The sequence below is a fragment of the Typopeltis vanoorti genome, chromosome 14 (genome assembly GCF_054136105.1).
Source record: "Typopeltis vanoorti isolate ZY-2024b chromosome 14, IOZ_Tvanoo_1.0, whole genome shotgun sequence".
Classification (NCBI taxonomy): Eukaryota; Metazoa; Arthropoda; class Arachnida; order Uropygi; family Thelyphonidae; genus Typopeltis; species Typopeltis vanoorti.
Genome location: NC_143562.1, coordinates 11,608,424 through 11,669,371, shown reverse-complemented (window position 1 = coordinate 11,669,371; position 60,948 = coordinate 11,608,424). Strand labels below are relative to the sequence as shown.

General features: G+C 37.0%; 1 protein-coding gene across 2 annotated transcripts; it reads left to right on the top strand.

Moving 5' to 3' along the window:
- Positions 1-1,448: 1,448 nt before the first annotated feature.
- LOC150099224 (glutathione S-transferase 1-like) lies at positions 1,449-32,588 on the top strand. 2 transcript variants are annotated; one of them, XM_090404215.1, is made up of 5 exons: positions 1,449-1,686; positions 7,026-7,084; positions 14,997-15,138; positions 26,814-26,978; positions 32,065-32,588. In XM_090404215.1, the coding sequence occupies exons 1-5, from the start codon at positions 1,546-1,548 to the stop codon at positions 32,227-32,229; spliced, it is 672 nt and encodes a 223-aa protein (XP_090260341.1). In that variant the 5' UTR covers positions 1,449-1,545; the 3' UTR covers positions 32,230-32,588. The 2 variants fall into 2 exon arrangements, with proteins under 2 accessions (XP_090260341.1, XP_090260342.1); XM_090404216.1 differs by lacking the exon at positions 26,814-26,978.
- The last annotated feature ends 28,360 nt before the right edge of the window (positions 32,589-60,948 follow it).

The window sequence follows — 60,948 nt, the reverse complement described above, 5'->3', positions numbered from 1 at the left end:
ATATATGTGCGAAATTCCACTTTAGTAGGCAATTATAACTAAGCTGGCATGACAGCTGAAACTCGTGACAATCAAAAGGTTACGTCATTAGTCAAAAATGGAGAAATTGCCAGAGCACATAGTCACAAAAAAAGTTTGCTGGCGTGCTCACACACAGATTTCCACTTATCAGGTGAATAGACCTCCACTCATACAATCACACTATATCATAAATCCTTTTGCTTATCATTCTGCAGGCATTTCTACAAATAAACTACTTTTGAAGTTTGTCGCTGGCACAATATTGAGAATCACTCCTCTGCAATATCTTCGTATTCACCGGACATCTTGAGCCAACAGGAGATCTGTATTTTCAAGTTGCACTGATTCCTCCGTGGACTCTCATATGTTTAGCTGAATTTGCCAATTCAGCTAAACATATGAGATGTTTGTGATTGTCTGGAAAAACTAGTGGTGGTCGGCAATAGATGGCGTTGGTGGATTGAGTGGTGGAGACAGAGCTGTAGAGCAGGTGCCCTCCCTTAATGAGTCTTTGGACTCCCTGGAGGTGCCATAATAATAATTCTTTCTACAGAGTCTACGCATCGAATCGCTTGTTACCATAGCCCTAATTCCTTGATATCATATCTAGGTAATATACTAACTGTTTTACTCCAAATATTCTGGATATTTAGAGTAAAATATCCAGAGTATTTATAGCAATCATTTATCATTTCTGATTTCTTTAAGAGTACAAATTCCCTATATCTAAATTTTTGCTATAACCTGCAGAACATCTTGACATTTTCGGAATAATTATCCTTTATATTCTTACTAACGTCTTCAGGTGATTTTTAGTTAACTATTTTTACACAGCTCTCTTCAATTTTTCTTTTGTAGTTTTTGAGAACAGCTACTGACTTCCTTAAAAATAGTTGATTTTCATTCCCCGGTTGAACAACACTTTGTCTGTTAGAAATGTGAAATGACTTAAAATAATTATAAAGCTATTGATATTTTATATTTTATTTACCTTAAATTTTATCTTAAAACTTGATTCATTGTTTCAATTTTTTTTTTTTTGTTATAGTTTGCTATTGTGGTTCTGTGTCTATCTATGCATTTTTATTTGTGCAGGAAAAGTGGTTTGTTTTTCACACTAGTATAACTTTATTTTGACTTCACTATCTAATCGAGATATTTGCTGTGGAAACTATTTAAATAAGTGTGAAAAAAAAAAAACAACTTCTTATATAATAACTAAGCTTGCAATTCTTGGGTTCCAGTTAGCTGTTATCTGCAAATGTCACACGTCTTACTTGATGGCGTAATGTTTTGGTGTCACTACATAAATCAAGCGTGACGTCATCGACCTTAAGCGTGTTTCATTGGTGGAACTGCAATTGCTTTTCATGATAAGTAAGATGTACAAAACAGTCATAAATCTCTTTCGTGGCTTCCGATATTAACGCTACTGACCTCTTTCACAGAGAACTTAAAAAGAAACGAGTAGGAGTGTACTCTACTCTTCTTCAAGAACTTGGAATTTTTTACGCATCCTCTATCATGCCTATAGGGTTGTATATGATGCCCACGAGTCCTCCTTGCAGAGCAGTGCTCATGACAGCCAAACACATAGGCTTAGATGTACGGATTAAAAGGTTAGATGTTTTTGTCGGAGCAGAAATCAATTTGCATTTCTTAAGTGTAAGTTTTCTTTATTCTACTTTCCCATCAACTCATGTTTTTTACACACTAGTAAAAAACTTTTAAGAATAATTTATTCTTAAAAGTTTTGTCATTTTTTGGTCAAGAATAAGTGTTTTACAATAAAATTATTGACATTCTTATAGCATCTAACACTAAAATCATTATATCGATAACTTTAACATTTTTCTTATATTCTTAAACTAATTTTTAAAAATGGGTGTTAATTACTTATATACTGTTTAGGAGATATTTCAAAATTTCTGTAATTTAATGAATCAATATCATCTTCGGTAAAAAAATAGTCATAAAATTTTATAATTTATATATTATCAACATCGCTTCCTTTAAAGCTAAATTAAATATAATACTTATGTTTATTATCAGCATACAGTAAGTTTTCATTAGCGAGTTTTGAATCTCAATGATTAGTGGAAAAATGCCGCGGGTAAATATCGCAAACATGTTCCGCATATAATTTAAAATTATTTTGTCTTTTTTAAAAATAATTTTTAATGCTAAATGTACAACTGTATAACACGTTAATTATATATTTACAATAGTATAGTTCAGTATCTTTAAAGAATATGCGATTTTATTTTTGATCCTTTTTTGTGGTCAGCCAGATTCTCATAACACTCATATTTGATTTCTGCGCACTATAGTTGCCATGACGTCACTTTTACGTATAATATTCACACGTATATTTTATAAACATCGCTTGTAATTATTAGTTTAACAAACATTAACATATATATTTTAACTTTAACACAAAAAAATGGTAATCTATTATTTTTATAATATATAATAGAATAATATAATATAATATATATAATTATTTTAATTCTAAAATAAAATAATCAATTTAAAAATATTCATTTGTTATCATAAGCTAAAATTAGAACAGTTTGAATACTCCTCCGACATATGTGGACTAACCAAATAGGGAGTTTTATTATTCTTTTATTTTTTAATTTTTGAGATTAATATTTGTTCTCTGTGTTTTCATATCTTAATTTCAATAAGTACATTATATTATTATAAAAATTAAAATTGCTTATGAAAACAGTATAAAGTTTAATTTAGAAACCTACTTTTTGTTCTATGTTTCTCTCTGTTAAAGCGAGTTTATTACATAAAAGAAATTTTTTACATAAAAGAAATACAACTAATTTCTTAATCAAACTAGTTATGAAAGTTAAATTAATAACATACCTAATCACATCACAGTCCAAGATGCTCTCAAAACTCCCGGAAACTATTGAGAAATCTCAGAAACAATAGTAAACCTCTTTCCCCTCTCCAATCAGATCTAGGCCTAGCACATACTGACGCAGAAAAAGCTGAAACCATAGCAAAGAACTTAGAAAAGCAATGCAGACCAGCCAATGATAACTTAAACTACAACCACATATATAAAATTCATCGGCAGGTCAGATACACATTAAACCTCTCTGACACCTGTGCCAGCAAAATCGCACCTACTTGACTAACAAAAATATATGCCACCATAGAGAAATTAAAGAATGGAAAGGCTCACGGTCCTGAAGGCATCACAAACAAAGTAATCAAATTATTGCCCCATAGAGCAGTTGTGCATCTTACTAATATAATTAATGCAATCTTCGGATTACAATTGCATCTTTTTGTTCAATACTAAAATTCCATGGCAAACAGAAGCCAAATATCTTCGTGTACTACTGAACAGAAAACTAAACTTCAACCACAATATTAAGGTCTTATGTGCAAAGACATCTACAGCCATCGCCAAGCTCTACCCCCCCCCACAATTAACAAAACCAGTAAACTAAACACCAGAATCAAACTGCTTCTTTATGAAATGATGATTCGTCCCATAAGTGCATAAGCTTCTCCAGCTTGGAGCCATATCTCCCACACTAATATCCTCAAATTGCAACAAGTGCAAAACAAATGCCTATATGATTCTAAATGCTCCATGGCTTGTCAGATTCGTTGAACTTCATCGGGACACAGATATTCCTTATATCCATTCTTTCCTGCACTCTCTAGCAGCAAAGTTCTGCTTAAAATCGTCTGCACACCCTAATGAACTGGTACAACAGGCTGTAAACTACAACAAAACGGATCTCTACAAACACAAAAGACCAAAAGCCATCCTGATCTCAAGTGAAGACACGTCTACCCTCCATGCCTTCTGAGAGCAAGCAAATAGCTCATAAATTTTCCCCTTACTGTATCTCCTTCAGATAACGGGGAGTTTAAAAAGCATTTTGCTTCACCCTTTTGCTGAACCAGAAACGTTAAAGTTAAAAAGTTATCACATCATTAGTGATGTATTAAGATAATGTAAAAATAATTGTAGCAGTATAATTTTAATATAAAAAAATATAATTATAATATAAAATAATATATAATTATAATAATACAATTTATTGTTCTCATCTATGTTTCATAGACATCCTCAGTATAAAAAAATGTGAGAGAATGACCTAAATGCATAACAAGAGAAAGCGATACATGCTCCATCACCACTAACCTTCACAAATTAGTAATTAATCGTTGTGGTTTCTGATTCATGGCGATGTGTTAGAGTTATCCAAAGATCATAAATACGCTGTCTGTTTGAGAGAAATACTGTTGATGGCTAATTCTATTGACCCTGGTTTAATTACTTTCCGCTTTATTTATAGGGTTAATAGGATTTTGTTTTGAAGACCGATCAAGTACTTTTCACAAAACAGCTGCCGATAGAACTCTTTTTGCACAAACGACCTTCAAGTCAAAAATAAATTCTTTCTTTTATTGCACAGAAAAATGCAAGATTTTTAGTGCAATACAAGAAACAATATTGCAGAAAGCTTTACCTAATTATCTGTGAGTAATCTATTCACCGTACACTCCACTCCCGAAGAGACAGCCTTTTACAACTCATGGAATTCTTGCCCAAGAACAATTTTCTTTTATTTATGTAATGGAAAGATTTATAAAGAAAGCTGTGACGAAATTGTCCCCATCTCAACAGGAATGATGGTTTACGTTCATGTTTACGTAAAGAAAAAGTCGGGCAAAAATTTATTCCGATAAAAAACTAATTTTACGTAAGTTATCCTTAATAATATAGTTTTATCTACGTCTATTTACATTCTTATTCGGAAATAATGGATTAAGTCATCAGGAACATAGAAAAAAGAAATTCACGCAATAAGAATACGAATATATTACTTGGAAAGAAGTCAACAGACACCATAGGGTGAGGAACAAGCAGTCACTTCTTATTAAGGTGGATAATAAGATTATCAGTAGAGGGTGTAGGGCAGTGATGGCGAACCTATGAAAGGTTCGCCATTACGTGTAAGCACTGACACACTTGAGGGTTTCAGGTGACACACCTTGGATGTTGAAAAATATTGGTATTCTGATGAAAAAACTAATTTCAGTAATTTCAGTTTATTAAATTAATTGTAAAATATGAATTCATAGATTGTATATCAACGTCCTATTAAATAAATAGCCTAATATGATATGTATAAGTCACCATCTATGATTATGTAGTTATATTTATAATGCATGTATGCAAGTGGCACATCAACAACGTCAATATTTAAAAAAAAAAAAGCTGTTTGACACACCTGGGTAAAAAGGTTCGCCATCACTGATGTAGGGTGATTCGTCAAACTTCCACGTGCCACTGTACACGCTCTTTGCACCATTGAAGACAACGCTGCATGTTGGTTCGGATAATGTGGGACTTGAATATTGCGGTCCTACCATGGAAACCCACGTTGTGAGCCTCGGTCAGTTCTGAATGTTTTTTTCGTTTTTTTTTTTTTTTTTTGTGCAGATTCGTGTTCCAGTCGATGCCTGGAACTCCGCATTCAGTGTGTTGGCCGATGAATGGAGGTTTTTACGTATTATCCTTCGTAGCACCCTAGTCATGTTCGGTGAGTGTAGTGGGTTGTCCATTGTGGGTAGCACTTGCAGTTGACTCCCTCCGCTGGTTGCTGACCTGACATGGCCTAATTTGTCAATAATTTGCCGACCAGATATGCCTGCAACGTGGCATCTTATCACAACGCCTCTTTCAAACTCCGTCAGTTCCCTTCTCGCACCCATTTCACCCGGACACGGTTGCATTGAATTGGGAGCATCACATTCCTCCAATTTATACCACCTACAAACGCATGATTCATCTGTTGAGATCCAACCGATCAAAATTTAATTTAATTCCATTAATAGGTATTCTTATCATCATAACACTAATCATGGGTATCAAAATCAAATAACGCGCATTAATATTAAATGAAATCAAAATACGTGGGCCGTTCAATAAGTAATAAGACTAATTTTACTGTGGCGAAACCACTCATCACAATATTAATCTCTGTGGAATAAAGAAACGTTGCTGTATGTATTAACAAAAGAGGTTGATAGATGGCGTATACGGGCTGATGTGCCAGAGTGTCACGTGACTAAGCGCAAGCTCGATTCGGCGCGCCTACTAGGCGTGACCAGTCATCGATATGGAAGCGTCCTTGAAAAACAGCGTTATGCAATTAAATTTTGTGTGCGTTTGCAAAAATCGGCGTCGGACACTTTTAAAATGATACGCGAAGCTTTCTACGATGAAGCAATGAGGAGGGCAAGTGTTTTTCGCTGGCATAAAACTTTTAAGGAAGGAAGGCAAAATGTGGAAGATCTTGAACGTGAGGGAAGACCTTCAACGTCCATCACAGAGACAATGATCAACACAGCAGCGATTATCATCAAGCACGTCAAAAGGAAGCGTCCATTGCTGAAGAATGGCTTCTTATTGCACCACTATAAGGCAAGTCCACATATTGCTGGTTGTGTAGTGGACGTTTTGCAGAAGAACAACACAGATATCCTACTTCAAACTCCATACAGTCCTGATCTCGCACCGTGCGATTTCTGTATGTTTCCTCAGCTCAAGAAACCACTAAGAGGCCGCCATTTCGAAAGCAACAAAGCATGTGTAAAAGCTGCGGAGGCGGTTTTGAAAGAACTCTCAAAAAACGGACTCTCACATGTGTTTAAGAAGTAGACGCAACGTTGGGACAAATGCATCGCGTCTCACGGTAGTTACTTCGAAAAAGACCATGTAAATGATGACGATTAAAGGTAATCTGATTTCTGTATAAATATAGTCTTATTACTTATTGAACAGCCTACATACTTTGGCTATTTTTCTTCTATATATTTATAATTAGGGCGTATTTTTATAAATACAAAAATACAGATAATTCTTCTATTTATTCTAAAATAGTTCTTTATCCATCCACAGCATTCCTATTCAAATTTTTATTTTTATTTTTTGAACTTTTTTTGTTTCTTTTTAGATCAATCCGCAGAACTGCGTACCAACGCTAGACGATAATGGATTTTATTTGTGGGAAAGGTAACCTTACAAAACATTATTGATTTAAAAAAATAGTAGTGTATTCTTAAAGCAAACATCTGTATTGGTATGTGTGCCAGTGTGTCAATATACATTCAATAATCAGGCAATTTGTTTCTTCCACAATAACTTATTATTTCGATTAGACCACTAATAGTAAACACAATTTTAGAAAATTGCTTGTTTGCTTACAAAGTATATTATACTTAATAAAAAAAATATATTTAACCAACAATATCATGTTAAATAAAATGTACTTTTTAACTCATTCAAATTTCTTATTAATTCTCGATTCCTAAACATTTTAATTATCCACATTACAGCCGGCGTCATCTCTTTTCTTGCAAATATGCTGCTGGATTTCAGTAACTCAAATTCATCATTAAGCACTACAAAAAGGTTATTATAGCAAATCCAGTCCATTTTATCTGCACTCTCTTATGTATTGGAAAAAACTCACCCCAGATTCTCTAAAGATTATTGCTTGGAACGCAATCGGTCTCAAAAACAAAATACTAGAAATCCAAGAATTCAATAATAGATATAATCCGGATATATTAGTAATTAATGAAATGCACCTGAGACCTGCTGACAACCTCAAAATCAAAGGGTACCAGCTTCATAGAAATGTCAGACTTGAATATAGAGGTGGTGGTACAGCCATCCTCATCAAAAACTACATCAACCACCATTCAGTAGTCAACCCTTCAACCACTAACCTTCAAATAACAGGTATTAATGTCATCACAAACTCAGTCGGAAACCTAAAAATCTACGAAGCCTACAACCCACCATCCAAACATTGCTGACCTCAAATCTGGATGCCATCCTCGAAGTTAAAGGGCCGGTCATTATCGCCAGAGACTTAAATGCAAAACATCCTGCCTGGAGCAGTAAACCTATCAACAAGAATAGCCGCATCCTGTTCAACTACTCAAGTTCCAATTGCGCAGCTGTGGCTGGCCCCTCAGTACCAACTCATCACAGTCCGATTGCCTCCTCCAACGTCTTGGATATAGTTGTCCTCCAGAATGTTAAATTACAGTACAACCTGGAACCACTGAACGAATTATCCTCAGACCACAACCCTATTCTGCTCCAACTGGGTAATTAGTAGGGACTGTCCCCTTCGCCTCACACCTTCATACCTTGGGGAAAATTATCCAAAATGCTCCCAGACTGCATTGGCCCTATTCCTCATATTAACTCCAAGGAAGAAATCGAATCTGCAGTCAATGAACTTACTCATCAAATCAACGCAGCTTTATCCATTTATCACCTCAAATTCAACTGCTTCTTAGCCTAAACGACTACCAGAAGATATCATGAACTTAATCAGGGAAAAAGTAAGGCAAGAAAACGATACCATAACACCAGGACACTCCAAGACAAAAAGTTTCTAATCAAACTGAACTGTGCAGTGAGAGATGACTTAAAGTCCACAGAAACAAATTATGGGGAAGACAAATTAGACTCAATATCACCCGCTGATCAAACCGTCTGGAAATTACTTAGAAATATCAAAAACAAAAATAAATCTCCTCTCCCTCTCAAATCTGGTCCAGGCATTGTTCACTCAGATGCTGAAAAAGCCGAAACTACAGTTAAAAATTTAGAAAAACAGTGCAGCCTTTCATACGATAACCTAAACTTCAATCATATTTATAAATTCAAAGTCATGTCAGATACATGATAAAACGGTCTATTACCTGTACCAGCCAACTCATATCTACTTCTTCAGCTGAAATTTATGACATTATACAGAATTTAAAGAATGAAAAAGCTCCTGGGCCTGACTGCATTCCTAATAAAGTTATTAAACTGCTGCACCGAAAGGCCATTGTACATCTTACTACAATACTTAATGCGATGTTCAGATTCAAATACTTTCCCCTGCACAGAAGTTGACAGACGTGGTCCCTATTTATAAGCCTGGAAAGGATTCACAGCAACCTCAAAGTTATCATCCCATAAGTCTGATTTCTAATTTGGGCAAAATTGCAGAAAAAGTTATCCTTTCCAGAATTCAAGTCTCTGTAAACAAGTTAAATATCCTTCCTAAAGAACAGCTTGGCTTTCCCAGTTTCACAGCACTATTCAACAAATCTATAGACTAATTCAGTTCATTACCACAAGCTACAATTGGCACCAATACTCCGGAGCAATTTTTCGTGACTCAGAAAAGGCGTTCGACAAATTATGGCACTTTGGACTACTATACAAGTTGATTTTAGCTGGCATTCCATTAGATCTAGTCCAAATTATAAAGTCATTTCTTAGTGGCAGACGAATGCAAATCAAACTAAATGATGTATTATCTACCCAGCGACGAATTTTGGCAGGGATGCCTCAAAGGTCCCTCCTGGCACGGATACTTTTCTCGATTTATATGGCGGACATACCGCACAATCCAATGTTATCTATCATTGCCCTCTACGACACAGCAATACTAGCCAGATCTATTAAACAACATGTTGTCACCAAGAAACTGCAAGAAAATCTGTTGAAACTAGAGCACTGGTTGTCCAATTGGAGATTGCAAGTAAACCCTCAAAAGAGCACTGCTGTGCTTTTCACTAAAAACTCAATATCTCCTAAAGAAGACATCTTTCTATTTAATATCAAAATTCCCTGGAAAGCAGAAGCCAAATATCTCGGTGTACTGCTGGACAGAAAATTAAACTTCAGCCCACATACAAAAGCCTCGTGCACAAAGGCATCAAAAGTCATAGCACAGCTTTACCCTCTTATCAATAGGAATAGTAAACTAGATACCAAAATCAAATTGCTCCTTTACCAGTTGATGATTAGTCCCATTATTACATACGGGTCCCCCACCACGAGCCACATTTCAAGCACAAAAATCCTTAAACTGCAGAGAGTGCAAAACAAATGTCTATGCATGATTTTAAATGCGCCATGGTACTTCAGAGATGATCAACTTCATCGGGACACAAATATCCCTTATATCTACTCTTTCCTGCAATATTTCGCAGTAAAGTTCTTCTAACATCGTCTTCACATCCAAATGAACTAGTTAAACCAAGAAGCAAACTATAAGGAATCGGATTTCTTCAAATATAGGAGACCTAAGGACATCCAAGTTCCTAACAAGGATCTATAACGCACACCTACTCACACCCATCAGAGCACTTAGCTCATAAACTTTCCCCTACACACCAATCTTATCAGATAGCAGGAATTGTAAAAGCATCTTGCTTCACCCTTATAGTCAGTAACATTCTGCGTTCTGCGTAAAATTCGGAAATTTCTCTATACCTTGAACTTTCTTGAATTTCTTGAAATTTTCTGTTTATTTTGTTGAACTATTACCAGCGGTTAATTGGTAGAAACATGGAAAATGTGGAGATGGTTGTTGTGGTTCCGAAATGAATCGTAATCAAGCGTTTGCATTATGCGAGAAATTGTTTGGAAGTAATCGAACAGGATGACCTAATCGATACATTTTAACACTTGATACTGAAGGCGAAGAAATCTGCACAGATGATGAAAACAGTAACTGACAAGTCTCGACACAAAAGGAATTCCATCAGTTGGAAACACATGGATGGAGAAACCACTGAAGAAGATAATTCTAATAATATCATTGAGAGAATTCCTCCAATCATTCTCCGAGGAAAAAAAAAGCAGTTGGACATCGATCATCCCGGTTATTAAAGAACAAGAGTTAATTTCTCCCGGGCTAAAAATACCTAGAGGATATTAGAATTCTTCTGAGTACAGTCTCAGATTACTGAAATTTGAGCGTTCCTCAGCACAAATTATAACTCCAATTGAACACTTTCGCACTCAGTAATGATCTCGTTAATCATGAACTCAATTCTGTTAAAGTTAGCCAGTGTTCAGATCAGATCAAAACCAATGCCTCTCGTATTAGTCGCGATGAATAATATAAAAAGAAACCAATATATGGTATCATGTCATTGCGTGGTTTTCTAATCACTCCAGGATCCTTTCGTAAACGAGTATCAACGGGTCAATGCCATTGATATCAGAGATTCCGTCACGCCTAAATGTTGTAAAGGCCTGACTAAAGATGTGTGGAATCTGAAGAGAAACATCCAACTAACAGTTGTATTGAGCCCAAAACCACACTCAGTAAATGTGCAAATTGTGGGGGAATGCAGGGAAACAAATACAAGCCGAACATGTACTCTTTCAACCAAAATAAAAAAAACAGGAGGATTCATTCAATGAAATAAAACACACGAAGAAATTACACGATCAAAGAGATCGATTTGCTTCGAACAACCCAACGACATCGATTACAACCTAACTGCAATTGTAACTGCTTCTATCAGTGATGTTAGATGGATTATCAGCGATGCATAGAAATACAATCTTGCCTAATTCACTGCTGATCGCCTCTTGGAACGTCAACGGCCTCACCAATAAAAACTGATGAACTACAAGATTTTGACATCCCCTACAATCGAGACATAATTCTAATTAACGAAAGATACCTTCGACCAGCAAACAAACCAAAGTTTAGAGGTTATATGACCTACAGAAAGGACAGAGTAGATGCCAGTGGTGTTGATACTGCCATTTATCTTAAAAAGTACCCCAAGCGTAATATTACAGCTAACCCTCAAACGAGAAACATAGAAATCATTGGAATTGACGTGCAAATCAACAACTAAATTAGAGATCAAGACGCCATTTTGGTAGCAAAGATTCCATTATTATAGAAGATGATCTATTGGGGGTGTTGCAAATGAAATGGCCGTTGAATGACTGTCAGGTTTCTACTGGTTGCTGAAGAAAGCAAGCGCTGAGGTATATGCAAATTTTTCATGTCGTGTGACAGCGTCACACGTGGGTGATGCAATTGTAGTATTTGTTTCGTTCAACGAGTATTAAACATTGAATACTACCGACATCAAGTCAATCATGGGACCCAGTCAACTAAGGTTGCTATACCTTTACGAGTTCAAATTGGGAAATTCTGCAGCGGCTGCAGTCAAAAACATCAATAAAGCATTCGGTGGAGGAACAACTAATGAGAGATCCACTCGCCGTTGGTTTGCAAAATTTTCTCTTAGGAGATTTGAGGCTACAAAACGAACTCCGTGGCCATCGTCCTTCCTCCATTGATTCGAATGAATTAAAGGATTTAATCGAATCAGATCCACGACAGCCTATACGAGAGATCGCCCAGACACTAAATGTACACTTCTCAACTGTTTCACAGCACTTGGCAATAATAGGAAAAGTAAGAAAGCTCGACAAGTGGGTGCCTCACGAAAACTCACTGATGAAAACGAAGCACGGCGTTTGGAAGTGTGCTCTTCTCTCTTAAGAAGGAAAAAAGGAAAGTTCCTGCAACGAATTGTGACTGTGGATGAGACGTGAATATTCTACGATAATCGTACATGTTCGTCGCAGTGGTTGGGAGTGAAAGACGCTCCAGGAAGGACTCCAAATGCATCTCTGCATCCAATGAAGATGTTTACTGTATGGTGGTCTTTTGCTGGTGTTATTCACTACTCATTCCTTCCACGAGGTGAAACGATTAATGCAGCTCTATATTGTGTAATAGGACTCCATGTGTGAATAGACATGGAGTCCTATTGCTTCAGGATAACGCCTGACCACATACGGTATTGTCAACCATACAGCAAATCAACAATTTGGGATACGAAATAGTGCCTCATCCTCCATACTCATCTGACATTTCCCCAACAGATTACCATTTTTTTTGCGTCACTTCAGCCATTTTTTGTCCAAGAAATGCCTTGCCAACGACGCATCAATTTATCGGGCAGTGGAGGACTTCATCCCTTCCAGAGACACTGATTTTTACAAATGTGGTATAAATGACGTTGCCACAAGTTGGACACAATGCATTGATGCTGCTAGAGATTACTTTGATTAAACAGGTATTCTTCTTCTTTTTATTCTCTTCGTATTCAATAGTCCTTAAAATCGGCCATTTTATTTGCAACAACCCAATAAATGACAAGCAACCAGCTTGGAATAGCAAAATGACAAACAGAAATGGACGAATCCTCGACGAATATGTTACTCCCAACAACACAGCAGTAGCCGGTCATAACTGAAACAAGTAGGTTCGGTCTCTTCGGCCATCTAGATGTATTGACATTGCTATCCTACAAAATATTAGTTGTCATTATCAACTCCAAACTATTACTGGACTATCTTCAGATCATAACCCCCATTTTACTAAAATGAGGCACGCAGCAACAACTTACCCACCTCAATCTTCACAGCATGAGAAAAATTCGCAAATGCATTCTTCAAACATATCGGTTTTGTACCCACCATAAAAAAAATCAGAAGACATAGATGAAGCAGTATCCAATCTCACAAATCGAATTAATACTTCCTCGACAAAGTCCCAACTTTCACCTTCAAAGAGTCTCAAAAAACTCTCTGCACAGACAAGTATGTCATATGGCAATACTTGGAGAACCACCGAACAATTAAAGCCAGGTCCATACCTTGTTCACGCAATTAGGGAATTAAAGCCACTGGATAAGGAAAAACGTATTATTCGATCATTTCTTGAAAATAATGGCGTTCACGAGCGAGCTGGAAAATGTCTTTTTCAGTGACGAAGCGTGGTTGCATCCAAGTGGATACGTTAATAGCCAAAATAACGGAATTTGGTCATCGGAAAAATCCTCATGTTTTCTATAAAATGCCACCAAAATTGCGGTGTGGTGTGCAGGATCAGTCCGTCACATTGTTGGACCCATTTTCTTGGAGATGACATTGAACAGTGAACTTGTAGCAAGACTACATCAGCCCGTTCGTGGCTCTCTTTCAGATCGTGATTGCTGTTTTATATGAAACAATGCAATTTTTGCAAGAGTTTTTTTGGTGACAGGCTCATTTCTAAAGGACTTTGGATCCCAGTTCCGCCAGATTTGTCACCTTGGATATGAATATTACTTCCATAGCAATAGCAGGTTCTATATGCATGACACCTAGTGAGATAGTCGGTACAAATTTCGTCCTCAAGGACGAAATAGGCGAGTTTTTAGTGGTAAGATGCTCTTCACTACTCCAGATCTCTTTATGGGATTACCTGAAAGGTAAGATGTACAGAAATAATCCTGACACAATCGAAGAACAGAAGACTAAAATCACTGAAGCAATCAGCATTCCATGATTCGAAGAGTTGTCTCCAATTTTCTAAAAAAAACATCACGTGCCTGCGTTTAAGAATGAGGCGGCCATTTTGAAAATTGCTTTTAATGTTATTTATTGTTGCCTTTGTAAAGATCGTTCTAAGCTTTTTTGTAGCAATTTAGTTCTATAAAGCTTGTCATTAGTATTAAAAAATTCAAGTTTATTTTATTATGTGAGCGATCTTTGGATGACACTGTATCTTCACACTACAGCTTCGGGGTACCCTAAAACATGGCTTATTATTATTTTTTTAAATACATAATTCTGGTCACTCTCATAGTACGCTCTCCGAGAGAAAACTCGACATATTTATGACGTAAGATGAACTAGAATGCAACATCTGAGAAGTAGTGAAGAGCATTCTGACGACTCGCCTATTTCGTCATTGAGGAGACGAAATTTGTGCTTACTACCTCATTAGATGTTACGCATAAAGAGTATACTGTTGCCAAGGAAGCAATATCTCACATCCATTGTGCTCAGTAAGTGAAACGAATGAGATAATATTAATTGCACTGAAAAAAAAAAAAACGCATGTCACAGAATACAATGTTTTTGAGTATATATTGTGCGTGTTTGTACTTGCTTTGCGTGCCAGAGGCAGAAAAATGGAGAGAACGTTTTAAATCTTTTAGTTATTAATCCGCTTTGCAACATTAGCTTGAATTTTCAAAACCAATAAACATATAAAAAAAATCTACTATATTAATCAATTTTTTTATTTCTCTTGCAGCCGTGCTATTATGACTTATCTGATTAACAAATATGCGCCATCTGACCCAATTTATCCAAAAGATCCACAACAGAGGGCGCTAGTGGACATGATGCTTTATTTTGATTTAGAAACGTTGTACGAAGCGCAAGTTGATTACCTGGTAAGGAACATGCATTTATATAATAATATATTTTTTGAAAAGTTTTACAGAGTTTATTATCCTCTTCATATATACAGAATATTGACAAATATACAATTGAAGAATTACCATTATATTTTTGTTCACTACAAATATTCAGTATTTAATGTTAAGTGAATATCTTATTTAAATACATAAATAATGTCACATAATAAATAATAATAACTAACAATGCATTTTCCATTTTTCCGTACATTTTTACAATTATTCATTTCATGTATTAAGAGAGAGATATTTTTCATATTAACGATATTGGTTGTGGAATAATTTTTTTAGATAAATATACATAATTTTTTCAGCATTTTGTAATTTACATTTATATTTTCAATTAATTCTCAAATTATTTTCATAGTTTCTTTTTTGGTATCAGCAGGGAATGCTGAATGGATTCATTTCACTTTTTCACGATGTTATTTTTAAATTGAAAATAATATTAATAAAATTTTTATTAATATTAATAACACTGTATTTTACGTTTTTTCACATACATATTTACAATGATTAATATAATATGCTAAGAGTGATCTCATTCATTTTGACAATATTGGTTATGGATTAAATTTGTATAAATATATATACTCGTTTTTTTTTTTTTTACATTTTATCTATTACATTTCTATTTCAAAATTAACAACAAATAATAATAATAATTTTTTTAAACAGTTTTTTTATTACATTACATACATATGTGACAGTTATTACATATTACTTACATTTGTTTACATGTAATACATGCATTGGTTTTCACGTGATACGCACTTTACATGCATTTGGTTACATATGAATATGATACATACTTTATTTTTTTTAATCTTGGATGAGATGTAATTTCTCAGCTTTCATCCTCGAAGCTTATTTGTAAGCTTATCTGAGGATGACACCAGTTGGTTATTATCTATTGGTTTGTTTGCTGTGTTGGAAGCTATGAAATCTATGATTCAGAAATTTCTCAATCATAGCACGCACGCACGCACGCACGCACGCACGCACGCACGCGCGCACACGCGCACACGCACACACACACACACACACACACACACACACACACACACACACACACACACACACACACACACACACACACACACACACACACACACACACACACACACACACACACACACACACACACACACACACACAATAACTTGGAATGTATTAATGCGTGGCTGAACTGGAAGCCTGAGCGAATATATTGTGTTTGATTAAGTTTGTATGGTATTTTGGGTGCGTGTTTCTGGTTCGTAGTATGTCCTTAGAGCTCTTTTCAGGCTATTGTAGTTTGTAAGGTTTCTGTATTCAAAAAGTAATTTGTTTATCATGTCTGGGAAGTAGAAGTTACGTGTGGCCTTTCCGTAGTGATTATTGTATTTATATGTGATATAATTAGTTGTGTGTGGTCTTGTTATACGGTATGTATTTCTGACTGTCCTGTAGTTGGCATCGAAATAATGTTTTAGCAAAACTGCATATTGACATAAATGTTTTGCTGCCAGTATTTTGTGTTCTGACATTGCAGTGTATATAAAGTCGTTTTTGTCTCTTTGTTCCCAAAAGAACAGTTTTATCATTTTGTACTGTAACGACATTAATGTATGAGTATTTAGTTTGTAGGGTGCACAGAAAGCATACGTTGTTAAAGCGTATCTTAGTATATTTTGGCATAGTGCTTTGTATATTAGTGTTTTTAGGCGTGTGGGAACCATGTCTTTTAACCTGTAGAATTTGTCAGTTATTGTTCGGAGTTTGTTGTGTAGATGATTTATGTGGCTATTCCAGTTCATATCAGCATCAAAATAAATTCCAAGGTATCGTATTGTTTCAACCTGAGTGATTGTAGTGGGTTTGTTGTTCTGTGTGTTTTTTATGTTGGAAAGTGGATGTTGGATGGTTATATATTTGTTATCAACTGGTCGAATCAGTGGATTTCTGAATATCATTAATTTTGTCTTATCTGAGTTTAGGTGTATGGAGTTTTTCGTGAGCCAGTCTATGATCAGATTTATGTCATGTTGCATATTTGTTTGGGCTATGCTCGCGTTATTGTGGATGGATATTATTGCTGTATCGTCTGCGTATTGGAATATCTTACCTTTGAGTAGTAGCCGATTAATATCGTGCGTGTAAATGTTGAACAGAGTTGGGGAGAGTACAGCTCTCTGTGGCACTCCATAGTTTACTGGTAGCTCTCTATTTCGGTTTGACCCGATACTTGTGACATGCTTTCTATTTTGAAGTTAGTTTGTAAACCACCTCTGCAGAGGCCCATCTATTCCAACATGCCTCAGCCTTTCTAAGTGTGAGTGTATCAAATGCTTTAGTTAGATCAATAAAAGACCATGGCAGTTTTGTTTTTGTCTAAGGCGGTATTAATTACGTCTGTAAAGTCTTCCAAGAGAGATGTTGTTCCCTTATTTTTCTGAAAACTATGTTGTGTTTTTGGGATAATATGAAAGGTCTCTGTATATGCTATGAGTTTCTTCAGTATGATATGCTCCATAATTTGATTGATAATTGGCTACGGGTCTGTAATTGCTGATTAAATTTCTTTTTCCGTGTTTGTATATGGGTGTGGTTATGGCGTTGTTTAGCATACTTGGTATCTGTCCTGTTTTAAATATTTTATTTATTAATATTAGTAGGATAGGACCTGAGCTAGTTGCATGTTGCTTGATATCCTTAGGTCTTATGTCATCAATTTTCTTGGCCTTTGTTTAGTTTGATTTGAGGTATTACAGAGAGAAGTTCTGCTTTTCTTTTTTCTTTCTTTTTTTTTTTTTTGGTTGGGAACCATAATATCTGTTTTGATTGCGGTCCAAGTGGATGATCACGTTTTGTGATTGGAGGAATATTTTTGTGTAGTTCTTGTATGGAGTCTGCAAAGTATTGGTTAACACGCTCGCTGCCACCTCCTTAGGCATAGTTTGTTCCCGCAGGCCAAGCCTTTTTGCGTCTTCAAGGTCACTACGAGTAATCTCGTATTGATGAGTCAATGGTGTTGTGGCGCGATAGACTGGAATTTCGGCAATACATAAAAAACAAAAAACATAAATATGCCGTGAAATTCTATGAACGCACATGCGAATCGAATGGCTTGGTGATAAATATAAAAATTTATACAGGAAAATCAGAATCCACTTTAGCGAAAATGGGTCACGCATATTTAGACAGGGGTTATGTATTGCATATGGACAATTTTTATAATTCTGTAGCTCTGACGAAATCGCTTACCGACAAAAAAATCTTACGTGTGTGGAACGCTGATAAATAATAGGAAAAACAATCCACCAGTTATTCAGAAGAAACTAAAGAAAGGAGAATTTGTCTGGCAAAGAAGAGGTCCTGTTGTATGGAAGGATAAGATGGAAGTTCTTTCCATTTCAAATATGCACAAATTTGGAATGGTTGAAACGCAAAATCGGAATGGTAAATTTCATTTAAAACCAAACAGCGTTAGGGATTATAATTTGGGGATGTCAGGCACCGATCTTTCTGATCAAATGCGTTCTTACGATTCCACCCTACGAAAGACAATTAGATGGCTAAAGAAATTGGCAATACGCATTTTTGAGGTATACATTCAAAATGCGCATAAATTTTATAACTTGATTACTGCAAATGCAATGACTACGTTAAAATTTACGAGTATACGCGTAAATAATACTCGTAAATATAATCGTAGTTGGCAGCAAACGAGTTAATTTGTGTTCGCTAAATATTAATATTCCACCCTCTCTTTTTGTTTGGCGGCATGATCTATGTTGTTGGAAACCTGGAATTTGGAAAGCAGTCGCTTCGTCATTAGTTAGGACCAATATATCAATAATACCTGTCTAATTCCTCAGATAAGCCTGTAACAATAACCAATGTTTTCGGATGCTTCTGATGTTAATATGCAAGATTGAGAGTCCTCTCGCTTGTACTGTGTGTTGTTTCCATCCATCAAGCGAGTCCAAAGTACAATTGCTGATGTATTCTGGTGTAATTGCATCTATCTGATGGTTCACATTCATTTTTGTTGTGTTGAGATCTTCTTATTGAACTAAGTTGGAGTCTTTTGTTTCACTCTGGCAACCTGTCTATATCTTCCGAGCTTTTTATTTGTATAGACTTTGAAGTATGTGACTTTCTCAAGAATATCTTGCCGTCTTTGCTGATTAAATTTCTTTTTCCATGTTTGTATATGGGTGTGATTATGGTAGTCTTTAGCATATTAAAGCATCTTTAGCATAATAATAATAATAATTATAAATAGCAAAGTCATCGGAAGTGAAGAATGCTCATAGATCAAGCTATATTTCAGCATAGATCAAGCTATGTCACTTTGTATAAGGCATACTTGCAATAAAATAAATAGATGACATTATAAATTATAATGTCATCTATTTATTTTGATGACATTATAATTTATAATGTCATCAAACATTATAAATTATAAATTTATAATGTTTGAAACACTCCAAAACTATTTAATATAATTAACATTTAATTAATATAAATATTTTAGAATAATATTATTCATTTGTTCTGAAGAAAAGATGAAATGTTTTAAAATGAATAATAGAAATAATTATATAAAAAATAGGTACATCATTTCTGAAACTCAATAAAATTAAACGATTTTGAAATTGGCTCGCAGGCCCGATTGAACCAACACACTATGGAGCACATGGCAGGCCCGATGTATTAGATAGAGCCACATTAAAAAACACATCTCATCAATTCCAGCTGCAAGTCGTTAACGACCTCAGTTCGGACCACAACCCAGTACTTCTAAAACAGAGAGAGGATACGGAATTTATTCCCAGTCAGTCATTTACTAATTTCACAAAATTCAAGGCTACAATCAACATGGATTCAGTGCCGAATATCTCCACCTGTGAAGAAACTGACCCAGCAGTCAACAACCTGGAAAGCAAAATTCAAACTAGCTTAACTGCAGCCTCTTCTATTTCCACTCCAGCTCAAGTAAACCTACTTCCAGAGGGAATCCTTGCTCTAATCAGAAACAAAAATAAAATCTGACGTCGCTTTTATAACACGCTATCTCCTCAAGATCGCCAAGAGCTGAACAGAGCATCAAACTTACTTCGCTATGCACTAAAAGATCACAGAAATCAACAGTGGGAAAGAAAACTTTGTTCCCTGAAAACTGAAGATAACTCCTTGTGGAGGGTTGGCAAAGGCTATCCGTACGAACCGTTCCAATATCCAGTCCATTCACGGAGAAAGAGGTATAGTTTATAGGGACGATGAAAAGGCAGAAGCTCTCGATGAAGCTCTTCAACTTCAGTGCAGTCCTTTATGAGCATGCGGATTTGGTCTTCATAAAGAAAATTCACCATCGAGTCCGTACGGCGCTCCAGCAGCCTACAACCGTATCTGCCCCACCTCGCCTAAAGAGGTCTACTCAATCATTAGGAAGCTCAACAAAAAAAGCCCCTGGCGCAGATGAAATTAACAACAAAACAATCGAGGCTTTCGCACAAAGCTGTCGTGCATTTGGCAGCAATCATAAGTGCAATACTCAGACTAAACTATTTTCCAACCCGATGGAAACAAGCAGACATATTCCTCATTCATTAGCCAGGAAAAGCGCCTCAGTTACCGCAAAGTTACAGACCTATCAGTCTCCTTTCATGATTGGGAAAAATTGCAGAAAAAATCATCCTCAATCGACTTCAAGTTATGGTGGACAAAAACGATACAATACCGAAAGAGCAGTTTGGGTTTCGAACCGGGCACAGTACTACACAACAAGTTCACAGACTGATCGAATTCATCACTACTGGATTCAGTTGACGACAACATACAGGAGCTGTTTTTCTGGATGTAGCAAAAGCCTTTGATAAGGTTTGGCACAAATGCCTCATCTATAAATTATTCATGGCCAACGTTCCGCTCTACCTTATCAAACGTATCGACTCCTTTCTAAAAAACCGGAAATTTCAGGTCAAGTTGAGAGGACTCAAATCCTCTTTGAAAAGAATCACTGCAGATGTTCCTCAAGGCTGGCTACTGTCTCCGCTGCTTTTTAACATCTTCGTTGCTGACGCCCCTAACACGACATCAACCACCATAGCTTGCTATGCAGATGACATGGCAATTTTGAGTAGATCTCTCGGGCTGAACTTAGCTATACAGCGCTTACAAACCGCAGCAACAAACCTAGAAAAATGGCTCAGAAAATGGAGAATAGCTGTGAATGCCGACAAAGGTAGTGTCATTCTCTTCACAAGACGGAAGGCATCCCACTATGGAGAAGTCAAACTTTTCAACACAACTATTTCATGGAAATCCAGAACCAAATATTTAGGTATTCAACTGGACAATCGCCTCAACGTTAACTCTCACATCGACTATGCCTGCACAAGGCAAACACCGCAATTATGCAACTTTACTCTCTTCTCAACCGAAGAAGCCTTGTCAGCACCGAAAACAAACTACGGATCTACAAGACAATCATTAGACCCACATTAACTTACGGATCACCGGCTTGGGGTCACACCTCTCCTGGCAACATCAAAAAGCTACAGGTCATCCAGAACAAATGTCTCCGTATGATATTCAATGCTCCGTGGTTTGTCAGGAATACTCTCCTCCACCGAGACGCTGACATTCCTGATATTCACATGTTTCTCCGTGATACTGCCATTACACATTTCTCCAAAGCAGCTAGTCATCCCAATCAACTCATTCGAGAGTCATCTAACTACGATGAAAACGATAGGTGGAAACACATGCGTCCGAAAGCGGCTCTGCTCATCGGTACAGACGCTCCCACACTGCCCTAAAATGGGTGAGCCAGGTGCTCGATAAATTCTCATTAATTTAAGCCATTTTTCATAGAGATGAAGGGATTATAATCCAAGGGATTGAGGTCCATCCAGACACAAAGGTTAAAGGTTAAAGTGGCTGCTCCCGTGTAACATCAACTTCGTCTGCTTATAAAAGAGAAAGCAATGTAAGAGATATCACTGGTGCAGCATCGTGATTTTTGGATTTCTGTATGATGTGTGATATACAGAGGTAAGCGTTCTTCATTTTGTGAACTATCAAAGTAAGACTTTGATTTGATATTCTACAAAATTTCTGCTGGCAGGTCTTTAGACCTGCTGGATTTCTAATAGCGCTTACGCAAATACATCGAAATGAGCGTGCCTGATCTAGATGTAATCACTGATTTGCTCGATAAAGAGCAGGCTCTTGTGCTTGTTAATAAACTCCAAAAGAAGTTCAAGCTGACATGGTCTACTAGTATGATTGACCCCGACATCATTATCGAGTCACTCGATAAAGGGACAGCACTCACTTTTATTAAAAAGCTTCTCAAAAAGTTTGAACGGGATTGGCCCGGCTATTTAAACTTATATTCTTCACCCGAAGTCGATGTTGAGGAAAATGAAGACTTTCCTCAAATGGAGGAAAAACTCAATCTAGTTGTCTCTACCTCTAATCCTTCTGATTAAGGAGAGATCCACGCTCGTAAAAAGCGAAACCCTCTCGCTGCTGAGCCAAGAAATGATGTTGGTTTGGAATGAATGAGGACGCTCCAGTATCAGATCCCTCTGCTCCCCAATGAAAAGGTGCCACCGATTATCATAAGGGAAAAGCAGAGATGGACAACACTAAGAACCATCATGGCTAACTTACAAATAAGTTATAGATCTGCTAAAAATGTAGACGAGGGCATACAAATTCAGCCCACCACAGTGGCTGAATATAGAAATCTTACAAAGGAATTGGAAGCAAGAGGAACTCAATATCACACATTTTCACTTTCCTCTGAAAAAAAATCTGAAAGTGGTCCTACGAGGAGTCTCCGAGGATATTGACACAGATGAAATAGTTACTGACCTCAATTTACAGGATCTACCTCCCATGAAGGTCACTAGAATATCCATATCAAATAAGACACCTATGCCTTTAGTTTAATTCATAATATTTACAAAGACATATACAATCTAAAATCAATCTATGGACTCAAAATCCCCAGAACAATTGAAAAAGAAAGCATCTTCTGGGAAGTGCCACAAATGTCAAAAATTTGGCCTTGCCCAAAAGCTAGGCAAAGCTCAGTACAGATGCGTAAAGTGTGGCGAGAATCGCCCCAAATGGAAGTATACATCACCCCAAAAACAGATGGAACGATCCAAATAATCAATCTACCTCGTCATCTAGTGCGAGAGTTCCTGAAGCTCAGGCTTCTCAGTCCTCCAAGAGTGAGAACATGACAACAGGTGCTCGTCCATCATTACTGCTCCCCTTAAGAAAATGAAATTTCAACATCAAGCGAGAACATATGCTGATGTGGCCTGCTCCAAACAGATAGTACAAACCCAGAACCTGACTAATCCACATTCAAATCTATCAGCGATTATCACCTCTTCTCTTGCAAACATGCTGCAGGAATTTATCAACTGAAATCCATCATTAAGTGTTACAAAAATATTCTTACAGCAAACCCAATCCATATTATCTGCACTCTCTAATGCATAGGAAAAGAATCGCCCAATATTCCCTTAGGATTATCGCTTGGAATACCAACGGTATCAAAAATAAACTCTTAGAAATCCAGGAATTCAATAATAGATACAACCCAGATATATTTCTAATCAGTGAAACTCACCTGAGGCCTGCTGATACCCTAAAAATCAGAATTTATCAGATTTACAGAAACGACAGACTTGGGTATAGATGTGGAGGTACACCCACCCTTATCAAAAACTATATCACTCATCATTCAATAACCAACCCTACAACCCCCAACCTCGAAATCACAGGAATTAATGTCCGCACAAACTCAATTGGAAACCTTACAATTTTTTCTGCTTACAACCCTCCTTTAAAGACATTATTGACCTCAGATCTGGATGACAACCTTGGAGTAAAAGGACCGGTCGTCATCGTTTGAGACTTCTATGCAAAACATCCTGCTTGGAACAGTAAATCTACCAATAAAAATGGCCGCATCCTTTCTAGCTACACAGGATCAAACTATTCTGTTGTGGCTGGACCTACCGAACCAAGTTATCTCAGTACGTCTGGCACTGCTGACATCCTGGATATAGCCATCCTGCAAGACATTAAACTACAGTACAGCCTTAAATCACTAAACGAGCTGTCGTCGGATCACAACTCAATTCTACTGCAATTGGGAGAACAAGAATGCCTGCCTCCTCCCTCTCATTCAGGCATATCGTCGGAGAGATTGTCTAAAGCACTTAGGGAACAAAGTGGACCTGTCCCTCATATATGCACACCAGAAGATGTGGATTCTGCAGTGACTAGCTTCACCCAACAGATTAAGTCCGCTATAACGGCTGCAACCTTCCACAAACCTGTTCCCAAGCCTGATCGTTTGCCTGAGGATATTATACACCTGATCAGAGAGAAGAACAGAGCTAAGAAGAGATTTCGTAACACTCGAGCTCCTCAGGACAAAACAGTGTTTAAAAGCTTGAATGGAGCAATAAGAGATGCACTTAAAACACATAGAAACCAAGTTTGGGATAACAAGTTAGACTCTATCTACATTTTGATAACGATTGGTTACCCCCAGATAGACTGAGGGCTACTGAGAAGCATGAAAAATAAAAATTGATCCCCCCATAATCTCAAACCAGGGCCTTGTCCACACAGATGCAGATATGGCAGAAGCAATACTAAAGAATCTAGAGGAGCAGAGCAAACCTTCTTATAACAACTTAGATTTCAATCACTTGTACAAAATCCACAGACAGGTCAGGCATGTATTACATCTCCCAGATACCAGTGCTTACCATTTTGCACCCGCATCACCTGTTGAATTATATGATATTATTAAAAAACTTTAGAACAATAAAGCTCCTGGACCAGACGGCATTTCAAACAGGGTGATCAAGCTGCTGCCTCGAAAAGCTGTACTCATTTTGGACTCCTACACAAACTTATCTCAGCAAGTATTTCACTAAAAAATGGTTCATCTAATCCAATCATATCTTCAAAATAGATCAATACAAGTCAAAATCAACGGTTCAGCATCGTCCCAGTGCCATATCTTTCCTGGGGTGCTGCAGGGATATCTATTGGCGCCATTGCTGTTTTCTGAATACATGTCAGACATCCCACACAATCCGGTGTCTTCCATCTTGGCCCTGTATGCAGACGATACAGCAATACTAACCAGATCTCTCCGACCCCATTTCATTACCAGAAAGCTTCAAGAAAACCTTCTAAAGCTGGAGGGTTGGTTCTCCAAATGGAGATTGGAAGTCAACCCCCAGAAAAGCTCAGCCGTTCTTTTCTCGAAAATGCCAATGTCTCCTGCACGAGATGTGTTACTGTTCAATACTAAAATTCCCTGGCAGACGGAAACAAAATACCTGGGTGTAATTCTCTACAAAAAGCTGTCTTTCAACCAACACATCAAGTCTGCGTGCATAAAGGCATCTAAAGCCATAGCTCATATCTATCCGCTAATTAATAGAAATAGCAAGCTCAGCAACAGAATCAGATTGCAACTGTACCAGATGACGATTCGTCCTATAATCACCTATGCCTTTCCAGCCTGGAGCCACACCTTTAATACTAACATTATCAAAATGCAACGAGTGCAGAACAAGTGCTTGAGAATGATTCTGAACGCTCCGTGGTATGTTAGAAAGGATCAACTTCATAGACATACAAATATTCCCTATATTTTCTCTTTTCTACAATCCTTAGCATCCAAGTTTTTCCTAAAGACGTCCACACACCCCAACGATTTGGTTCAGCAAGCTGCAGCATACGGAGCAACGGACATATTCAAATATTGAAGAGCAAAAGCTATATTAGCCTCCTTTAGTGATGCATAATCTCCATGCCCATTCAGGGCAAGCAAACTGCTCATACATTTTACCCTTACTGTATCCACAACAGATAGCGGGGAATATGAAAAGCATCTTGCTTCACCCCTGAAGACATAAATGTCAATTGTCAATTGGCTGCTCCAGTGTGGTGGCAGGGATAAGAATAGCACAACGCAAATCCATCCGTGTCGTAAGAGGCGACTAAATGGACGCTGAGTTTCGAGAGATTGAGTTTCGTTCTCTTAAGGTTTTTGCTTTGAGGGAGCAATTTGAGTGTCCGGGGAGAATGTTTTCCGCACGGCCCAGTGAAGGGCTTTGTCCACGTGGATGCCTTTCCCTGGAATATGAGCGGTTCTGCTCGGTGGTGGTGGTGATCGTCACTTAGTGGAGTTGGACGATCTTTCGGCCACTATTGAGTGGTCTAAGGATCGTCCTAATTTTTATAGTTGGCTTTACGTAAATATCGCCAATGTAGCTCATGCATATCGTACGAGGGGACTAAAATGCGCACTCTGGGAGGGCAATGGATGGCAATGCTGTAGCCGATGAAGTTCTAACTGAGGCTCGGCTATTGCTGATCAGAGCTCTATATAGCTCAATAATACCCTATCCTTACACTGTTCTCTTCAGATAACGAGGAATATGAAAAGCATTCTTGCTTCGCCCTTTTAAGCCAGTCTTTTTAAGGATTATAGAAAGTAAAAAAAAAAAAATATTGAAAGTTCAGTTTCGTGTACCGACTAAAAATTATAGAAAGTTTTTAAAGCAAAAAAAATGTGTATCATTTCAAAAAACGTATTTTCTCAGTACCCACAGATATATCGCAATGAACTACCGCATCCTGAAGCTGCACCTAAATTCCAGAAGGCGCTGCATGTGTTGGACTGTATCCTGAAAACCAAAGATTATATAGCTGCAGACCATCTGACTTTAGCGGATTTATCAGCTTATGCTACCCTCACATTTGCAGAGGTAAATTATATATATCCATTGATTTATTATTATTATTATTATTATTATTATTATTATTATTATTATTTGGATAGAGGGCGCTGTGTAGGCATACGAACGGTTGCATGGTTGTATCGCTGGTCCCGTTTTTTATAGTTTTAATGTGGTTCTAACTCCTGTTTTTAATTTAAAAGTGTCATAAAGTAACTCTACTTGTCACGCTGAAGACAGTGACATATAATTCATTGAAATCGGCCAAGTGGAATCCAAAATCTGAGTGTGCTAAATATTGAAGCGTACACCGCGGTTGCTAACGAGCATAGAACAAAGGACGTCGCCATCTTTACGGCTGTCCAAAGGAAGAAAGGTGAGTCATGAAGTGCAACAAGTGCCTGAAGGAATTACCGTCCGACGAATGTTATATAACCTGCAGGAAATGCCATAGGAATCTTCACTTTACATGTTCCGGACTTTCAGAAACAACTTGGCAACGCAAATCCAATGCCAAACGAGAAGAATGGAAGTGCTTAAACTGTACAGAGAACAAAGAAACGCCGCCACCCCGGCACAACTGATTACACCGGAGGCAGAATCGGACGATGAACTGAACAGACAACAAAACACCGGTGAGTCTTATAATTTGAATTCCGTAAATTTATTGCTAGAAAAAGGTTTAGAAAATATAAAAGGTAGATAGCTTGGTAGATCTTGTCCAAGAACTATTTGATAAACAGAATAAAGAAATAACAAAAAAAAATTAGCGAATATGAAGAGTACAAAGAAGTTTTACAAACGGTAAAAGACATTAAAACCAGCATTAACGCATTAACTGACAGGCAGCTTTTATCAAATTGATAAAAGACAGATCGGAACTCCGTCAAGAATTTAATTCCCTGAAACTACAATACGAAGTTTTAAACCAACAACAACAACAACATAAAGAAGACCTTGTCATAAACGGTCTTCCAGAAACCGAATCCACAGAAAATCTCAGAGACGTAGTTTTAAAGTTAGGCCATGCAATTGACATCCCCCTACAGCATAATGATATTCAGACCATAAATCGGTTTCCCAGGAAGAACAAAAAACAAGGCTCGCCAAGACCCACCGGTCATAGTTCGTCTGACAAGCAAGACTACAAGAGACAATCTCATAAAAGCCAGCAGACTGTTGTCAAGGTCTTAAACGCATGTAAAAAATCGCAAGACAATACGCCAATCTTTCTATCGGAGTAATTAACACCTTTCAATCAGAATCTTTTGAACCAAGCAAGAAAAGAAAAAACAGAAAACAAAAGTATTAATTTTTATGGATCAAAGACGGCAAAATATTCTCAAGAAAGTCACAGACTTCAAAGTCTATACAAATAAAAAGCTCGGAAGATATAGACAGGTTGCCAGAGTGAAACAAAAGACTCCAACTTAGTTCAATAAGAAGATCTCAACACAACAAAAAAGAATGTGAACCATCAGATAGATGTAATTACACCAGAATACAATAGTAATTGTACTTTCGAATCGCTTGATGCATGGAAACAAAACACAGTACAAGCGAGAGGTCTCTCAATCTTGCATATTAACATCAGAAGCATCCGAAAACATTGGTTATTGTTACAGGCTTATCTGAGGAATTACCCTGATATTATTGATATATTGATTCTAACAGTAGAAGTATCCATAACTAATGACGAAGCGAGTGCTTTCCAAATTCCAGGCTTCCAACAACATAGATCATGCCGCCAAACAAAAAGAGGGGATGGAATATTAATATTTATCAAACAAAAATTAATAGCAAAAGAAGCGGCCTATCAGTTCCAGCATGCTGAAACCCTTTGCCTCGAAATCACTAATACCACCAAAAGACAGCATCCCATAATACTAAATGCAATTTACAGGCCACCAAATCTAAACATGATAAAATTCTTGCACGAACTCAATTGCTGGCTTTCACGCCAAGAAATATTCTCAACCGAATACCTAATGATAATCGTCGACATAAACATAAATATTGCAAACGAAAACCAGAACAACACGGTTCAATACCTAGACACGCTATATATGTATAATCTAATACCAACAATAACATCATGTACTAGAGAAGAAATATTCGGAAATACTATCACTGCCTCCTGTCTAGATCATATAAACGTCCGAGCACCACCAAACAGTGACACAGCATCAGTCATGAAGTGCAAAGTAGCAGACCATTACTTCACCGCTCTAAGTTTGCACACCAAGACAATATCCCTGCAATGTCCCACAGAAGAAAAGCGACAGAAAACAATAATAGACGAAGAAATAGTCAACCACGAAATAAGAAAAACAGACTGGGAACACCTGGCATCAGATTCAGCAGATATCTTATACAACAACATTAAACTCACACTGGAGGAAATATATAAGAAAGCTACAAAGAAAGTCAGAAATCGTTCAAAAACAACACAAAATCCTTGGATAACACAAAACTTAATCCTAAAAACACAGAAAGGACGCTTTATGGAAAGAATTAAAGCGACATCCAAATAACACAGCTTTAAAAACTGAATATAAGATAACAAGGAATCGTCTTACAATTCAAATCAGAAATGCAAAAAGAATCTACTACAGGGACAAATTAACCTCTGCACAAAACAACATGAAACAAACCTGGCATCTGATCAATGAGATGCTAGATTCCAAACACTACCGCCTCCGAAACCATAACACAAAGCTTCATGAAAGACACAAAACCTATCCAACAACTAGCAAATGCCTTTAACCAATACTTTGCAAACTCCATCCAAGAACTGCACAGAAATATTCCCTCAATCACAAAACGTGACCCTCCACTTGGAGCACAATCAAAACAGACATTATGGTTCCCAACCATAAAAGAAGCAGAACTTCTCTCTGCAATACATCAAATCAAACCAAACAAAGGCTCAGGAATAGATGGTATAAGACCTAAAGCTATAAAGCAACGTCGAATTAGTTTAAGTCCTATTCTACTAAAATTAATAAATAAATATTTAAAAAAGGACAGATAGCAATTATGCTAAAGATCGCCATAACCACACCCATATACAAACATGGAAAAAGAAATTTAATCAGCAATTACAGACCCATAGCAACATTACCAATTATCAATCAAATTATGGAGCGGATCATACTGAAGCACAGCATACACAGAGGCCTTTCATTTTATCCCCAAAACACAATATGGTTTTCAGAAAAATAAGGGAACAACATCTCTCTTGGAAGACTTTACAGACGTAATTAATACCGCCTTAGACAAAAACAAAATTGCCATGGTAGTCTTTATTCATCTAACTAAAGCATTCGATACACTCACACATCAAACCTTGTTAGAAAAGCTGAGGCATGTTGGAATAGACAGGCCTCTTCACAGGTGGTTTACAAACTACCTTCAAAATAGAAAGCATATCATACGTATCGAGTCAAACCGAAGCAGAGAGCTACCAATAACCTGTGGAGTCCCACAGGGAGCTGTACTCTCCCCAACTCTGTTAAACATTTATACGCACGATATTAATCAGCTACCACTCAAAGGTAAGATATTCCAATACGCAGACGATACAGCAATAATATCCATCCATAATAACGCAAGCATAGCCCAAACAAATATGCAACATGACATAAATCTGATCATAGACTGGCTCACGAAAAACTCCATACACCTAACCTCAGATAAGACAAAATTAATGATATTTAGAAATTCACTGACTCGACCAGTTGATAACAAATATATAACCATCCAACGTCCACTTTCCAATATAAAAAAAACACAGAACAGCAAAATCACTCAGGTTGAAACAATACGATACCTTGGAATTTATTTTGATGCAGATAGAAACTGGAATAGCCACATAAACCATCTACACAACAAACTGCGAACAATAAGTGGCAAATTCTACAGGTTAAAAGACATAATTCCCATACGCCTAAAAACACTAATATACAAAGTATGCCAAAATATACTAAGATACGCTATAACAACGTATGCTTTCTGTGCACCCTACAAATTAAATAGATTAATGTCGCTACAGTACAAAATGATAAAACTGATATTTTGGGAACAAAGAGACAAAAACGACTTTATATACACTGCAATGTTAGAACACAAAATACTGACAGCAAAACATTTATGTCACTATGCAGCTTTGCTAAAACATTATTTCGACGCCAACTACAGGACAGTCAGAAACACATATCTCAGACAACCAATTATATCACATATAAATACAATAATCACTATGGAAAGGCCACACTACACTTCTACATCTCCGACATGATAAACAAATTCCCTTTTGAATACAGAAATCTTACAAACTACAATAGCCCGAAAAGAGCTCAAGGACATACTATGAACAAGAAACACGCACCCAAAATACCGTACAAACTTAATGAAACACAATATATTCGTTCAGGCTTCCAGTTCAGCGACGCATCAATACATTTCAAGTGTGTGTGTGTGTGTGTGTGCGTGTGTGTGTGTGTGTGTGTGTGTGTGTGTGTGTGTGTGTGTGTGTGTGTGTGTGTGTGTGTGTGTGTGTGTGTGTGTGTGAATGCGCGTGCGTGAATTTCTCAATCATAGATTTCGTAGCTTCCCAACACAGCAAAAAAAAAAACAATAAATAATAACCAACTGGTGTCATCCTCATATAAGCATACATATAAACATCGAGGATGAAAGCAGAGAAATTAGTTCTCATCCGAGATGTATCAAATGTAACCAAATGCATGTAATGTACGTATCACATGTAAACCAATGTAAGTAATGTATGTAATAACTGTAACAAAAGTATGCAATATAGAGTGATTATATCCATTGATATTGTATATATAGAGTGTACAATTGCAAAGACTGTAATAATCACCATTGTATTTGTTATGCGTAATTGTGTTCCTATAATGTATGTAATTTATCTGAGAAATAATAAAAATGGTAAAAAAATTTTAAAAAAAATTATTATTAATATTATTATTATTATATAAGTCCTCCAGCAGTCAAGACTCATTGATTTATGTATATATTTACACAATTAGTGCAAATTAGTAAATAAATATATGTCTTTTTATTTATTTATTTTATTATGATTTTTTTTCAGGCAGCTGGTTTCGATTTCGGTTCACATTACAACATAAGGAACTGGTTTTGGAAACTAAGGTGGGAACTTCCTTATGATTACGAGGTAAATACTGTTCCTCTACGAGCACTAAGAAAACATCTCGGAAATCATGAAGAAGAAGAGATAGAATCAATACGGTTGTGAAATAAAAAATAAATGCATAAATCGAATATCTCCCACTAATAATACTAGATGGCGCTTCCGGTCTGATAGCGCTACAACAGATTTACTCATAGTTCGGTTATTAACAATTAACTACTTATTAATTAACTCTCTTGTTCTTTGAAAAATACGGTATTAATTTTCGACATTCAGTGGCTATTAAAATAGAACAATAGGAGTAATGTCTTATTGAAAATTTCAGCCATAAGCTATTATTTTCTCGAGAATTATGATTATAAACGTAGTGATTTTGTTTTTTTAAAAAAACGAATAGTTCGCCATTTCGATGTTATGCGTCAATATGAAATTGATCACCACGGAAACCGATGCTTTTGTAGTGTTTTTATGATGTAATATATAACATAATAATAATTATTATATTATGTTATTATATAGTAAAAAATATCACCTTTTATAATGATTATGTTATATTATTATACAGCTATATATACAAACCATAAAACAGAACTGATGTGAAAAATATAAAAGTACCCGTGTGGTGGCCGGGATAAGAATAGTCCCAACAATGTATCTCATGCATGTCGAACGAGGCGACTAAAATGGGTACCCTGGGAGGGTAATGGATGGCAATGCTGTAGCCAATGAAGTTCTAACTGAAACTCGGCTCTTGCTTTTACCCTCCTGCCATGATCAGAGCTTTATATAGCTCAATAACACCTTATTCTTACACTGTCCTCTACAGATAAAGTGGAAGATAAAAAGCATTTTTGCTTCGCCCCTTTAAGCCAATTTTTATAAGGACTATATAATTTATCCAATTAGGTGCACATAAACAATGCTGGCAGTCTCAAAATCTACGCAGGTTACAAGTCACCAAGCAATCCCCTACTAATATCAAATGGGGTCTCCATCCGAGGTTCCACAGATTGCATTATCACACCATCTCCTAGGCAGTTCAGATACTAGACATTGTCATTTTCAGACACATCAAATATCAATACCAATAGCGCTACACGCAACGATCAACGCGCTATCCTCAGATCATAACCCCATCCTGCTCAAAACTAAGCACGCATGATCAATTCACCTACACTCCTTCATAGCATGGGACAAGCAATCTGAAATTTTCTCGGAGCACATTGGCCCATCATCCACAAAAAGTAGGAAACGACGAAGCCGTGAATACCCTAACAAACCAATTCAATAAAGAAATAGCATTAGTCACCAAAACCACAATCATCGACTCGCCCAAACGGATCCCGGAGGAGATCATGGACCTAATCAGATCAAAAAACAAAGCTAGAAAGAGCCCCTCAAGATAAAACAACTTTAAATAACTTGAACAGACAAGTCAAGTCAGAGACGCTCTTCAAAAACGCAGATATCAAGAATGGGAACCCAAAGGATCATTCAACCGGGAAATTCTTAAGAAGCCTTCATACTAAAAGTCAGTCTATACCCCATATGGAATGGGGTATGGACTGACTAAATATGGAACGGTACATACCGATAAGGACAAAGTCGAAGCTCTTGTGGATAACTTAGAGGAGCAATACAGGCCTTCGTACAATAACCTAAATATTATTCGCATTTATAATCTCCATCCACAGGTTAAGAACACAATAAGACAAACAACGGACTAATCTGATCACATCACTCCCACTACCCCTCAGAAATAATTAATATCATAATGCATTTAAATACCAAAAAAGCTCTTGGTCCAGATGGTATCACGAACAAAATCATAAAGATGCTCCCTCGAAAGGCCAATGTATATATTGTCAATATAACTAACCTAATAATGTCATTCAATCACTTTCCCATAGCCTGGAAACCTGCTGATATCATACCGATTGAAAAGCCAGGAAAGAATCCTCAACTTCTTCAAAATTACAGGGCCATCAGTCTGCTGTCCACCCTAGAAAAAATCAGATAAAAAGTCATCCTCTCAAGTTTACAAGAAACAACAGAAAAACTAGGAATCATTCCAAACAACTGAATTAACAACTCGGCTTCTACCGAGTTGTTCATTCAGTTGTTCAAATCCACTAGCTAATGGAACACATCATACATGGATATAACTGGAACCTGCACACTACCGCGGCAATTTTAGATGTTGGAAAGGCCTTCGATAAGGTTCGGCATTAAGGCCTTCTCTACAAACTCACAAAAGCAAACATACCAACAAGTCTCATAAGGCTAATCAATGCATATCTCAACGAAAGAACCATGCAGGTGAAAGTGAATGGAATTATCTCATCAAGGCGCAAAATCCTAGAAGGAGGTCCATAAGGCTCTTTGCTGGACCCGCCTACTTTTCTCAATCTATATAGCAGATATTCCACAAAACTCAAGGACAACCATCACAGCCCTCTATGCAGATGACACGGCAATACTAACAAGATCTCTCAGCCCCCCATCTGGCAATCCGGCGACTTCAGGACAGTATCTCTACACTGGAGAAATGGTTTTCGGATTGGAGGATCCAAGTAAACCCTCACAAAAGTTCAGCCATACTATTGTCCAGAAGAAAAGTCTCCATCAAAGATGGCATCTAGCTTTTTGGAGAAAGATTCCATGGCAGAGAGAAACCAAGTATCTCGGAGTACAACTCGATAAAAAACTCCGATTTAACAGTCACATCAAACTCATCGGTACTAAGGCATCCATAGCAATAGCTCAACTTTACCCAATGTTAAACCTCAGAAGTAAACTTCACACACTAAACAAATTGCTAATATACCGGATGGTGATACGTCCTGTAATTATTTATGCCTCAACAGCATGGAGCCATACCTCGAAATCAAATATTCTAAACCTGCAGCGAATTCACAACAAGTGCTTACGGATGATTCTAGACGCCCAATCCATCAAGAGACCAGAATCTATTCGGTCCTTCATAATCTAGCTGAAACGTTCTTCACCAAGACAATCACGCACCCAAACCTACTAATCAAACAAGCCTCCAACTACAACAAAGCAATCTACTGTAACCACAAAAGACCCAAGTGGATTCTACTCTCAGCTGAACACAGTTAACCTCAGTTTCCCCAAAGCTCAAAGCGAGAGTAAAGCTCAAAACCATCACTAAATTCTTTATTCAGATCAAGGGGAATTATGAAAAGCATGCTTGCTTCACTCATCTAGTCAGTAACGTTGTTCTTGTTGGTCTACCCAATGTTAATACTAATTATGGTGACATTTTCTTTAAGAGATAATTTTGAATATCTCTTTGGGGAGATATCTCTGAAAGGGGTGTAGTGTAATAGCTGATATGTTATGAAACACTGCATTTTAGTGGCAACGAAATTTTAAGATGAAAAACATGATAATTTGCATATTTGAACATATATTTCAAATTATTGATTTCTTTTAAATGTTTAGGTGTTCGATGCTGTTGAATTTGAACATCTCTGCTGTGTTTAGTGGGTGACTTAGATTCATATGCTATGGATAATTTATAAGATGATAATGTCACGAACTTCATAAATTAACTAAACTCAAATTATACATCTTTACAGACATATGATATTAATACCGAATATATTCGAAAACATGTTTATGTCATTAAGGAGAAAACAGGAGTACCCGGAGTTAAACTAAGATATCTAATCGTTGCTATTGAAAACAGACCATAAAGAGTAAATTGAAAGAAAAGGCATTTGTGAACATTTTTTTTACAGGCAAAGTACTTTTTTTTGTTTTTGTTTATTTAATGGGAAGTGACAAAGTTCCTTAGTTGATATGGCATTCCAAATAAAATATTTATTGTTCCGCGACCTATGAAAAATTCCGTAAAAAATATCGAAAAGGAATGATCACAATGAACTGTTACGTACAAAATATTTTAATCAAGAAACAAATAAAGACAAATTAAAAATAAACAAATGAGGAAATAGAAACAAAAGGCTTCTATTTCCTCATCCAACCACTAGATGACACCACATGCATTCTCTGATGCCAGCTTGAGGTGCCTGTCATCTTTCATCGTTGTAAAATAGCAAAATCACTGGAATCAATCCTGGACATAGAGATAATCAGTGATGTAATTTTTTATGGCAAATGTGCCACAATGGCAAAAATGTATCGGCAGATTTCGCAAAAGTGCATGGAATAAATATCACGTTATGGTAATAGGTTTGGTTTAATGCCTTTGCCAACGATTGGAGGTGCCCAAGAAGAACAGTGAGTAGTTGTAGTACTAGAAATGAGTTTCTGCTCCAGACAGCTTAATTTTTCAACCAGCATTTTCCGTCTCTTTGATCCATTGAAAGAGTACTTAACCGAGGCCGTTTTCAACCGATTGTGATGTATTGTGATAAAAAAAATCCATGAATATGGATATCGTCTGTGTAATATTGTTTTTTTCATACACATAGCTATCGCCTTTGTTTTGCCGATTTGGAAAACAAAATAACATATGAAACCACTTCAGAACTGGTGGTTATTCTTAACTGATAAACGGAAGTTTTAGAATGTTTAGGTACGAGTACAGTATATTAATTTAATCACCTAGTAGTTGCTGTTGACAATGTAATCTGATTATGAAGTGAAAAGATTTTGTGTGCGATTTAGTCCATGGAAATGGCATTCACATCCATACCATTTGGCTCTCCAAAGAAAGCTATTCTAATTTACTTCTATTCCTCTCACCAATAAATTATTGGTGAGAAGAATTTTTTACCAATAATTTAATTAGATGAACTTTTTCAATCCTTTTCGATCTCTGGCACGGACACGTAAGGTTTTTTTTTTTTTCTTTCGAAAACTCTGGTTTTTAGTGCCCCAACTCACGAAAATCGATCGTAAAACCCACACTGTATCAGACAATAATATACGCGTTTGCGACTAGGAGATGGCGGTAGTTGTCTATTATACTCTCTTCACCGGATACCGTTTATAATCAATGATACTCTGGGCTAGCAATCTGTGGCGAACGATGGATATTGACTCTCACTCAGTCTCCAAAAGTTATAGCTAAAACGGTCTTGCCAATTCCTTTTTGGCGAATAAAAGGCGTTAGCGAATTTATTTATTTTTTTAATTTTATTTCTTCTAGATGAATCTACCACAGGGTGTTTTCTATTTAAAGTATACAAGGCATTGAAAAAAGCTATTGGGACAGCACGATTTTCAGAGAAATCCAAACACTTATCTTAAATAGCGAGTGGGTTTTCGTTCGTTTTGATCACACTTTGCATTCTCCTAGGCATACTCATTACCAGATAATATGAATAAGGTATTTTGAACCATTCTTCCTTCAACATATCCACATACCATTGCTGGACTCTCTAGTATTGTAGTCTCCAACATTTCAGCGTAGAGTGCTATTGGCTTATGACATGCTTTGTTCCATATCATTTATTTGTTCCATATCACGTCATGGACGAGAATCGAACCAAAGGGTTTCGTCTATACCGACTGAGCTACGGAAGCTCGGTTGCATCATTCAGAAATGTCGAATAACCATTAGTGTGTATCTCTTTTAATTTATTACAACCAAAGGTCTGAGGCGATGTAAGGAGAAACAGCTCTGGACCTTTCCCCCTCAACGATTTTACAATTGAGATGATAGGAACAGTTCTTCAGTTTTCATATTCATTTACATGATTTATTTTCTCCCAAAAGTAAGTTTGAACATCTCTAAAATTTCTATAATAGTTTTTTTTTCTTTTCGAAGCATAGTTTGCTCCCCATTTACTTTTATTTTAAAAAACACAGCAACATCCAATCACATTTTGCAAGATCTTGAAAGCTTCAAATTAAACACGAAATGATCTTGAGTTTGAAATGAAAACGTTTATTTCCAAGTTTTATTTTAATAACTTCAAATTAAAATTTGAAATAAACAACGGATCATTCAAGGAATCTATTTTTATCTACACCTACAGGAAAAACTTCGCACTAACCGTTGCTGTTAGCTAGCAATCAATATGAAAATCATATGATAAAAAAAGGAAGAAATCACAGAAATGATTGACCTGTTTCTAGAAAAAGATAAAAGAAAATAAAAAAAGAAAGAAAATCCATTATTTTGGAGTATTTCAAAAATTAAAAGAAAGAGTATGAATTAACTAAATGTTAATTTTTTTTCGATTTATGTCACACACCTATTTAGTTATTTCGATTTAAAAATATATTTCAGTGACCAATTCTTGCATGCAGTCAGGATATGGAATTTAATGATTCGAGTAGGAACAAGATGGCGTCTCGCGTGTTAGTGTTTCGTGTTGTGTATTTTTGATGGTGAATTGTATGATATATATGTATATATAGAGGTAAGCGTTCTTCATTTTCTGAAATATTGATTTGTACATTTAGCTAATCGCTCGATATTGCTGGCAATCCTTTCCATCTGCAATATCCTCTACAAAATTTCTGCTGGCAGGTCTCAAGACCTGCGGGATTTCTAATTGCGATCATAAGCAATTTTCCGATCACTACCTACTAGATATAACAACAAATAAAGCAGACATGGATAATATTACTGATCTTCTAGAGCATCTAAACAAAGAACAAGCATTAAAATTGTTTAAATTACTGCTTAAAAAATTTGATACTGAATGGCCAGGTTTCCTAAACCTGTACACCCAACCGGAAGAATCCGATGATATGGACGGCGAAGTGGAAGAGATCAATGACACATCCATCTCCCTGCCCGAGAGCCCCAGTCAGACGGTCTTCACAGGTGAACAGACGGGCAAGAGACGGCGAATCGAGGAAGATCATGTGGAAAACGAAACTACCTCACAAACAGTCCCGGAAAAAAGGGAAAAGGTCCCCCCGGTAATTCTCCGTGAAAAGGAAAAATGGACCACAGTTGCAAGAAACCTAAGAGAACATCAAATTGGATACTCCTGGGCCAAAAACACCGACGAAGGTGTAAAAATTCAACCAACAACAGTCTCAGACTACAGAGGAATAACAAAAATGATGGATAACAACAAACTACAGTACCACACCTTCGCACTAAGCAGCGAAAGAAATCTAAAGGTTGTACTGCGAGGTGTCACAGAAGGCATTACCTCTGAGGAGATCGTGGCTGACCTTACCCAGCAGGGCCTATCACCTATCAAAGTCAGCCGGATGTACAGATCCGATAAACAACCAATGCCATTAGTACTGGTTGAGATACAGAATACTCAAAGACAAATTTATGACATAACTGCAGTCTGTGGACTTAAAATATCAACAGAGCCACTCAGGAAAAGGGCATCAGCAGGGCAATGCCATCGTTGCCAAAAGTTTGGCCATGCCCAAAGACTCTGTAAAGCCGAGTTCAGATGCCTGAAGTGTGGTGAGAAGCATCAAACCATTACATGCACAAAAGCAAGAACCACACCAGCCAAATGTGCCAACTGTGGAGGTCCCCACCCAGCAAACTATAAAGGATGCAGCCACCATCCCAGAAATCACGGAACTACAAGACCCGTCCAACCTCCCCCTATCTGGACCACCAATCAAAGCATCTCTGCTGCACAGTCATCAAACCATCAAAACCCAAGCCATAAAAGTCAGGAAAGGGCTCAACCTTACACCAAGACCTATGCTGAAGCAGCTCGCCCAAAGGACACAATAGAAAGCAATCAAATAGGCTCCAACATCACAGCAATACTGACTTCTTCGCTAGCCACTATGCTCCAGGAATTCAGCAGAACAAACCCAACTCCATCCTCCACAAAGAGATTCCTGCAAGGAACCCATTCCATACTCACAGCACTCAACTATGAATAAAACAAAAGTAAAACCTAACTCGCTTCTAATTGCAGCCTGGAATGCCAATGGCCTCACCAACAAGACATTAGAACTACAGGAATTCGCACAAAGACACAATCCGGACATAATGCTGATCAACGAGACCCACCTAAGACCTGCCAACAACCCAAAAGTGAGAGGATACACAATATACCGAACGGATAGACTCAGCTCCAGAGGGGGAGGCACTGCCATCTACATCAAACCATACCTCCACCACAATGCCATATCCAACCCACAAACTACAAACCTGGAAACCACAGGAATACAAGTCCACACAAAAAATGCTGGAAGCCTAAAGATATTTGCTGCCTACAACTCACCAAGCAATCCTCTACTGACAACAGACCTGGATGCAGTCCTCGGCACCACAGACCCCACCATCATAGTAGGTGACTTGAACGCCAAACACACAGCATGGTTCAGCACCACCAACAACAGAAGTGGTCGCATACTACACAACTATTCAACACTTAACTCAGTTGTGGTAGCAGGACCCACTGAGCACACTCATTACAGCCCTCATGGCAGATCAGATGTACTTGACATAGCTATACTTAGAAACATCAGTTATCAATACAAACTAGAGACGCTCAATGAACTATCATCCGACCACAACCCAATACTGATCAAACTTGGCACGCAAGATCAACTAACCCACCAGCACACCTTCATATCGTGGGATAGGCTAGCTAAAATCCTACCAGAATACATTGGTCCTGTACCAATCATCCACAAAGAAGAAGACATAGATGAAGCAATAAGCAATTTAACAAGCCAAATTAAAAAAGCACTAGAAACAGTCACCAAAACTGCAACCAACCACCCATCCGGTCGGCTCCCAGAAAACATAATGGACCTCATCAGAACAAAAAACAAAGCCAGGAAAAGATACCACAACACAAGAGCCCCACAGGACAAGAAAACTCTGAACAAGTTGAACAACCAAGTCAGAAAAGCACTTCAAATCCACAGGAACCAGGATTGGGACAATAAACTATCATCACTCAACCCAGAAGATCACACAATATGGAAATTTCTGAAGATTCTGCGCACTAAACACAATCCCCTACCGCCCATGCAAACTGCTCATGGAACGGCGCACACTGATAAAGAAAAAGCAGAAGCAATAGCAGAAAACCTAGAAAAACAATGCAGCCCGTCATATGATAATATAAACATCACCCACATATATAAAGTCCACCAGCAGGTCCAGCATACCTTAAGTCAGTCCGAAGACAAACCAGTCAGCATCACCCCCACTACTCCAGTTGAAATAACCAACATCATAAAACATCTAAACAAGAAAAAACCTCCAGGGCCAGATGGAATTACTAACAGAATCATCAAATTACTTCCTAGAAAGGCTATTATGCACCTGGTTAACATAACCAATGCAATACTGAGGATACAACACTTCCTCACTGCATGGAAAACAGCAGACATCATACCAATAAAAAAGCCAGGAAACAATCCGCAACTCCCGCAAAGCTACCGTCCAATAAGCCTGCTTTCCAACCTAGGAAAGATTGCTGGAAAAATTATCCTTTCAAGACTACAAGGAAAATCAGACCAAATAGGAATAATTCCAAACGAACAATTCGGCTTCCGCCGTATGCACAGCACAGTGCAACAAATACACCGACTAGTGGAGCATATCACTCAAGGATACAACTGGAACCTTCACACAGCTGCAGTTTTTCTGGATATTGCCAAGGCCTTTGATAAGGTATGGCATCAAGGATTACTCTGTAAACTCATTCAGGCCAACATACCAACAAACCTTACCCGTCTAATAAAATCATACCTCACTGACAGATCCATGCAGATAAAAATAAAAGGCACCATCTCAATTAGGCGCAAAATCCTGGCAGGAGTACCTCAGGGATCTCTTTTGGCTCCTTTACTTTTCACAATCTACGTGGCTGACATTCCACAGAACCTGAGGACTACCATCACAGCCCTATATGCAGACGACACAACCATAATGACAAGATCTCTCCGCCCACACCTGGCCATCAGTCGTCTCCAGGATACTATCACAAAGCTAGAGAAATGGTTCTTCGACTGGAGGATACAAGTAAACCCCGTCAAAAGCTCAGCTATACTCTTCACCAGACGCAAAGCCTTCATCCAAGATGATATTGAACTTCTCGGAAAAAAGATACCATGGCAGGCAGAAGCCAAATACCTTGGAGTACAGCTAGACAAAAAGCTGAATTTCAACAGCCATATCAAGCTCATAGGCACAAAGACATCGAGAACCATAGCCCAACTCTATCCCCTGATCAATCGCAACAGCAAATTGGATAAACGCAACAAGCTGTTATTATATAAGATGGTAATTCGACCAGTAATCACATATGCATCCCCGGCATGGAGTCACACATCCAAATCTAACATCCTGAAACTACAGAGGATACAAAACAAATGCCTGCGGATGATCTTAGACGCCCCATGGTTCGTCAGAAACACGCAGATCCACAGAGAAACCGGAACCCCTGACATCCGTTCTCTCCTTCATGACCATGCGGAAAGGTTCTTCAGCAAGGCACATTCTCATCCCAATCCACTAATCAGACAAGCTTCCAGTTATAGTGAACATGACTATCAAAAACACAAAAGACCCAAGGCAATCCTGCTTTCAGCAGAACAGAGCTAACTCCACAATTCACAAAGTGCGAGCATAAGTCTCACAACCTCCCCCATCAAGCTTCTCCACACAGATAAAGGGGAAAATAAAAAGCATTTTATGCTTCACCCAGCAAGCCAGTAACGTTGTTGTTGTTGCATGCAGTCAGACCCCAAAAACAGATGGAATGATCCAAGTCATCAATCTACCTCGTCATCAAGTGCGAGAGTTCCTGAAGCTCAGGCTACTCAGTTCTCCAAGAGTGAAAACATGACAACAGGTGCTCGCCCATCATTAACTGAGCCCCTTAAGAAAACGAATCTTCAACATCAAGTAAAAACATACGCTGATGTGGCGCGTTCCAAACAGATAGTGCAAACCCAGAACCGAAATAATCCACACTCAAATCTATCAGCTGTTATCACCTCTTCTCTTGCAAACATGCTGCAGGATTTCAGCAACTCAAATCCATCCTTAAGAGTCACAAAAAGATTCCTACAGCAAACCCAATCCATATTATCTGCACTCTCTGATGCATAGAAAAAAAATCGTCCCAAACCCTCTTAGGATTATCGGTTGGAATGCCAACGGTATAAAAAACAAACTGTTAGAAATCCAGGAATTTAATAATAGATACAACCCAGATATACTGCTAATTAATGAAACTCACCTGAGGCCTGCTGATACCCTGAAAATCAGAGGGTATCAGATTTACAGAAACGACAGGCTTGGGTATAGAGGTGGAGGTACAGCCACCCTTATCAAAAACTATATCAATCATCACTCAATAACCAACCCTACTACCACCAACCTTGAAATCACAGGAATCAATGTTCTCACAAACTCAATTGGAAACCTCAAAATTTTTTCTGCATACAACCCTCCATTAAAGACATTATTGACCTCAGATCTGGATGCCATCCTTGGAGTAAAAAATGACCGGTCATCATTGCTGGAGACCTCAATGCAAAGCATCCTGCTTGGAACAGTAAATCTACTAACAAAAATGGTCGCATCCTTTCTAACTACACAGGATTAAACCATGCTGTTGTGGCTGGACATACCGAACCAACTCATCTCAGTACATCTGGCACTGCTGATATCCTGGATATAGCTATCCTGCAAGACTTTAAACTACAGTACATCCTTACATCACTAAACGTGCTGTCGTCGGATCACAACCCAATTCTACTGCAATTGGGAGAACAAGAATGCCTGTCTCCTCCTTCTCATTCAGGCATATCGTGGAAGAGATTGTCTAAAGCACTTCGGGATCAAATAGGACCCGTCCCTCACATATGCACACCAGAAGATGTGGAATCTGCAGTGACTAGCCTCACCCAACAGATTAAGTCCACTTTAATGGTTGCAACCTTCCAGAAACCTGTTCCCAAGCCTGATCGTTTGCCTGAGGACATTATGGACCTGATCAGAGAGAAGAGAAGAGCTAGAAAGAGATTTTATAACACTCGTGCACCTCAGGATAAGGCAGTGCTTAACAGATTGAATGGAGCAGTAAGAGATGCACTTAAAACACATAGAAATGAAGTTTGGGATAAAAAGTTAGCCTCTATCTCACCTATTGATTACCTCTATCTGGGGCCTACTGAGAAACATCAAAAATAAAAACAGATCCTCCCCCCTATAATCTCAAACCAGGGCCTAGTCCACACAGATGCAGATAAGGCAGAAGCCATACTTAAAAATCTTGAGGATCAGTGCAAACCTTCTTATAACAACATTGATTTCAATCATCTGTACAAAATCCACAGACAGGTTAGGCATGCACTAAACCTCCCGGATACCAGTGCTGGATACATATTGCACCCGCATCACCTGTTGAATTGTATGATATTATTAAAAAACTTAAGAACAATAAAGCTCCTGGACCAGACAGCATCTCAAACAGGGTGATCAAGCTGCTGCCTCGAAAAGCTATAGTGCATCTGACCAGTATAATAAATGCAATCTTAAAACTTCACTATTTTCCTTCCACCTGGAAAATGGCTGATGTGATTCCTATACATAAGCCAGGCAAAGACCCACACTTACCGCAGAATTATCGTCCAGTCAGTCTCATCTCCAATCTGGGTAAGGTTGCAGAGAAGGTCATCCTCTCACGACTCCAAACCTCAGTAAATGACATAAACAACCTCCCTAAAGAACAGTTTGGTTTTCGACAACACCATAGTACTACCCAGTAAATCCACAGAATTGTGGAATATATCACCACCAGCTACAACTGGCGCCAATGGACAGGAGCTGTATTCCTAGACCTATCTAAAGCATTTGACAAAATCTGGCATTTTGGACTCCTGCACAAACTTATCTCAGCCGGTATCTCACTAAAAATGGTTCATCTAATCCGTTCATATCTTCAGAATAGATCAATGCAAGTTAAAATTAACGGTTCTACATCGTCCCAGCGCCATATCTTTGCTGGAGTGCCGCAGGGATCTCTACTGGCTCCATTGCTGTTTTCTGTATACATGTCAGACATCCCACACAATCCGATGACTTCCATTTTAGCACTATATGCGGACGATACGGCAATACTAACCAGATCTCTCAGACCCCACTTCGTTACCAGAAAGCTTCAAGAAAATCTTCTAAAGCTGGAGGGTTGGTTCTCCAAGTGGAGATTGGAAGTCAACCCCGTGAAAAGCTCAGCGGTTCTTTTCTCAAAAAGGCCAATGTCTCCTGCAGGAGATGTGTTACTATTCAATACTAAAATTCCCTGGCAGAAAGAAACAAATTACCTGGGTGTGATTCTCGACAAAAAGCTATCTTTCAACCAACATATCAAGTCTGCATGTGCAAATGCATCTAAAGCCATAGCTCAGATCTACCCGCTAATTAATAGAAATAGCAAACTCAGCAACAGAATCAAATTGCAGCTATACCAGATGACGATTCGTCCTATAATCACCTATGCCTCTCCAGCCTGGAGCCACACCTCTAATACTAACATTATTAAGATACAGCGAGTGCAGAACAAGTGCTTGAGAATGATTTTTAACGCCCCGTGGTATGTTAGAAACAGCCAACTCCACAGAGACACAAATATTCCCTATATTCTCTCTTATCTACAATCCTTAGCTTCCAAATTTTTTCTAAAGACGTCCACACATCCCAACGATTTGGTTCAACAAGCTGCAGCATACGAGCCAACGGACATATTCAAATATAGAAGACCAAAAGCTATATTAGCCTCCTATAGCGATACATAATCTCCATGCCCATTCAGGGCGAGCAAACTGCTCGTAAATTTTACCCTTACTGTAACCGCAACAGATAGTGGGGAATATGAAAAGCATCTTGCTTCACCCCTAAAGACATAAATGTCAATTGTCAATTGTCATGCAGTCAGCTAAGGGGCTAATTATTGTTCTGTAATACTATTTTGTTTCTAAACAACGCGGTTTCTCACAGTGTATGTTCTTCACAAATAGTCTTTACCAGCGAAATGGTTTTTTTCATCTTTAGGACAGTATCTACTGGGGATGCAACAGCTAATCGTAGAGGGTGATTGGAACTGTGCAGAGGACGCTCGCTATATATGAGGTAGGTGGGAAGGATCACAATGGAGGATTTTGCAGCACTAAAACCCTGTTGCGAAAATTTCTACCCTATTAATATTTGGAGATGGTAGAACCCTTCCGAAGCCAGAAAGACGTGGTGCCGTGGTAGAATATCAACAAGGCTGGATTGGTTCTACATATCCAAAACTTTGGAGCCACACGTAGTTGGGATTCGGCATATTGCAGTAACCGGTCTCTTAAAACGGACCACAAAACGGGTCTGATGAAAGTTCGACTCCCAGAACTCATGGAAACCACGAGAGGACCTTGGACGCTCCATCCCATTTTCCTCAGTGTTTTTAGCAGTGAGTTACAGAACCTATGCGATAGATGGAAGGACACCAGCTGGGACTGGGAAGCATGGTTAAACTTCAAAATACAGACTAAGGAACTCTTTCAAAGATGTGGGCGTGAAAAAGCGCACCAACAGAGGAAAATATGTGAGGGATCGTGATAGAGAACTGGGATGGTATCGCTGAAATGAGCGAATCGGAATCCCTTGTAGCGATCGCCTCCGACAAGTAGAGATAGAATTACAGGAAGAACGACAGAAAAGGCTTGATGACTTCGATTTTCGACCAAGATTGTTTCTGAGATATACAGAAACGCCTTCTGCTGCATTTTACAACCAAGAGCGGGCGGCAGCATATGAAGACCGAGCAGTGTACCGGATCCAAGAGAACGGCCAATTGTTGCAATCGTCTCAGGAAATCCTACAACATTTTTATCAACATTACCTCGGCCTTTTTTCTGACCTGCAAGGCGCGGAGACGACTTTAGCAAGTGGGAATTTTAGGAATTTTCCGAAGTTTAGGAAATTAATGATTTCCTAAAAAGCTAAATAGTTTTCATTTCAAAAAATGACCGAGATCACACTTTAATAAATAGCTGGTGACCAATCTCCCTAACCAACACGGACTATAAAATTTTCACAAAAATTATCTGCGCCCGCATTAAATTAGACATCCAAAATGTCTTAACCAGCTCGCAGGTTTATGGCGTTCCGAATAGATCGATGGAACTAAATCTCTTTTTCGTCCAGGATCTTACCCGTCTCGCCAAAAACAAGGAACATCCACTTGCATTTCTCTCAGTTGATCTGGAAAAAGCACTTGATAGTATTAGGGACAGCTACTTGCAACACGTTCTTTAAAAAAATTGAGGTGGGACCGGGGCTATCCAAAATAATCAAAAATATTAACTCAGAGGCCTCCACCTACATAGCTATAAACGGATATCTTTCGGAACCGATTCGTATGCAAAAAGGAGTAAGGCAGGGGTGCCCACTAAGTCCTCTCCTTTCTCAATAGCTTTAGAATCCTTCATAAAAAAATAGATTACTCTCCCGCAGTCAGAGGAATACCGTTACCCCTAGTCTCCAGACAGAGCAAGATTGTGGCATATGCTGATGACGTAGTTTCAACTCTGATTCTATCTACATGTGCTTTGGCGTATTGCAGCAGTTCAGCATGATTAGTGGTCTACACGTAAATGCAGAAAAAACAAAAATTAAAATATTTGGAAATTTCCAGAGAACGTGTTTTCCGTATGGTTTTACTCCGCTAGTCCATCCTCTTACAGTACTGGGGGAGTCAGGTTCTGCCCATCCGAAAGCTGCAGGATGCTTGTAACGAAAAATTAAAGCCTTTTAAGGCCAGTTATTTCTCATTTTACGTCAGGCTTTAGTATTAAAAACAATCATCACCCCGATGCTCATGCATACGATTAATAACCGGCATAACAGAAGTTCAAGAAAATTAACTTTATAACCCACTAATAGATTTTTTTCTGGAATAGTAGGAAGCATGAAACTAGGCAAGAATACCTAAAACTAACCAAGGGAGATTTTCGCTTCCCACTATAAAACACCTATACTATGTAAACACATTTAAAACCATACGGAAGGCCTTAAGTTCGAACCACGCACCTGGAACTTTGATTAAGTACTTTCTGGGCATTTTTTCCCCTACTTCGGGACCACGGATCATGCTGGTCCTCGCGCAGAGGTTGCGTCCGAGTGGTACTATCCACTATGTAATTACATAAAAAAGTTTGCCACAAGTGGTATAAACGTTCTTCAATTAAAATCACAAAAGATATTCTGGGAATTTTTTCAGCTTTCTAGATACGACACTCCGCATCTCAGAACAAACACGAAGGTATTATTCAACAGTATAAATAATAGTTGGGGACAACCATTTCACCGGTACTTGGCCTCGAGGATAGCCTATGGGCATCTTCCGGTGAAGTGGGTAAAGTCACGATACCGACCCAGACCGTGCGATCCTTTCTGTGACGTTTGCAAGAACGTTGACACGATGGGACATTTCTTCTACTTCTGTCCCCACCTCTCAGCGTATTTGGCGAAGACTCAGTAATGTACTAAGCATCCCAATGCTGACCTTTGCTGAGTCCGTATATTTACAGTTCCCTCCACCTGTTAGAAAAACCCAAAAATTCGTAATTTTCGTTGTAAATGCGCTGAAGTGTACCATATCTAATAAGTGAGGGGAAAAAAATCCCAGAGACGGGACGGAAATAGAATATACGCGAAAGTACTCAGCGGGTTTTATTTTTACTTGCGTAGGTTCTTGGCACAAGAGAGAGATACCTGCTAGGGGATGGAAGATTCTTAACAAATGGTGCAAACCACCTATTTTCTATTTCATGACACAGGGGAAATTAAACCTATTTTTATAAAATACTTCTTTGGATTTAAAGTTCACAAATAGGAGGCGATTGACCCGATTAAACCCGAGCTGCAAGGCCATCATCGAGGCCGTTTATCAGCTCCTTGACAGCTGTTCCACTCGGGCCAGTTTCTTCCCCCATTTTTTTTTTATTTTTCTGTTCATTTGGTTCTCTAATCAAGTTATTACATTGTCTTCGTGATCATTTGGTCTCTTTTGTTTATTTATTTCGGATAATTTATGTTTATTTTTCATTTTAGCATTTTTTTAGGACAGTCGACCAATTTATAACTTCCTACTATCATATTCTATCTTTCAATCTCTTTCCCTCTCACTACTTGCTGACCATCAACACTCTTTTATACTATAAAGGCCGATGATGAGGGAAATGAACTCCCAAAATATCTGTTTCCACGCACGACTGCAAAGCATTGTGGGTAACAAAGCAACAAATCATGAGCCATCGATTCCCATAAATATTATTCTTTCTTCTTGATACAGTTATCAATTACGGAAACAAGTACAGTGCTGCCACCTTTTAATGTCAAATAGTAACTAATGCACACTGAACACCTAACACCTCTGAGAATTTGCTACTTTGTCACCTTATGCTCTCAAAGTTTCTAATAATTCCTTATTGCACTTATAAATAAACTTATTTTATAATTAGTTTGTATATATCAATTCATAACGAAACGTTCACAGAAATCAAATACTCACGTTAAGATAATCAGTTAATTTCTATTTGTAGTTCACTCTGGATAATTTAATGTAAAATGAATCACAAATAATGCTGGAAATATTTGAAAACTGCTAATTGTTTCAATCTACCGTTTTCATATAATGTTTCCAACACGTATCCATTGTTTTTTTTTTATTTTACTACAGAATGTGCTGCCATCTAGTGGAAAGATACAATATATTTATTTATTTAATTTTATTCATTTTTTTTTTTATTTTCTCAAAAAAGTAATCTAAATTGTTACCTAAAAATTAAATACAAAATTCTGGTAAAATATAATATGAAATATTTGTCGATATCCTATTTCAATAAACATCAACCTAATTTCTTTCACTTTCAACTCGTGACCTCGTTTGTAAGGGACACAAACACGTTTCGGCTATTCGTACCATTTTTCCGGGTTACAATAACTGTCATTATTATTTATTATTATTTATTATTTTTTATTTTTTTTACTTTTGCGCCGCGAGACACGGGGTATGACGACGATAGTGAGCTGGGTCAAGGTGAAGAAAACGGGTCACGGAAAATGCAATTAAACCTCGTATTGCATCGTAAAAGTGTCGAAACCGAAAATTCCAGATACGTAGGTCATTGGACGAAAGTAAAACAAACTCCCCTCTGCTATATCTACTTTTTAGAACGTTTCTAGAAACTTTGGGAATTATTGTCCAGAGAATGACGAAATATCGACGCACCTACGTGCTCATAAAACAAGAGACATTGTTTTGTTGGAGTTTTTCCTTTTTTTTTTTTTTAAATAATGCTGGATATAATATCCACTTCGCTTATATGATTTTTATTTATTTATTTATTTATTTATTTATTTTTTTTTTTTTTTCAAAGTATCGAAAATAGGATGTTGTCACATAACGGCAATCAGTCGGAAAACATGCATGAACGAGATGGGGGAAAAAATTTCACTTTCCGGTGGGAAATCGAACCGAGATCTCCCTTGTATCAAACGGAGATATTAACCACTATACTACCAATATTTCTTTCATAGTTTATTAAAAGCATGCATTTTAAAGGAAACATTTTACATTGATATTTTATTTTTATATACATCATTATAATATGCTTAGTGTCTATTTCACCTAGACTACTGCACCATTCTTTGGATAATTACTTTACATATCATACATATTCTTTACATATAATTACTTTAAAATTTGTTTTTGCAGTACACCGTTACATGGTTTATTCCGCCATTATTATCTCGTTTGGATTGCAACTCTGTATATACATATGCAGTGTTGCTTTAACATAAGAGAGAGGGTTACAATTTGGCATAGAGTTGAGATTACCCAGCTGATCAGTAGACTGTCGTCACACTCTTCCACTATATAGACTGTCATTGACATTTTTGATACATACAACTAAACTATAACCGTTATAGTTAACCAATATTATGCACAAAAATACAACTAATTATAGTATAAAGCAATCAATGTACAATTGGTTATACAGCTTAATGAAAAAGTGTACAATATGTTTTTCATTCGCTTATGTATATCTATTTTATCCTTTCGCGTTCTACAAAAAGTCGTGTATGGGTTTGTTTATGTATTTATTTATGGTGGGTCCTTTATTTCTATGATTTGCAGTTGTTCTTCGAATTCTGAGATGAGACCTATTTTCCGCCATTGGTGTTTTGTTATTTTGTTTCTGTTTATGGTATCGGTGATTGTTTCTTTTAATGTGGTGTTTATTTTCCTGAGTATGTCTGGTCCCGTTTCCCTTCCGTAGATTTTGTCGCATCTGTATGTCCAAATCGAGCATGGTTGTTATAATGATGATTGCTTTAGTTGTGTTAATGTTACCTTCGTTTAACCAGTATAATGTGTGTTCTGTCAAGGGTTCTTTGTGTTTTATGAATGTTTGAACCGTGTTCCATATTTGAGAGGTGTGAGGGTACCTCCCAAATATGGAACACAGTTCTAACCACTATACTACCGAGGAATTTGAAATAAATGTTTTCTAATTAAATTAATATAGTATATATAAACCTGCTGTAATTTTTAAGTTAACTGTATTTAATGTGAAGAATTTACGGAGAAAAAACACACGTCATGGAGTAATTACTTTACTTATAATTACGAAAATCACATTATGAGTGTTATTAAGAATAAATAAAACAGAAGTAATTATTAAAAAAGAAAAATAGTTACATGACAATAAATATAAAATTAGTCATTTGTCGCACAAATCATACCATATTTAATTTCGTTAAAATATATTTCATTGGGATGTAAAGGCTGATTTGTGTGCGCAAATTTAAGAAAAAAAAGTTAGTCCAGTCAAATTTTAAAGCAACATACTTATTTCAGTTTTTTTATACTTAATTTTTGAAAAGGATTGTCCACCCTTTTTTTTTTCAAAGAATGTTTTAGACTGTTTTAGGTCCGTTTCAACAACATTAATCAACAATTATCAATACCTATACCAGGGGTGTTCAACCCGTGGATCGCGATCGACCGGTCGATCGCGGAGCGATTTTTGGTCGATCTATTGTGTATTCCTCCTTACTTACAAACTTAATTAAAACTGAAAACATAATATTTTATTTATCATTATTTTGCATTATTTTTAATTCGCTTTAAGCGTATTGCTATTGTTTATTTATTTTTCGTTAAAATTGTCAAATCAGTAATTTTCTTATAACTCCGAGTAAATGAATGAATTTGGATCAGTGGAAGTCAAACAGCGAGCCGAGTGAATACGATTATAAGCAAAGTGTAAAAACTCGATTGTAGCTTAAATATTAAATATTCCAAAGCATATTACGTCGATTTTTTACTTAGGTTAAGTCCCATGTGAATATTGCAAAAAAAAAATAAAACTTTGTCTCGGTATAGTTTCTATTAGATGTTTTTGTAATTTGAAGCAAACTGTATATACTGCTTTAATAAGAATATGTTAGAGTGTTAAAAACAAAGGCAATGTTTTTGTCGCCGAAGCTGTACATGGCGGCATTAGAAAGATTGTTATTGAAACTTGTATGTACGAGAAAGGCTTGCAGACTCTAAGTGTAAACATCACCGAATCAGAAAGAGTTCAAACAAATTTCCGATGGCCAGCAACTTACAATCAAAAGAAAGCGGAGGGGAACAAAAGGCATGCCGAACTTCAAACTTAAGATGAAAGACTCATACCGATTCTTTGGGGGGGGGGTGCCAAACTTCATGCGAGGTCTCAGAGGAGGCATGATAAAAAGAGACTGAAGCAAGCAAAAGGGGTCCCGGTTCCGGAATTGCTGTCAGAGAGACAGAGAGGCTGCCCGGATTCCGGATCGGAGAGAGAGGAGTTTCCCGCTTCCAGAAAGGAGCTTCTCGGTTCGAGACGTCGCTAGAGAGAGACTACTTCTATGCCGCAGACAAGGTTTCAAATTGCCGAAAGGAAGAGTTCCAATTGCCGGAGAAAAGTTTCCAGGCCAGGTTAATGTCAGACATTCACCAGTGTGTTGCGTTTTCATTAAAAAAAATTTGATGAATCAAACGACTTCACTGATATTGCTCAGTTAATGGTATTTATTCGCATGGTATTTCAAGATTATTCAAGTAAAGAAGAACTTTTGAAAATTGTACCATTATTGGGAAGGACTAGGGGAGAAGACATTTTTTCGACATTTGATGAATTTGTGAAACAACACAAACTTACACTGTTTAAACTTGTTTCTATTACTACTGATGGTGCTCCTGCAATGATACGTAATAAATCAAGCTTCATTTCATTATGTAAAAACGATGACAAATATCCAGATTTTTAACATACCACTGTATTATTCATCAAAAAGTGCTGTGTAGTAAAAGATTAAACACAAAAGATGTTTTGGATATTACATTTAAAATTGTAAATTCTGTTCGAGGAAAAGCCCTGCAACGCGGTTATTTAAATTACAGGCAGATGATGATGATGATAGGGAACTTCTGTTGTCTGGCTCACCAGAAGTCAATTTTTAGAAAGATTTCTTGTATTAATTAATGATATAAAATTTTTTCTTGATGAAAAAGGAGTTATTTATCCACAATTGAGTGATAAAAGATGGTTGTTACACTTATCATTTTTAGTAGATTTCTGTGCGAAATTAAGCAATTTAAATTTAGAGTTACAAGGTAGAGATAAAAATTTAATTGACAGTTTAAGTTCGATAAAAACTTTCCAACAATACTTACTTTTATTAAACAAAAATATAAATGACCGCGAATTTAGACATCTCCCATATTAAAATTTTTTGAACAAAGTCAAGAAATGCTTCGCCATGATTTAAAATAATTTATTCGTGAAATAGAATTAGTTGAAGAAATAAATTCAAGATTTAAATATTTCAATAAAACCGAAGTGATTGTATCTTTTATCAATAATCCATTTCAAGAAAACTTGAACATCACAGAAATTTCAAATAAAATTAGTGGGCTGTTTGATATAAACCAAGCTGAAGTAGAACTTGGGATAACAAACACTCAGAATAGTTTACATTTAAAATCAATAAACAATGAAGTCATTTGGAAGTATGCACATGAAAAATCCCCAATATTAACTGATATTTCGCCAATATTTCTGTCGTGTTTCGGATCGACATACTTGTCAGAATCCGCTTTTTCAAATATGACCGTCATAAAAAATCAATTAAGAAACCAAATTACAAATGATCATTTGGATGATTGTCTGCGATTGGCCACTTCTTCATATCAACTTGACTATGAAAATATTGCGAGGTCCAAACAAGGCTAAATTTCACATTAACTTTTTTTTTTTTTTTTTTAATCATCCAGCATTTCCTGTAACTTGTGTGTTTGTAATCAATCTGTAGTTTTTTCTAACTTTGGTTTTCCAAAATAGAGAAATAAATATTTTATTCCAAATATATTTGGAATAAAAAAATTAAAAAAAAATTGTTGTATTAAAATAATTAAAAGTGATAAATACATTTTTAAATACACAAATGAAGTTTTTAGTTGTGTATTTTTTTTTTTTTAGTTCTTTATTTGTGGTAATCAGATATCGGGTTGGGGGAACGTGATCTATATAAGAGAGTAGATCGCCGAATAACTTTTTATAGAAAAGTAGCTCGCGTAGTAAAAAAGGTTGAACACCACTGACCTATACAATATATCAATATTTTACATTTTGCCTTGAAATCTTTCACCGACACCGTACACACAGCTGACTCTGGAAATGTATTCCACTTATTCACCAAGCAAAAGATCTAGTCCCTCACTCCCTTGAGAACTACACTCTTACTCAGTTTCCATGGATGACGTCTAGTTTTCCTCACATTATTCACGTACTGAAATATTTCAAGTACATTAATCCCATAACCCTCCTCCCCCTAAGCAACTTATATGCCACTGTCATATCCTCCCTTATCCTCAGCTCAACCGGCTTCTGTAATCCACAAATCTTCAATTTTTCCTCATATTGAGCATCACACAGACCTACGACCATCTTGGTCATTCGCCTCTGAATCCGCTCCCCCTCATCTACATCTCCAAGAATCCCAAGAGATCAAATTTGTACACAGTAATCCAGATGAGACCTTATCAAAGCTTTATAAAGTAGAATAACTTTCTTATCTCTAAATGTCAAGGTGCTCTTCAATAACCACGTAATCTTATGAGCTATCTTAGCCACTTTTGTAATATGCCCTCTGAACTTCAACTCCCTATCTACCAACACCACCAAATCCCTCGCTTCGTCAAGTTCCTGGAGTGCAGTTCCATCAATATGGTACTCAGCTGATAATCTTTTCACTGCAAAATGCATAACCATACACTTTTCCACATTAAATTGTCATCTGTTCTTCTTTGCCCTTACTGCCAGTCTATTCAAATCATCCTGTGAATTATCCACATCATCTTTATTGACTATTCATTTCCTATATCATTAATGAATAAATTAAATAGTAGTGGGTGACCCAAGTATAGCCCTAGGGCACACCACTAATCACAGGCATTTTACAGGACTGTAGAAAGTGTGTGACCGGTATGAACTACTGTCTGCTATCTCTCCATCAACCATTCTCTTATCCACATACTAGCTTCATGTCCATGCCCATCTGATATAATTTGAGTCAGGATTCCATGCGGTTTCCTATCAAACGCCTTTAAGAAGTCCAACAGCGTGATCGTGTAGCCATTACCTTTATCCAACTCAGCTGTCGCTTTATTATAGCAAGTGAGTGAGTTACTAAAGCATGACCTAGCCTTCACAAAGCCATGCCCCCCACCCTCCATACAATATCCCATTCTTATCCTCCCATTACTGAATTTTGTCTTTAACCAACTTTTCCAGTAAATTGACCACCACTCCTGGAATGCCGATTGGACTATAATTTGCTACTTTGATCGTGGAACCACCTTTATGCAAAGGAACTATTTTTAGCACCTTCCATTCCCTTGGAACTCTACACGAGCTGAGACTCAGATTAAGCAATGTGGCCAATTCCCCAGCACATTCTCTGTAATATACGAGCTGATATTCTGTCCAAACCCATACCCGTATTCACAGTCAGATTCTATAAATCCGATGTACCCCGATTTCTTATTTCTATGCTTATTTCCACATTTAATTTCTGTCATATCTATTATTGTAATTCTCTTCTACATGCTTTTCTTTCATTAACTCTTCGATTTAATTCCCAGTTTGATGATTCTTTTAATTCTTGGTATACAGTCAGCTACTTGTTCCTTGAAATACCCCCTTTGTCACTTCCCATGCACTATTAACACCTTTCCCTATAGTACAGGGTGTTCGGGATAAATTTGACAGTTTCGTAAGGAAAAAGAAAATCTTCTTTGTATCTATTAAATTTAATGAATTGACAAAAAAACATTACAGGCAGAGTTAATTACAATACTATGAACAAGATTTACCCAAAATAACCACCATTAGCATCGATCACAGCTTCAATTCTGCTTCGGAACCTCGAACAAGCTGATGCTACAGTCTCCCTGGGAAGGGCCGCAAAAACTGTTTTAATTTTATCCATTAACTGGGCTTTTGTATTACTGGAAGTGCGATTGGTGTCTTTTTCAACTGCGCCCCATACAAAATAATCCATGGGGTTAAGGTCTGGGGAGTTTGGAGGCCAAACATTTGGACTGGTGAAGTCGTAGAAATTTTCAGACAACCATTTTTGACTTTTCCCAGAGGTGTGGCAAGGGGCCGAATCCTGCTGCCATACATACGGCCTACCATTGGCTACCCTTGTTATCCAGTGCTTGACTACAGTTAGCAACTCCACGAACAAAGCCCGAATTCCAATGCCAGGGTTCTTCAACACCTGTTCCTGCAGATTAGCGAGGAATTCTGCTGTACGAACGCAATCAGATCGTCTGCTAGGGATCTTTCTTCTTGCTACATCCTCGTAGTCACCATTGCAAGTCTCTAGTTCATGCCTGATTGTTTTTACTGTATTCAGGGAGCATTGGGCAGCAGTCGTAATATCCTTATTTTGATGGCGGGCACGAATCATCATGATACAAGTTATTCTCTTCCATGATTCAGGTGGGTTCCAGCTATCCATCCTTTCTGACATCTTGTATATGAATGAAGAAGGGTCCAAACTTTTAAATGAAGAGAAGTGTGTGTTAATACATGTAACTTACGGAAAAATATAATTAATTATAAATATGTCAAATTTATCCCGAACACCCTGTATATCCTCCCATGGTACCTCTCCAAGTAATTTCTTAAATTTCCCGCAGTTCCCAGCTTTGAAATTTCACATCAAACCCTTCTTTACTGAAAATTCCACATGCTTAGCCACCTCAGGTCAAATGTGAATGATCTCTCTCGCCATTTGGTGGCAATATACACAAATCCGCAGATCTAATCAAAACTCTTGACTCTCTATCTTATTTCTCTTTCCTCTTGAACTTTTTATCAGCTAATCTTATCTGTAGCGTCCTAATGTCTCCATTCACTGTCTTGATCTCTGTCCTTAAATGTTCTGTATCCTTTTTCAATACCCCTATTTCTTTTTCCATGAAATGGCTAGTGGAAAATAAAACAGAACCAGAAAGAAATTTTATGCATTCCTCACGGGTTTTAGAATCCACAGTAATATTTTGAAATCATGCAATATATTTGCTAAACCAAAATAAATTAAAAAAAAAAGTGTTTAGAAAGAACTTTAAAAAGAACTATTTTTTAAAAAAATGTTCAAATAAACACATAATGTAACTAAAAATATCTTTGAGTTAAGCGCCTAAAACAGCTATACGAATACTATATTATTTTATTTTTTAAAGTTGACTCGTACTGCTAATATTAAAGCCGTTTTTGCAAACGATAATAAACATGCAGTTTATTCTGCGACTTGCAGCGCCTTCTTTAAAACCGGAAATGATTAAACAAAAGGAAGTGCTCAAGGTTTTATTGTCTATTATCGTAATCGGCAACATTATTAAGGAGAAACAAAGCAAGTGTACGTTATTATATTTTTGATTCTTTAGAATACACAAATTGTATAAATTAACCATTTATTTAAGAAAAATCAACCTGGATTATAATTTATTTATTTTATTCTTTCTTTTGAATATTTCTTAAATTAAACTTAATGATTTTTACGAATGATGGTATTCGCTACAAATATAGATTATTAACATTCTTTAAAAGTGGAAATGACGACATACCAAAATATTCAAGTTGCAATATTCGTTATCATGACTATCAAACTGTGCTATGTTGAAACAGCGTAAATTGGCTCTGTTGACACTGAATATGTCAATGGAGTAGAATAAAAGCCCCATGCAATGAGTCATAACGAGAGGTCTATTATTGTCAGATTGTTTTTTTAATTATTTATGCACGGTAATTGTAATAATACTAATTAAACCAATGTTTTTTGGTTGTAGTAAAGAGGGCTTTTTCACGATCGGTTGTTTATCGCACGTGCATTTGATAAAAACAAGAATTTAAATGTTAAACGCCAATTAAAATGAACATTCATATACTGTATCTCACTCATAATTAATTACAATGTTTATTTTATTTTACTCTTCGCTTTTGTTCAAATAATAATAACATTCGACTATTATTATAAATTACTATTGCTTAGTATAAAGGTGTCCAAATAATACTTTTTTCAGTCAATCAATTTATTATTTTATAAATATTAGTTAAAATTTTAAATTAATCTTTAATGTAAGTTTCAATTATTATATTTATTCAAAGTATTTTTCAAAAACATTATTTTTTTTCTACAACACTTATTTTATTTTATTTTTTTAATTATTAAATATTAATTATTTATTTATTTTTTATTTTAAAATGCCCAAACAGTCCTTTTTAGGACTTCCAGGGTAACAAATGGCAATGCTGTAGCCAATGAAGTTTTAATTGAGGCTCGGCTATTGCCGTTACCCAGCCATGACTAGAGGTTTTTAGCTCAATAACACTCCATCCACACAGATTTTCTTCATTCAGATGACGGGATAAAGAGTCAAGGACTCACTCCATCGCCCAGTTCTTTTAAGAACTTTAAGAACTTTATTTTAAAATAATTTGCGTATTTTCTCTTGCTGATGTGTCCAACGATATTTTTTCTTTTGCTGATAATTTATGAAACTCGACCAAGCGGGTACCATCATCATCATCAAATTCCGGATAAATTCAAAATCCCTTAAGGGGTATACAGGATATGATAGTACTACATGAAAAATTTAGACCATTACTAACTTCCTACCTACAATTTTCCTCCAAATCAGTCTGTTACTTGTCAAGACTCCAATATTATCAGGTCTTATATTTCTATCTTCTAAGGCACATTGTACCGTATCAATCCACCTATATCTTGGTCTTCCTCTGGGTCGTTTTCCTGCCAACTTTGCAAAGAACACTTGTTTTGCTAATCTTTCCTCTCCCATTCTGTTTAAGTGACCACACCACCTGAGATTAGCTCTGCTAACGCATTCCTGGATGCTGACAATGTCAAGTTCTTTCCTAATATCCTCATTTTTAATATGATATTGCCATTGATGCCATCTGTTCACGCCTCTAATCTTTCTGAGGACTCTCATATCTGCGGTCTCTAGTCTATGGTCAAGTGTTTTACTTCTGACCCAGCTCTCAGATCCATAAGTTAAAACTGGTTTGAACACTGTCTTGTATACAGCTAATTTAGTGTTCCGACTAATTTCTCTTTTATTCCATATGAATTTATTCAATTGACTTCCCACCATACCAGCTTTGCTGATTCTGTTGTCTATTTCTATATTTAATTTACCATCTTCACTAAAAATTGTGCCTAAGTAGAACAAAATTTTCTCTAAAGTTTTCTAAAGATAAACGCTCAACTATGTCTCTGCTTGGTGTGTATCAAGTTCCTTGTAACTGCAATCTGTCCTACTTTGTCCAAAGTGTGCAAATTCCGGCCACCACACGGGGTAAACACCATTGATGTCAATATCAAAAACCTCTAAGTTAGGACTTCATTAATTTTAAAATTGTGTCTACAACAATTTTAGCAATAACTATTTCAGAAACATTAAAATTATATTGTTTTAAGTTTTTGAAAAAAAAGTTAATTAATTACTTAGTAATGTATATAAAAATTAACAGTATCTATCAAGTTAGGAACAAATATGAACTTTCCTATAAAAAGGTAGCTAGTCAAGGAAATACAACCTCACCTGTATTATTTACATCAGTCTTGGAAGAAATGTTTAAACAACTGCAATGAAAAAATAGAAGAATTATAATAAATTTCAAAGAGCTAGATCTCCTATGATTGATGACATTGTTCTTATACGCGACAAAGAAGAACTTCAAGAAATTATATAAACAAAGACAAAACAAAAGTAATGTATAATAAATATATAATCCAGAAAAATAAAGCTTCTACACATGGAACCCATAAAAATTAATATCGCAACTTCCTACGTTTATCAAGCAAAAGATCACAGTAGAGAGGAGATTGTGAGGATGACGTTATACGAAGAATTCCACTTGGTTAGATGTCCTTTGAGAAGCACCGTGAAGCGATGAAAGGAGATATTCCAATGACAAGTACTCCAACTTAAAAATTAACCCACAAGATCAGAACCCAGTGAACAGAGAAAATTTTGTTCTACTTCATGATAATGCTCCTGCTCATTCAAACTGTTCCGAACCAGCTTCTTTCAAAAAATTTCTTGAAATACTCTTGTCCCATCTCTCTTTCTCTCCTAAAACTGAAATTTTGATTTATTTCCTTAAATAAAAATCAAGTTAAACGGAAGTGGGTTTAATATGGTAGAAATTTCGTGGAATGCGTTGATGGGACTAATTCTGTGTTTTTTTTTAGTGTTCAAGCATTGTTCAACTAGCGTATAATTGTTTTCAATTATACGCTAG

Excerpts from the sequence above, each read along its gene's own strand:
- LOC150099224 (XM_090404215.1), top strand. The coding sequence starts at position 1,546 with ATGCCTATAGGGTTGTATATGATGCCCACGAGTCCTCCTTGCAGAGCA. Across the intron at positions 1,687-7,025 it reads TCAATTTGCATTTCTTAAGT|ATCAATCCGCAGAACTGCGT; the intron begins GTAAGTTTTCTT and ends GTTTCTTTTTAG. Across the intron at positions 26,979-32,064 it reads CTACCCTCACATTTGCAGAG|GCAGCTGGTTTCGATTTCGG; the intron begins GTAAATTATATA and ends ATTTTTTTTCAG.